We start from the raw sequence: 72,089 nt of genomic DNA, 5'->3' as shown, positions 1-72,089 counted from the left end.
AAGCAAAAGCTCTGGGACAAATAATTATTGATAAGCAGTGATTTAGAGATATTCAGAGTTCTCACCCTTTTTCTATAACCCTCACTTCAAGTCTCAGCAGGAATGAATTGCTGAGAGCATACAGGATTAACATTCTCTTAAATCTAGGTTTTGCTACCCCTCCCTACCTCAAAAGGAATTTAATCTAATGCAGGGAAGTCCAAATTCACACAGGTATAAGTGGGGATAGATTATTTGATTAGATTGTCCTTGGCTGGACTTCCCCAACCTTTCATTAGAATGGTTCCAAGTCTCATTGTAAAATTCATTTTTTTCATTTATTATTAACCAATCAGAGTTGATTACCATGCTCAGGAACGCCTAGTCTTCCAAAGGAATATAAACTGTCAGTCCACCACCATTATTCCTCCTTGGTTCAAGAGAGAGAGACATACAAGTGACTAATTATTTTATTAATAAATTTGCAATATTATTAATAAAATGGTTAATTACTCAGAAACAATGTGTCTTGGTCATTTTAAATATCCAAGTCCCTTTTATCTCTAGCAAGGAGTTTGATTATCAGTGAGTCCACTAATTTACAGGTGTTCTCACCAGTAAGAATCATTTTGGTCCTGGATACCAGATACTGTCTCCCCTCCTCCTTCCCTCAATCCTGGACTCAATTTTGTGATTTGGGGTATCTAATTCCATCTAAGATCCTACATGTATCCATCAGCCCTAAATTACCCCTTTGAATTGTATTTCCCTTAAAGAAGTTTGCTTCCTTTACTTTCTGCTAACTCCTGTCTTGTGATGTTCTACTCCCCACCCCCCCAAAAATTCCCCCTGTTGAGTTCCCTTGTTCACCAGGGGATTCATTCAGCTCAGGAGAGAAAAGAAACTTGTGTACACTCAGGTATGGGTACTAGCAGGACAACTAGCAGAGCTGTTTATTGGTAGTATCAAGCAGTTCTTTATAGAAGAAAACTTTAAATTAGCATACAGGATAAAAACAATAATGTAACTCTAACTTGGGCAGGATGTAACCTGGCAAGATCTAACCCAGGTCAAGAAGTTTGGGAACAGGGCTATCAACAAGTGATGCCACAAATGTCACAGTTGTGTTATCACAGCAGAGGTCCATGGAAAGCCTTCAGCTCAAGGATCACCAAAGCTTAGGTTTTTTAGTCATAACTGACAGATATTCTAAACCAAACTCATCCAAGTGGTCATCAACATCCTCCTTCAGCCCACATCAGTTTTCTCCTTTATAAGCATCACCTGTAATACAGGACAAGGACTAAGTCTCAGCAACCTACCTTATTTCCAAAACCATGTCTTAGAGCATGTAGAAAGCAAGAGCCAGACCAGGGATGAGACTCGAGGACTTTCTACATGGAACCATAGGTAAAACAATGGAAATTATTTTCCTTTTCTTGAATTGCAACTTGGAATATCAACTCTCATTATATTATAACAAATATCAAGGCTCTAAACAAGACTTAACACATGGCAGTGGCAATATGTTTATCAGTTGTCTAATGGCTAATATCATCATATCATATATAAATATAACATTTCTAATCATTATGATTATTACATTATTATCCCTTCAAAATAAAATTGTTTGACAATAAGATCTTTCTAATCATTTCCCTTTGCCCATCATTCCCTTTGCTCATTATTATATAAAGAAAAGATTGTTGCTGCAATGCATGCCATAGAACATTGCTTGCCAGAAGTTATCTTGCTTATCTTAAAGTATTTCATTTTTTGAAAATACAAAAATTCATTTTTGTAAAGTTTTTGCCCCTCTCTCTGACCTTCCCCCTTCCAAAGACAGTAAGCAATCTGATTTAGATTTTGCGTGCACAATCATTGTTGAATCATTTCCCCATGAATCATATTGTGAAATAAAAATTAAACAAAAGAGAAAAAAACACAAGAAAAGTGAAAAGCGTGTGCATTCAGACTCCATAGCTTTTTCTGTGTATTTGGATGGCATTTTCCATCACTGTTCCTTTTGGATGCAGACCTAGTTAGTGGTATTGCTGCGTTAAAGGCTATGCACATTTTTATAATCATTTGGTAATAGTTCAAAATTGTTCTCTGGAAAGGTGGAATTTCCCACAGTGCAATAATGTCCCATTTTTCCTGCATTCCCTCCAATATTTATCATTTTCCTTTTTTTTTTGTCATATTAGCCAGACTGCTAGTTTGGTTACTGAATGTTGTAACTAAGAGCCTCCCACTGGCTTCCTCACACATACCAGCATTGTGCTGTCCTCCCCTTCCACCTAAGTAGACAGTTCTTTCCTGAAGTCCATTCAAGATATCCTAAGCTAGAAAATTCCTTCATTCTTATTTTTTGTGGCTTCTGTTACTACAGAATCCATTTAGAAGATTGATTTAATGTTGTTTCTGAGGGAAACTGGGGAGTCTCAGGCAAATTGCTGGTTTCTCTCTGCCATGTTGGATCTGACATCTGAAAGTTAATTTTTAAGGAGCTAAATATCATCGAGAGTTATGTTTTTCAATAAGGATAACAATAATTATCATTGCTTTGGCACCATAAGATTTGAAAAGCACTTTACAGAGATCTCACAAAAAACACTGAAGGTATATTATCTTCATCTCTAAAATGGACAAGAAAGAAGTTAAGTGATTTTCCAAAGAATAAAATGATACTTCCAAAAAAATAAGTATCTGAAGGAGGATTTGAATGCAAGACTTCTTGGTTCCTTATCCATTACAGTATCCATTATGCCACATAACTGCTTCTCATCTTAACAATTAATTATGATGCTAAAAGTGCTAAAGAAATGGGTCATCTAAAGCTTTCTGCTCTTCTTTATGCTGGTCTCATTAAGATCTTTAAGGGAAGAAAGTTATACATATTTGTAAATAAAGTCTTTTGAAAGCAAAGTTCCAAATAAAAGCAAAATTATGTTCACATGCATTTCATCCTGCCTAGAAGTGTACTTTTGATATTATTTTATAAAAACTTAGCAGAAAAAGCCAATTCTGCCACAAGAAGAACCCTAAATGCATACAGAAAACATTGAATAAATATCAACAAATCATGAAATCCTAATTGTATAATTCCCATTTTTAGGGTGCTATGGAAGCATGATACTTAATTGAAGTCTGTTGAATCTGAAAATATAAATTGATGCATATTGGATCACTAGGCAATTAATTATTCATTATCATTCCTTGTAGGTCCACAACACAGAGACCTCTGGAATTTTACAAAACTCATTCAAAGACTTTTTTTTTTTCGGTTATTTTTTGCAAGGCAATAGAGTTAAGTAACTTGGCCAAGGTCACACAGCCAAGTAATTAGTAAGTGTTTGAGTCTGGATTTAAACTCAGAACCTCCTGACTCCAGGGCCAGTGCTCTATTAACTGTACCACCTAGCTGCCCCATTCAAAGACTTTTAAAAAGTAAAAAATTCAAATATAGATAAAATATAGTGCCTAAAATTTCACATTACTATTTTGTTCTTGCTGTCATTTTATTATTATCAATATTGTTGATTAAAAAAATCAGTTGGCTATTTATGACCATAGTAAACAAATGGTTATTATTAGTCATTTCAGTGAAGTCAGCAAATAAAGAGGGGATCAGGAATACACTTATTATGATTCAGTGGAAGTATATAAAATTAGCATATTAGGACTACAATAAGGTAGTAAGGCCTGCCTGTTTTTATAGAGGCAAAAGAGAAAAAAAAATTATATAACTAGGAAGGCATCAGAGTACTAGAGTTTGAACCAGGAAAGTGCTAATATGTATTCAACAACTAGCTCTCCAAAATCACACACTTCTAAATTTAATCAGCATTATTAACATTCCTCTATGTCTTTATTTCTAGAAATCTAACAGAAAAATAATCTAAGGACTGATTTTGTAGTCTTTGACAATTTAAAGTGTATGACCTTAGATAATTCAGTTACTTTTCAGTGACTTCCTCTGTAAAAAAAGCAGCAATGAAGGGGCAAGGAATGAGATGTTTTAGAGGAAACATTGTCTTTGGTGTAACAACTTTCTATGGGAGAAGAAAAGATAGATGTTAGAAAATAAACAAGAGCATAATTTACATATTTAATAGACTGAAGATCACCTGTTATTCCAAGCAATTCAATTTGCAGATGAGGAACGTGAGATTTAGAGAAGGCCATTGACCAATTAATCACAAAAATAGAAATGGAATCCAGGTCTCTAACCTCTGTTTCGTGCATTAGGTATGAAAGTCTGCAGTGGCACATATGAGCTCTGCTAAAAGCAAGGAGGGAGTGGAATTAAGTAAGAAAGAACATATTATAGTAGTCCTGGTAATTAGAAATTTAAATTTCCTATAGGAATCACTTACTAGAGAGTGATCCTTTTTGAGTAATACTCAAAGATTTCTTTCCCAAATGTCATCTAGGAGGATGGGATCAAGAACATGGCCAAGAATAAGAAAGTCTTGAGCTCAAATGTGGCCTCAGGCACTCTCCTGTACATTAGGATCATAAAAGACCTACTTCATAAGGTCATTGTGAGGATAAAATGAAATAAATTTATAAATCATTTAATACAATGGTTAGAAACCACATAGATGTGTATTCCCTTCCCCTTCACCATTAGAATGTGAAATCATCCATAGAACATAATACTTTTTGGGTTTCCTTTGTTGTATCCCTGTCTCTTAAGTTGGTGCTTAGCATTTAGTAAATACCTAATAAATGTTTTCAATTCATTATTCACTAAATTATTCATTATATTAAATATAACAGATAAGAAAAAGAGAAGAATGGAAAACTGGAAAGATAATTAAGTAGACTAATTACAGCAATTCACTTTCTAGGGCATTAGAGTGAAAAAAATGACAGGAACCAAGAAAATATGACATAGGAAGAAGTGGCAGGAGTTGGTACTACACTAAATTTTAGGAAAAGGAAAAGAAAAGTAGTGAGAAAGGACAAAAGAAGATTCCAAGGATTTGGATTTGGGGGAATCTAATACCCATAGGAATGGAACAAGACCAGAAAAAGAATGAAATTCACAAGAAATTCACTGGTATAGTTCCCAGATATTTGCCATGTCTAGACAGTTAATGGACAAAGATGACTATCTCTCCATTGCTTTACGTCACAGTGCAAAAATCCCAACTTTTAAATGTCTGTTTAGAGGTTTGCCCTGGGTGTGACTCAGGACTGATATTCAGAGGGTGACTCAAACAAGAAGAAGCTGAAACAAATTAATTTCTCTTTGGTGTGTTTTGTTTTTGTGACTCCAGCTGATGGCTCCCTTGATACTGTGACTCCTTTAATGAAAAATAGTTCTTTTCATTCTGTCTGGTTCTACATTGGAAGCAGCGGACTTGGTGTCAAAATTTGTGTTGAAACACAGATTTTTTTTGAGATGGACATATGCTGTTTCCTCTCATTTTTCGACTCTTTTTAGATTGTTTTTCATCTTAAATGATATCAGATTTTAGATTTATAGGAATACACCAGCAAAGCTATTCTTTGCTGCATGTGTTTATGATTTGTGAAGTGGTTTGTAATCTTTAAAGCATTTTTAAATGTGAATTGTGCTGTCCTTATCATTGTTGTTATTGTTAATGTTATTGCTAATGTGTGATTTTGGAGAGCTAGTTGTTAAATACATTAAATACATTGTTCCTGAGAGACAGTGGATATAGAGTATACAGAAAGTGAGTAGTGGATAAAATTAGATAGAAAGCCAGTCTGGAAATTCTGGCTTCAAGTCCCATTTCTAGTACATACTGGTCATATCCTATGACCCTGTGCAAACAAGGAAAGTTAATATTCTTTGTACTCTAAACAAGTCTCGAAGACTATAAAATGACAAAAAAAAATGCTGCTGACATGCCATGAGTAGTTTCCTGATTCAGGAGTTTATTTGATTGAAGAACTCAGAGTTCTAATTCCTAAACCCTATTTCTACTCTTGTTATTTCCTAACATTAAAATATCAGTGGTACATTCTCTTAATTGAGCATCTCAGTGGCCTGGGTTTTGAAATTTTCTTTTTCTTTTTGTTTTGTTTTGTTCTACTGAATGATAAGGTGACAATACTCCTAAGGCACAGACATTTCAAAGCTATTGTAAAGAGAAGTAGATTAGCAATAAGAACAATGGGTTTTCATTTATTTATAATCCATAAGGGTGTGACTTTGGATAAATCAGGTAGCTTCTTGTCTACATTTCTTTCTCTTCAAAAGGAAGCAGAAGAATAGATTTCTACAGGCTTTCCATTGCTAATCCTTTGATCTTGAGATAATATATTATGTTGAATCTCTTTTCAAGATGCAGTTCACCTTTATATTACAGGTAATTCCAGCCACCTTTCTGCTAATCTCTCATCAGGCTTAATAGGAGAAATTTCTTATTTCCCATTCCTTCATTAAAATTCCTTTTCACCAAAATTCCTTAGAAACATTCACATTCAAGTGAAAATAACTGATAAAAGTCAAAGAGCTAAGTCTCTCAGGATTATTTGCATTTAAAAAAGAACCTGAGTAATAAATTCTAATTATGAAATCAGAGATTCATGAAGAAAGTATCTTGAAGGTGGAATGGCATTGCCTAGCAGCCTTAAAAATCACAATACATATAGCCATTTACTGAATCTCCCTGTAATGTTGTAATGTAAGACCTAACACAGGTTAGATATGCTACTGAAGAATATAGAGCACCCCATACTTGCCTTAGTCAACTAAAATTAGGCATTAATTTTGCTTCTATCTATAGCAAATTATACTTCTAAACATAGTCACCCATCTTATAAAGGTCTACTTTTGGTAAAAACAAAAATAGCACAAGAAGACTTTGCTTACAGGGAAAATGGTGACAAAAAGATGTGGATTACAGGATTGTCTTCATTTAAAAAACTAAAAAAGCTAAAAATGAAAAAAATGAAAATAAAACTAAAATAACCTTTAAAACTAAAAACTAAAAAAAGAAACTTTAAAGATATACAAATAGATTAATGAGGTGAGAAGATTGAGACTACATCTTGTCAGTTCCTGATATCCTGGCAAAAGGTACAATTTACTCAGTAGATATTGCCATTTCCAGTACAAGGACTCATAGTACACTAATATCCCATGGGGCTTATTTAGCGTTCTGACAGCTTTACACTCTTCTTTTCACAAAGAAAAGCTAGTTGCATGCATGGAGAGCAAAACAATGAAAACTTTCACATCTCAAAAAAAACCCAACCCTTTTCCTACTACCTGAGTAATTGTTTTTAGAGATGTTGCATAAATATTTAAATAAAACTTGAAGTTTCACTCTGGATACAAATTGATCAATATGAGTATTTTGTGAAATCACTTTTTATAATCTATGGTTCTAAGTCAAATGGAGATAGTGAATATGTGATTGCATCTTTGTATAAAATAAGTCTAAAATAAGTCTAATTCCAACCAATCATTGTTTATGAGTAAATGAAAAGGGAGTAATGCATTATGCTTTTCATATTTAACATTCCATCGCTCACCTCTGTACCTTTGTATAGGTTATCTCCCATGACTGGATTGTACTTAACCCTCACTTCTGCCTTTCCAGATTTTTTTCTTTCTTAAAGCCTAAAGGTCAGAATAATTGTGTTCAATTCCTGCCAAGTATCACATAATGAATGTATGACCCTGTGCAATTCACTTAACTTCTTTGTACTCTAGGAGAAATATCAAATATGATCCCCAAAAGACTCGCAAGAACACTCCTAAGTTCAATTTGAACCAGATAAAAATGTAGTTGGGAAATATTTAAGAAAATAAATATAAATATAATAGAAAATAACTAATGCTAATTTGTAGTTTTCTAAATCAATATGTTAACAACAAAGATGTTTATCTATGTTTTAGTAGACCTCTTTGTGTGACACATCATTTTTCTAGGTTCTTTAAGTGAAGATATCAGCCTGCATTGAGAGAAGAAATTGCTTCATAAGGAAGTTACCTCTACAAATAAAATCCTTCTTATATCTCATTTCCAATCTTTCTTCAAAGCTCAATCCAGGAAACATCTTCAATATTGCATATTTCATGACTCATCCAAATGTTATTGTTCTAATTCTCCTCAAAATATTTCATATCTCTATGGGAGGGAATTAAAAAGAAGCAACTTTTGAACAAATATAGGGAAAAACCTCCTAGCTGACCAATAGTACCCCCAGATGCTCCCTTACCAAAGGTGAATACTTGTAGAGAAGGTAGAAGGAAAATTTTTAAGTTGGACCAGATGATCTTAAGGATGCCTTATAAATCTTAAATTCAGTGAGTATGTAATCCTAAGATAAATTTTAAAATTACCGTCTATCTTCCTTATAGTGGTTCAATTATATTTTTTTCTTTTTAAATATTTTTTAGTTGTCAACATTCATTTTTTTCTTTTTTCTTTAAGGCAATGGGGTTAAGCGACTTGCCCAAGGTCACATAGTTAGGCAATTATTAAGTGTTTGAGGCCGGATTTGAACTCAGGTCCTCCTGACTCCAGGGCCAGTGCTCTAATCAAATTCATTTTTTTAATAACATTTTGATTTCCACATTTTTCTCCCTCGCTTCCTTCTGTCCACCCCAAGAGAGCAAATAATCAGATATAGGTTAATCACGTACAATTATATTAAACATATTTTCATATTATTAAGTAGTTATTTCCATTATGCAAATATAAAACCTGATAAATAAGCTGCTTAAAATGTTTATTGATCAATCGGTTTAGTGATTTGGTCATAATGTCTTACACTGTATGAGGCAGAGTTAGTTTTGGGACCAAGAAGTTAACATTTTTTCTAACATTCCACAGGTAATTGGATAAGTCAAGATGTAATTCTATATATATAAATGTGTCTATCTCTATTGATGTTTACAGAATCCCAAATTTGGATGTACTTCTTTATGCCTCAGTTTTCTCTTTTGTAAAAATGTGTGGATTGATTTAAATGAAGGCTAAGATCCTTATTTAAGACCTACCAAGATATCACGTCGAAATTCCAAATCATGATTTTCCACAAAATTTTACCACCCTGACTCCTTTATTTCTGTTAAAGCCACTGCTGCTCTTCCATTTAATTAATTTCAAACTTCAGGGTTATTTTTAAAACCTCAGGTCTTCCTGACTTCTGTTGGTTGCTAGAGGTATTGTGTATTCAACTTATCATTTTCTGTCTACTTTTCATACACAATACCTCTAGCAACCATTTTTTTTTCCTAGACAATCATCAATCCCATTCATTTAATTAACTTCTACCTGCCAATAATAGCCTCCTTTTAGCACTTTCTTATAAGGTAAACTGAATATCAAAAGCTTTTTGTTTTAACTAAATATAATTTCATTGGTGCAGGGAGTTCTGAGTTGGGTTTTCCCTTTACCAATGATATTATTTGTTCTACACATGATAGTCTTTAATAGTTTTCTAGGGCTTGCCCAGGGTCATATATTCAGTATGTGTGCATGTGCTTGTGTGTGTGTGTGTATGTGTGTGTGTGTGTGTGTATGTGTATGTCTGTGTGTCTCTGTGTGTTTGTGTGTGTGTGTCAGAGGATCTGAGGCTAGTTGTTTATTCATTATGCCATGTTGCTTTTGTTACCAGATTAATTCTCCAGAAAAATATTTTCATCATTGACTTCTACATTTAATAAATTTATACATCTCACATATATGTTACAAGCATTTCAAGGGTCTTCATGAAGTTTTAAGCAAGGTATTGCTAAACAGTGTTTTGAAGACCTATGCATTTGATTGATCATTAAAACTATTACAGTTTGAAACATAATGAAGACTTTTGGAGCACCCTAAATATAAGTGGCTTCCTGGTTTTGACATAATTATTTTCCAATTCATTATTCTACAAATCTACTCTTATCTTTTTAGTATAAGATTTAAACAATTTTAGATCTAAAACTGGAAAGAACCTCAGAGTCCTCTTTTCCAATCCTCTCATTTTGCAGCTAAGAAAACTGAGGCCTATGTCAGTCAAGGAATTTGTCCAAGGACACAAAAATATTAAGTCCTATTCCTGTGAAGCATCATGTTATATGGGAAGAGAGTTGTGGGTCTGGAGTAGGAGAGTGTAGGTTCTAGACCTGATTTTGCAGCTTGCAATCTTTGTCACTTTGGCAAGTCATGTGACCTTTTTGACTTCAGTTCTCTCATATATAAAATAAGAGAGTTGGACTGGATGACCTCTATTATCCAACATTAAATTTGTGAAATTACAAAATGCTTTCAATCTGTTATTTGCCTTCCCTAGTCTCTGCTATCATCATTTTTGTGTGTACCTTTTTCTCATTCTCTTTATTCTCTACTAAAATCCCATCTATCCTTCAAAGCCAGTTACCCAATGAAACTATGCCTGATCATTTCTACTCAATGTCATAGAAAGTAATAATTACAAGGTACTTTAGAGATCATTTAATCCATATTCCAGCTAATGGGTCTGTAGCAGGGATTTTCAATCTGAAGTTCATGAATTTCAATTACATTTTTTTCACCTGCATCTAACTGGAATTTAGTATTTCCTTCAAATATGTAATAAAACAAAACACATTGTTATTCTGAGAAGTATTTTGTGGATTTCATTAGGCTGTCAAAAGAGTCTGCCAGGAGTTGGCCTGATGCTGGCACTCTGGATGTTCAGTTATGATTTTAGGAAGACTCTGATAAATTAGTAATTCATTGACCAGTAGAAGGTTTGCCCTAATGAAGCAATGTTCTAAGCAGTAATATATTGTTAGCTTTATAGAACACTTTCCCCTTTAGTCTCCATAAGAAAATAACTGGTCATCAAAGCAACATATGGTTAAGGACTTTGACTCCCTATAGCCTCAAGGGAGGTAGTTTGAAGAACAGACTCTAGGACAAAGAAAAAAAACAAGCTAAAATTCTATGTAATCTATTCTAATTCCATATAATCTAATTCTAAATAATCTAATTCCAATTCCAAAGAATTCTATAGAATTTATATTCTATATAATTCTATATGAGACTAAGATTTTATATAATCATTCAAATTTTTTCTTGAATCATTCTAGAAATGAGACTCAAATTTTCATGAGGTAGCCTGTGCCATTATCTGATGTCTCTGACAATAAAACGTTCTAACTTATATTGTACTATAATTGCTTTCAAGCAAAATGCATTTTCTGCCTCTTATAAATGACAGTTCTTCAAATATATAAGGACAGCTATTGAGTCTTCATTAGCTTTAGGTTAAACACAATTTCATCAGTCATTCCCTCAGAAGTTAAGTACAAAGCTCTTCATCATATTGTTTATCCCTCTTTATAGGCAGCCTACTATGTTAGGATCTCTCCTAAATTAGCGACTAGGAAACACTTAAGATTTTTCTGATTGGTGACAACTACACTGAAATGATTATTTCCTATAATTAGGGACAATATGTTTCTATATGCATTTAAAGAGTCATTTCTTTTCCATCTGATAGCTTTTTTGACATTTTTAAGTTTTCTTATGGCATCACCACATTATGCTATATTTTGAAATAAATTCAAAAAAGTACTTGCAATGCATCAAGCACAGTATCAGGTATTGTAAGAAAAATGAAATATTCACTGATCTCAAGGAATTCATATTTTCTGGCGAGGGGGGGAATATAAGTGACTGAGGGTATGGAAATAAATATACAGATAAATTATGTATAAAGTAAAATTTAAAATATTTTAAGACAATCAAAAAAACTAGAAAGTAGAGAGAAAAAAGAAAGACCTTCAGGTAGAAGGTGACACTTGTCCTGATCTTTAAAAAGAACTAAGTGTTCCAAGAAATAATGGTAAGGAAGGAGGGCATTTGAGGAACATTATGAATCAAGAAGATTAAGCAGAATGCTCTAGCTAGAATGAAGTGGGCATAAGATAGAGGGATGTGAAATAAATCTAATGATAGGTTTAAATCAAAAGGTAGAGGGATTTAAGTGTCAAACTGGAGTTTGTATTCTATCCTGAGGCAATAGGGACCTACTGAAGCTTTTTGTACATAATAATAACATGGTAAGACTTGTGCTTTAGGAATATGTTTGTGAGTGAGTGAAGGAGAGATCAAAGAGGGGAGGGATTATACATAAGTAAATCAATTAAAGGTCTATTACAATAGTCTACCTGAGAGGTTAAGATAGACTGAACTGGGTATGTAGAAAAGTGAGTTGAGAAAAGAGAATAGATCCAATCAAAGCAAAATCAACATCTGGAAAGTGGGGAAAAGGATCAGTGAGGTGAGGTAAAGATGAGTCCAAGATGAATCCAATATTTCAAACTAGGTGACAGGATAGATGATTGTGTCATCAACTAAGTAGGGAAATTGGGATAAGATATGAATTTTGGGGGAAAGTTAATGGTTTGTTGTTTTTTTTTTTGTTTGTTTGTTTTTAACAGGATGAGTTTAATGTATCTCCAGGATGACAAAGGCAGTTAGTTAGTAATGTGGACTTGGAGGTCAGGGTGAAAAAGATAGCTAGAGATGTAGATAAATGATGACAATTGAACCAAAGGTTGATGATGAGATAACCAAGAGAGCAGCAGATTTTTTTTTTTACTTTTTCCTGTCTTCAGATATTTTATCTGGACAACTAAAATGAAAGTTCCTTGAATTTAGAGACCTTGCTTTATAAAAGTGCATGGAATTTTGTAGTTGGAAATCTTTGAATTAGTGGAGCAATCTCTTGTGCCTAATGATTATGTGATGAATAAACCAGTGAGTAGAGAGTTATAAAGGGAGATCAGGAGCTGTATATGTTTTGTTTCCTATTCTGTAGTTGTTCTCATTAACATCTTTCTCAAATTATTCCTTGTCAATCTCCAAAAACTGACTTGGCAACAACTTGATGAACACTCTTCTCGTTAATTTAGATCCATTCTACATCAAGTATTGTGATCTCTTACATGGATGACAGAAATTCAATTTTGCATCCATTTTTATGGTTTTATTTTGAGATGCATAATGAATAACATTTATCATTTAGATGCAGTGAAATCTAGTAGTATCAAACTCAAATAGAAGTGAGCAAATAAATTGTACTTAAGAATACCTACAAGCCACACATTGACTTAAAAAATGACATGTTAACATTATCTATGTTGTTTCATTTTTTTGCCTTTTGTTAATTCATTCCAAATTACATGTTAATCTGATGATGGCTACTGTATTATGGAGAGTTGCAGCAATGTGTCAGGTATGTTTTCTATCTTTGGTTAAACATACCTAGGTAAATATAATGGGAAATAATAATTCCTTCTGGTGAGTGATTATACTTGAGTATAGTATACCCACATTTAGGGTTTTCTGGGCAAAAATATTCCAACTCATTTTACAGATGAAGAAACTTAGTCAAACAAATTTAAATGACTTGCCCAGGGTCACTAGTAAGTCGCTAGTAAGTGATTGAGACCAAATTTGATCTCAGAAAAATGGGTCTTCCTAGCCCATCAGTCTATCCCCTGCACTTTTTAGCTTCCCAATTAATTTTCTTAGGAGACAGCTATAAACATAGTAGAATAAGCAGCATCAGATGACTTGAGCTTGGGTCACAACTTTACCATGATAACCTCTGGAAGATCATTCAGTTATTCAAAGCCTCATTATCCTCATCTGTAGAATGGGGAAAATATTATTTGTATTATTTTTTCATAGGATTACATCAATACATTATAAATATTAGCTACTTTATAAATGTAAACTATTCTCAGTTAATTTTTTTCTTTTATAGGTTTTTTACAAGGCAATGAATGGGGTTAAGTGGTTTGCCCAAGACCACACAGCTAGGTAATTATTAAGTGTCTAAGGCCAGACTAGATCTCAGGTACTCCTGAGTCTATCCACTGTACCACCTAGCTGCCCCTTATTCTTAGTTAATTTGAAAGGCAATCTGATGAGAAAATGTGTCATTTTTCCTGGAAGACATTAAATTTGGATTTTCATCTATACTGAAAAAGAGCCATTATGCATCAGCTCAGATTATCTTTAATCCACTTAAGTAGTTTATATGTAATTAACATTCAATATAAGGGGACAGCTAGGTGGCAGTGTATAGAGCACTGCCCCTGGAGTTAAAATCTGACCTCAGCCACTTAATAATTGCCTAGCTGTGTAACCTTGGTCAAGTCAATTAACCCCATTGCCTTGCCCCCCCCCCCCAAAAAAAAACTAAAAAAGAAACATCCAATATACCCAATGGTGCTGTTATATTATCCACAGTTTGAGAGTTACTAAAGCAATTGAGAAGGCATTTTGTTTGTTTTAAAATTATAATGGCACAAATATCATTAGAGATGTGATCTGTCTCTTTGAGGTAGTATAACACATATACTTTGAGGTATGTACTTATATAACTTCAAGTAGAAGTGATTGCTTTCAGTTTGTAAAACTTATCTATTATAAATCATTTGGTAATTTATTATAGGATAAATAGTTCATAAATTTGGGACTGGATGAGAGCATAGAAGTCATCTCACCTCATTTTTTAAATAAAAAGGGAACAAAGTTGAGCAGCTAGGTGGCATGCTGACTAAAGCACTGGTTCTGTTGTCAGGAGGAACTGAGTTTAAATGCAACCTCAGATCCACAATATTTACCAGCTGTGTCACCTTGGGCAAATCACTTAACCACACTGCAAAAAAAAAAAAAAATAAATGCAACAAGGCCCAAGAATTTAAGCAATTTGTCTATGGTCACAGAGTTAATACGTAGGATTTAAATCTATGGCTTCTCATTCCAAGCCCAGTCCTTGTGACACATTTTCCTCTATTGCTATTTTGAATCATTCCTTTATTTCAATCTAATTTTTCTCGTGTTTAGGAATCTAACTAACAAGTCCAACTCAAGAATAAATTCCTTTAAAGGTAAGGGCAGTGGGGATTGTTTTTATCCCCTACTTATAGCTGCAGTCATGTCGAGTTATTCAAACTCACATTTATAGGAACTCAATAAAATTTTGAAATAAAGAAAATATTTTGATTTAGTATTAACTCATCAATATCATTGATTATAATTCAGTTGATAGCTATAACATTTCTCATACAAAAAGTGAAAAAATTAATTGCTTAAATACAATAGTGTGGATTCTGAAAAATATTAATAGTAAAAATTAAAAGTCTCATATTATACTTAATTCTCACTGGAAAGGAAATAATGCATGAAAAATATTTAAAAAAATATTCTTTGAGTCTCTGGACCAGAGGCATACTTCTTTATTTAGAACATATATCATTATTGTGTCATCTGACCCTCCCTTATGTAAACTCTTCACTTAACTCTATATTCCTATACCTTCAAGCAGTAACATCAATTGAAGAGGACAAATTTCAGCAGCAAAATAGTTCCCCAAACACTTACTTTGAGAAGATATTGCTCTTTGACTGAATAAAGGATTGGTAACTATTACTGATCTGACTAGAAAGACCAAGGCCACTTTTCTGGTTAGCTATTGTTTTAAGACCTGAGTTGGTAAATTTCAGTGATTATTGAAGTTTTTAAATAAAAATTCAAAATCAAGCAAGGATTAAGTTTTATTGGAAGTTTACTAGACTAAACATCACAATGAATGTTGTAAAAAATAAAATCTCAAAGATAGCAACCAGACTTAATAATGAAAGCCTTAATCCTCTCATGAACCATTATCCACCAGCTCCACCACCTGGTATTATGAGGATCTACAATTTTAACAGCAAGTTAAAGAATCTTCAACATTAATGATAGACAGTAAAAATTATGTGCCTAAATATTATTTTAAAATTGTTTCCCAATTCCTACAAATTATGACTTTTTTTTCACATTTGGTTGACAGGAGTTGGCGTTCCTTTAGCTTATTTCAAGGTTAGGGAGCCTGGAGCATGAGATAAATAAGGATCATCTATATATATGCATTAAATGAAAACTTACTTTGATTTCATGTAAAATCTTTGAAAAAAACGTTTTCTTTTTTATTTTATTTTCATTATTATTTTTGTTCCTGAAAAATATGCAGACCTACCTTATTTTAGATAGTAAATATATATGTATATACATATACATATATATATGTATATACATATACACATATATATGTATATACATATACAAATATATGTATGTGTATGTATTTTAAAGTATGAAAACAAGCATACAAAAGAGGAGTTGAGGCAGCTAAATGGCACAGTGGCTAGAGATTGTATTCATCTCCTTAATTTCAAATACAGTCTCATAACGTAGTGATTCTGGGCAAGCCAGTTAATCCTGCCTCATTGCCTCATCTTTAAAATGAACTGGAGAAAGAAATAGCAAAACACACTGCAATATCTTTGTCAAGAAAATCCCTAATGAGTTTACAAAAGACTCAGATATGAATGAAAAATGACCAAACAAAAACAACAAAAATGCACTAGGTAAAGATACAATCTTGCAAATAGTTAACTATCCCATCATTTATGAGTGAAATATTTTGTGTGAAATTCCACTTAGCACAGTGCATAAACACCTCAGATTTAGGAATAGGTTTAGTTCTCACCTTTGACAAGTATTATAAATGTGATCCTTGGCAAGTCACTTAATTTTACTTGATATATTTTAAGAATATATGTAACAAAACTGCATAGATCAGTCTCTGGATATAAAGAATTTCTGGTAAGGAAATTTCCTCTACCACTGCAGATAGACAAAAGGAGCAAACATAGTGAAGGGGAGGAGGATAGCTTTGGTTTTAGAAGACCTGGTTTCAGATTACAGCTTTTGCAATGTACTTAGTATGTATATGACTCAGGTCAAGTCATCTAACCTGTCTGAACTTAAACTTTCTCATCTATCAACTGAGAGGTTCAGTACAAATCTCTCTGTAAAAATGTCTTTTAGCTTTAAATTCCATGATTCCATAGGATAATATTAAGCATCTGGTTTTTCTATTTTAATTCACTGACACTAACATTTAGCCAAACTCCAGTCTTATAATCTTTGATCTTCTGTGAAATTCACTACAGACTTAGAATAGGAAGAAACTTAAGAAATCACCTAGCCTAAGTTCTTCATCATGCAGGTTAGAAAACTAAGGACTAGAAAGACTTTTTGGTATAGCACACACTACTGGTTGAACAGATAATCTTCAATCTCCTGAATCCAACATTAAAGTTTTTGTCTTTCACTATGTGTAGTTGATTCTATCTCTACATTATATCTCTCTTACATTCTTTTTATTCTCATGCAACCAGTCTTTTTAATTACCATTGCAACCATGCCATCATGTTCATTCACTTGAATTATTACAGTGGGCTTCTAACTGATACTTTACACTATAATCTCACCTGTTTCATCTATAAGAGCCAAAGCACCTGAGACAAAGAGCATATCTGTGCAAAATACATTTGAATTTTCCTTACCAGGACTTCTTTATATCCAGAGATCGTTGAAGGAATACCCTCTATGCAGTTTTGTAATTATATATTTCCTTTTTCGTCAATCTCTTCCTATCTACTAGTTTCTTCCCTACTGCCTACAAACAAATATGTCTCCTAACCTTAAAAAGCCTTCACTAGGACAGCTTTTCGGGCCATGGCGATGACTGAGAGCAGCCAAAACACTGGGGTCAGGTTCTTGGGGACTCTGGCCTCCCAGCTTGATGCATGCCTCTTGCAGCTGTTTCTGGAGCTGAGCAATTGGAATTTAGGAGAGCAATGGAGGAGGGCTGATTCTCCCTCTCCAAGACTTGCTATGCTATGGGTGCCACAGCCATCAGCCCCCTTCAGTATGGCTTCTCTATGATCCCCCTCTTCCAGGTCTGCACCAGTGAGCCCAAACCTTGTTGGCCGGAGTTCCAGGTGATTTTCACTAGATCTGGGACCCTGAAGGACTTGAGAGCTGAGGAGGCTGAAGGCATGACTGATTATAGGGAGCGATAACCAGAGCCTTTCTTTCTTCCAGGGCTTCAGGATAGCCCCAGCTTCAGGGTGCTGCTCTACAACCCACCCCATCTACATCTGCCAGAGCATGTCCCGAAAGGGATCTCTTGACCTGGTTTGGGATCTTGGTGCCCTAGAGTCTGTGATAGGCCCATGGAAGTTTCCAAGCAGCTCTGCAGATGGCTAGAGAGATAGTTGGGATCCAGAGCCACATCAAGTCGGGAATAGCCCAGATTCTAAGTCTACAATAAGAGAGCTGCTTGATCAGATGAAAATGACATGAACATATTATCTAAAATTTCCAAACCAAATTAAATACTTTATATCTTGAGTACCCCCCCATTGCCTTTCTAGCCTTTGCCTTTGAGGCCTTCCTAGAACTTGACTGGTAATTCATCCTGTCCTCCCCTCATTTTTTGTGTTCCCTGGGAGTGACAGAGCAGGCCAGAGACAGAGTGCCAGTAACCAGGTAGGCCAAATACATTTGATTATGATGAGGTTCCAAAATGTTTTGAAGTATCTTCTCCAAAGAATTGCCACTCAGAGACTGTCAGCAAGCCAAGCTAAGGCAGGGTAATGAGCTGGATGAAAACTAGGGTCTTATATAGGGCAAGAAGTCTTATTTCTTTTTTTTAAAGCAAATTTAATTTAATTTTAGTTTTGTTGGCTTTTACAATGCAAATGGGGTTAGGTGGCTTACTCAGGTTCACACAGCTGGGTGATTGTTGGATGTCTGGGGCCAGATTTGAACTGGGGCCAGTGCTCTGTCCACTGTGTCATGTGACTGCTCCAGAAGTGCTATTTCTAACAGGGTTTTGCAGTATATGAAGGAGTTTGTTGCTGTAATACATATTTCTACATAGCCTTGTTGGTTAGTGTTACCCAGAATGCATATAAAAATGCCCACTTAGTGAGAATATTAACATATGATAATAATATTATAATTGACTTCATAAGCTCTAGGGAAAGTGTGATTTATGGTCTAGGGTCCAGATCTACATGATATGAAAGAAAATGTAGACATCCTACCCCCCCCATAAAAAAGAAACCTCAAAAAAATAAAGTTTAAAGAAAAAAGATATACTTCAATCTGTATTCAGAGACCATCAACTCTTTCTCTAGGGAAGGAGAACAACCTTCATCATAAGTCCTTTAGATTTGTTGATAAAAGCTGTCATTCACAGGGAAAGGGCTCAGTATTGTTGAGAAAAACTGTCATTCACAGATACAATATTGCTGTTACTTATACCCAGAATATTTCACTTTATTAGCTCATGTAAGCCCAGGTTTTTCTGAGAATATCCAACTTATTGGGATTTTTAACACTATATTATTTTCCAATTACATGCAAAGACAGTCTTCAACATTCATCTTTTTTGTAAGCTTTTGAGTTTCACATTTTTCTACCACCCTCCCTTTTCCAATAATGTTTAACATTTCCATATTAGTCATGTTGTCAAAGAAGAATCAGAACTAAAGGACGTGAAATCGTGAGAAAGAAAAAAAAAACATGAAATATGCTTTAAAAATGGAACTAGTCTGCTTTGGTCTGCATTCAGACTCCATATTTTCTTTCTGTGGATATGGGTAGCATTTTCCATCACAAGTCTTTTAGAATTGGCCTTGGTCATTGAACTGCCCAGGAACTAAGTCCATCATAGCTGATTTTCACACAATGCTGCTGTTAATGTGTACAATGTTCTGATTCTGCTCACTTCACTCAGCATCAGTTCATTCAAGTCTTTTAAGGCTTTTCTGAAGTCTACCTGGACAGGTTTTCCTTCAGATTCATACTTCTCCATCATATTTATATACCACAATTTGTTCAGCCATTCCCCAATTGATAGTGTAAACCTTAAAAATATAGGGTAAAGTATGGCTGTTTGGTACAGTGGGTGGAGCACTGGCTCTGGAGTGGGGGTGGGGGTGGACCTGGAATCAGACCAGCCTCAGACACTTAGTGATTACCTAGCTCTGTGATCTTGGACAAGTCACTTAAACCCACTAATTTGCAATAATAATAATAATAATATCAATAATAATAATAATAATAGGGTTAAAATAAAGTGACAGAAAATCTAGGTTAGATGTGAAGCTTTATTCTCTAGAATATACTGTAAACCTATAGGTGAAGACTGTCTATTCAGGATGCTATTTAAGCTGAAGAAAACTGAGATATTTATACATGGATAAAGATACAACTATCAAACCTCCCTGGAGTCTGTTCTGTTGCACAAAATTTCCTATCAGACATATACAATGCTATGTTATCTAAGGGAGGACTCATTGTTTCCTGGAAAGGAAAATCATAACTGTTGGAGAAGATATAGGAAAATTGAGACACTGATGCACTGTGGGTGGTGGTGTAAACTGATCCAACCTTTCTAGAGAGCAATTTGGAGCTATGTGCAAATGGATTTATTTTGATTTTTTAAAATTTGTTTTAAATTTTGCATTTTTCCCCCTGATCTCACTCCTCCAACCTCTCAGTCTGTTGGTCTTTGCATTGTTACCATGGTATACATTGATCTGGGTTGAATGTGATGGGAGAGAAATCATGTCCTTGGGGAGAAAAAATAAAGTAAAGGAGATGGCAAAATTTCCTAATGGGATAGCATTTTTTTAAATTAAGGGTAGTGGTCTTTGGTGTTTGTGAATGCTCCACAGTTCTTTCTCTGGATGCAGATGTTGTTCTTCACTGCAGATATCCAAAAGCTGTGCCTGATTGTTGCACTGATGGAATGAGTAGGTCCTTTGAGTCTGATCATCACTCCTATGTTGCTGTTGGGGTGTGCAGTGTTCTTCTGGTTCTGCTCATCTTGCTCAACATCAGTTTGTTCAGATCCTTCCAGGCTTTCCTGGGTTCCCATCCCTCCTGGTTTCTAATGGAACAATAGTGTTCCATCACATACATATACTACACCTTATTAAGCCATTTCCCAATTGATGGACAGTCACTCAATTTCCAGTTCTTTGCCACCACAAATGGGGCTGCTATGAATGTTTCTGTACAAGTGATGTTTTTACCCTTTTTTGTGATCTCTTCAGGGTATAGACCCATTAGTGGTATTGTGCAAGAGGTTATAAAAATATATATCCTTTGATCCAGCATTATTACTGCTGGATCTCTATCCCAAGGAGATTGTGAAGGAAGGAAAAGACCCATGTGTAGAGAGGCATTTATGGCACTTCTTTTTGTGATGGCAAAGAACTAGAATTTGAGGGCATGCTCCTCCATTGCTCATTGAAGTGAGTAGAGATGGGAGAACATTGTAGATGTTGACAACAATGTTGTATGCTGATCAGCTATAAATGGACTTAGCATGTCTCTCTCTCTCTCTCTCTCTCTCTCTCTCTCTCTCTCTCTTTACTTTTTTTGCAAGGCAATGGACTTGAGTGACTTGTCCAAGATCACGCAGCTGGGTAATTATTGAGTGTGTGAGGTCAGATTTGAGTTCTGGTCCTCCTGATTCCAAGGCTGTCCATTGTACCACCTAGCTGCCCTGACTTAGCTCTTCTTAATAAATACAATGATCAAAGACAATTCCAAAAGACTTGTGAAGGAGAAGGAATGTGGAGTCTGAATGCAAACAAAAGCTTACCGTGTTCACTTTTTCAAACATCTTTTGTTTTTTCTTTTTTTTCATGGTTCCCCCCCCCTTTAGTTCCAAGTCTTCTTTCACAATATGACTAATATGGAAATATGTTCAACATGACTGTACATGTTTAACCTATATCAGATTGATTTGGGGGAGGGGGAGGGAAGGAAGGAAGAAAAATGTGCAACTCAAAAGCTTGCTAAAGGATGAATCAAGAAAACTCTCTTTGCCTGGAAACTGGAAAAAAGTAAACTAATAATCTCAAATAAAATTGTAGGAAAACAAAACAAAACAAAAAAAAACCTTCACTAGACTTTATCTTATAGTCATATAAATATATATATATATATATATAAAAGCATATATAAGTATAAGTCATATAAATCATATATCTTATAGTCATATCTTTATAGTCATAAATCTCTTCCACCTCTCCCAGCCTAGGGGGGAAAACATCTATGCACTCTATATAACTTCCTCTCTTCTCACTTTCTTTCCATTCCAGTTATTGATCTCAGGACTGAGCTGAAACTCTTCCCCCTAAGGTTATCAATGATCTTTTGATTGCCAAATCTGATGGCCTTTTCTCAGTGTTCTTTACTGAACTGCCTGCAGCTTCTGATCCTCTTAAACATACTCTACTCCTCTTTCCTGGACTTTCATTAGACTACTTGTATTGGTTCTCCTACCTATATAATTGCTTATTCCCCCAAATCCTTGCTGGTTCATTATCTTAACCATGTCACCCAAATGGAAGGTATCTGAGACTCTATCTTGGGCATTCTTCTATTTTTTATTTTCTCTATAGTTTCTCACTTATTTTATATGGGCATTTCCCTCGGCATAGCCCTATCTCCTGAGTACTAATCTCACAAGACCATAATAAAGCTATTTGACCTTTCAAACTGGGTATTCTGGCTGGGCTGTCTATATCACACCTGTAATCAATCATTCCCAATTACCAGAAAGGCTGAGGCTGGTAGATCACATGAGTTCAAGAATTCTGAATGGCATTGGAGTAGTCTGAACAGATTGTTTTACTTCAAGAGGATGAGGGCTTAGGAGCAAGGAACAAGTAGAATGCCTAAGATAAGTACAAACCAGCCCTAGTTTAAAATGGAACAGGTCTAACTAAGTTCCCATGCCCATCACTAGTAAGAATAGTCCATGAGTAGCCCCTGTACTTTCAGCCTGGGGAAATCAATAGGGAGATCAAATCTAAAATAATAATAGTAATAATAATAATTATAGTGATGATAATGAAGATGATGGTGATGGCAATTGTGTTGATGATGATGATGATGATGATGATAGCAAAAACTTGATCTCAGCATATCTAAAACAGACATTTTATATTTTTCTTCTTCCCATTATCCTATTGGACTTACCTATTTCTGGGGAAGATGACCATCATTTTTTAATCAGATTTGCAACCTTGTGTTATTTTTAACTACTCACTCTCCCTTATCCTATCATTCAATCGTCAGATTCTTGGTCATTTCTCCCTCTATCTATATCATCTTTCCCAAATTCTTTTCAGTAACTTTATAACTACTACCCTAGTTCAGGCTACTATCACTTCTTGATTACACTATTATTACAGCCTCATAAGTGGTCAACTTCTCTTAAATCTTTTCCTATTGTCTTTCTTTTTTTTTTAAATTAGTTTTTTTTTTGCAAGGCAATGGGGTTAAGTGGCTTGTCCAAGGCCACACAGCTAGGTAATTATTAAAAGTCTGAGACTGGATTTGAACTCAGGTACTCCTGACTCCAGGGCCAGTGCTCTATCTACTGAGCCACCTAACCATCCCAGTCTTTTCCCATTTTCATCTATCTTTCAGACAATTTCTAAAATGTTTTCTCTAAAGCATGGTTCTGATCATAATCCTCTGCTTTTTTATAAATTCTAATGACTTCTTATTGCCTTTGGAATCATATGTCTCTGTTTGTCATTTAAAAGTCTTCATGGACTGTTTTCAACCTACCTTTTCAGCTTGCTAATACATTACTTGCTTTCCAACACTCTACAATGCACCTAGACTGACTCTATTTCTGTTGCTCCTCCAACACACTCTATCTCTATACCTTTGGAAAAGCTATGACCCATTACTAGAAGGTACAAATGTCTCACCTGTGCCTCTTAAATTCTTCTTTGCTTCAAAACTTTTCTCAAGTACAACTTTATTCAGGAAGTTTTTCTGGATTCTCTCACTGCTAATATCTCCCAAATTTACTTTGTATGTACTTTGTGCTTCCATGTATGAATTTAATATAAACTACTTGATAGACAAGACCAATGGAAGAAAGAATTCATTCTCATCATTGTAATATCAACACTTTGGACAGTGACTGACACACAGCAGGGACTTCATAAATAGCTACTGATGAATTCATTGATAGGGAATATTTCTACCTCATAATCACAATATGAAATGGAATGGTCATTCAATAAATTATTAAACCATTATTGTGTCCCAGATAGTATGCTAAAGGCTGGGGTTATAAAAAGAGGGCAAAGACAGTCTCTGATCTCAAAGAGTTCATGATCTAATGAGGAAGATAGCTAGGAAACAAATATGTACAGTCTAGATGTGGGATAAATGATAAACAGCGAGGAAACATTAGAGAGGTAGAGAGGGAAGGCACTAGAATCAAAAGAGGTTAAGAAAGATTCCAGTAGATGGAATTTTAGCTTAACCTGAAAGGGAACCAGGGAAGCTGAAAGGCAGAGGTGAGGAGAGAGAACAATCCAGGTATACATGACAGTCAGAGAAAATGTCTGAAGGCAAGGGATAGAATATTTTGTTCCTAGAACAGCCAGGAGGACAGTTTCAGTGGACTAAAAATACATTGTGGGGGTGTTTAAGAGGCAAAAAAAATTAGAAAGGCATGTGGGGAATGGGGTAGCTTATTAAAGGTTTGAATACCAAACAGAGGGTTTTATAGTAATCCTGGAGGCAATAGGGAATCTCTGGAACTTCATTATTTATTTATTTATCTATTTATTTGGTTATTTATTATTTTGTTCATTCATTTTTCAATCTACATACAATGGTTGTTTTCAATGATTATTTTTTGAGTTTTGAGTTTTTCTTCTCTCTTTTCCCTACCCCCTCCTCTTGACAGAAGACAATCTAATATGTAAAAAACATATCAAATCAGGAAAAAAATCTTTAGAGAGAAAAAAATATATGAGACAACTTTTAAGAATTGAAGATGTAAGTTTGGGGCTGCAATTAAACTCCATAGTTTTCACTCAAAACTGTGGAAATGAATGCTATTTTTCCATCACAAGTCTTTTAGAATTATCTTTGATTATTGTACTGTTGAAGTGAATAAGTGTATCATAGCTGATCATCATCCAATGGTGCTGTGTTTCTTCTGGTTCTGCTCACTTCACTCAATATCAGTTCATGCAAGTCTTTCCAGGCTGTTCTGAAGTCCTGATCTTCATGATTTCTTATGAAACAATAGTTTTCCATAACATTCATTTTCCACAATTTATTCAACCATTGCCTGATTGATGGGCATTCCCTTAATTCCCAATTCTTTGCCACTACAAAAAGAGCTGCTATAAATATTTTTGTACATGTGGGTTTTTTACCTTTTTTCATGATCTCTTTGGCACACAGACTTAGTAGTAGTCTTTCTGGATCAAAGGATATGCACAGTTTTATTGTTCTTTGAGTGTAAAGACTCATACTTTAGAAAAATCACTTTGGCAGATGGAGGAGGGAAGATTTGACTCTGACGGACTCCATGGTTGGCTATTACAATAGTCAGACATGAGTAAGGGCCTGAACCAAGCAGTGAGAGAAGGAGAGAAGGAAGAGAAGGGAAAATATGCTAGACATGTTGCAAAGGCAAATATATACATGTCTTGAAAATAGATTGTCTATGAAGGGTGAGAATAGGAGGGAATTAAGCACTATACCTAGCTTTTAAGTCCAGAGGACCGAAAGAATGGTGTTGGTCTTGACAACAATAAATAAGTTTAGGGTAGTTGTACAGTTTAAGTGAAAAGATGAATTCAATTTTATAAGTATTGATTTCAAGACATCTATTGGACATTAAATTTGATATGTCTGAAAGGTGTTGGAGATGTAAGACTGGAAGTCAGCTGAAAGCAATATATACTGAATATTAGGGATTCCCATGACATTGTTAAAATTTAGAAGAAATATAGAATAATGAGTTGAATATGACTCTTGAATACAGGAATACCTGGATTCATATCCCTTATGTCACTTTTTTGAGACCTATTTTGAGTCTCTGTGTTGAGATCAATTTAGGTAGAGGGAGTACTGACTAAATAACAGGGCCTGTTACATTTCACTTTGACTTTTAATTATGATTCTCTTAAAGTATTTATTTTTTTGTTTAGTAGTAATTTTAAATTCTGATATTACCTGATATTAAGCTTATGTTTCTTTGTCCTTTTGTCCTTTTTTCCTAACTATAATACTTATATTTTCAGAGATATGACCACATTTTTGGTAAAGAATTGAAAATTGAAGGAACGTTCATCAATTTTGGGGAATGGATAAACAAGTTATGGTTTATGAATATGATGGAAAATTATTGTTCTACAAGAAATGATAAGTAAAATGGCTCTAGAAAAACTTGGGAAAACTTTTTATGAACTTATGTGAAGTGAAGTGAACAAAGTGAAGAGTACTTTGTACACAGGAGCAGCAGTAATGTAAGAATGACAAACCATAAAAGGCAATGATCAAAGATGATTTCCAAAAATCCATGATGAAAAATTCTGTCCAATTCCAGAGAGAGAACTGACGAGCTCTGAGTACAGATCAAAGAATAGTTTTTCTTCTTTCTTTATTTTTCTTTGTGTATGTATTTTTTCTTTGGCAACTTGGCCAATATGGAAATATATTTTGCATGACTTCAAATTTATAATTACTATTATAGTACTTGGTTTTTCAAGGGGGTGGAGAAAATGCAGAAAGGAGAGAGAGAATTCAGAATTCAAAAATTTTATGAATGTTAAAAAATTACATGTAATTGGCAAGTGCTTGATGGAATAAATAAAATAAATACAATAAGAAATATTACCACATTTTACTTATAATTAATTCTTCCCTCTATCTAGCAGGTATATCCCACAGATTTAGATTTGGGATATCTCTCTAATCTCTTCACTAAAATGTTCTTGTTTTGTTCTGTTTTCTGAATGTAGCTTCATGTTGCTGAACCTCAAAATTATAGACTTTGGATCGGGTACTGATACTGTACCTTACATGTAATCATAGAAACTTTGGCCAACGATCACAGAGTATCCTTGAGATAGACTGTTCAGGCAGTTTTAGGAAGATATCAGTGTCTTCTAAAGAAAGCTGTTGGTTTTATGTTCCATTTTGTTTTCAGAAGAGATTTAAACCCATTTCAGATGAGAAGATTTAGAAGCTTTGCCTTCTAGGCAAAATCAATAATACCTTAGACCAGAAAGTAAGAACAGAGAAGGTAAGTTTGTGGCAAATGTATACTTCAGCTGACAAGGTAACAGTAAAGGACAGTGATTCCATTGAACAATTTGTCTCTTTCCCCTAATGAAGTAACCTTAGCTACAAACTCTATAACAACCTTCTGTAATTTTATAATTATTTGGAACTCTTTATTATCTGATCATGATAATAGTTATTAAAAGGTGATTTTGTTTTAGCCTAAAATTTGGAGTTTGAGATTAGACAGGTGAAACTAACTCAACAAAGATTTCCCAAATACTGCTTCATGGTAACCTGATATTATTATTATTATATAAAATATCTATATATCTCTCTATATATTTTATATCTTATTATTTATATTATATAATTGAATATAATTATAAAAATAATAATTTATAATATACTGCATGGTTTGCAAAATACTTTGCAAATATTATCTCATTTGATCTTTAGAACAACCCTAGAAGGTATGTGTTATTATCATTATGCTGCAGTTGAGGAAATCAAGATAGAAGGAGGTTAAATCACTTGAGCAGGGTCAAAGTCAGATAGCATTAATGTAAAGCTGAGTTGATATTGATATGAAATTAAGAAATCTGAAAACTACCAGCCCTTGATTATATTATGACAAATAAGCAGAGAACCTGACCATTTGTATGTATTCTTATTTTTGAAGATTTTCTATTAAATAAAAAACACTGCATTTTCAATTTATCAATTATTGGATGCCTTTGTAGGTAACAATCTCTTCTCATAGTGAGTTTCCATTACAACAGGTCCAATTTTCAAATTATCTTCAGAGGTGTTAGAGATTGGGTTTCAGCATCTTGTGACAACTGAAGTATTTTCTACTGGTTGAAGGAACTGTATACTATATCACAAAGACTTGCATTGTGAAAAGAAGATAATGAAGTATTTGTATTTCCATCATGTGTGGATATCCCCAATTATACCTGCCTGTCTCAGAGAACCAAATAAAATGTTTTATGAAACAGGAAAAAAAAAGTCTTCCTGACTCCAAGTCTAGCACCTATTCAGTATGGCATCTATCTACTTCTATTAAAGAGAAGATTTTTTTATGATTTCTGACATTCCAAAGCAGACCTTCAATTGCTTTTAGATTATGAGAGAAAAAATTTATAAGAAGGCAAGGCAGTCAGACTCTGGAGTGGGAGGGATAAAAGGAAGAGTGGGCCAGGGAGGGGGAGATAATGTGTTTTTTTCTTTAAATGTACCTGAAAGATCCTATTCGTGCCCTAGTATCACATTTATTTCTGCCAGAATGTAATATTATTTTTTAGTTAAGGAAATTAATTTCCCAATAAGAAATATTTTCCTTTGTTCAATAATACAACATAATAAAAACCTTTTACTAAATGCTTCTTTAGACAAGTTTCAATCTATGCCATTCCCCAAAGATACCTGATTTTTTAATCTTATTCAAGAATGAACATTAACATAATGAATAATAATATCTCTTTTGAAGATATCTAGATTGGCAATTTTATTAATTATAATTAAAATTGAATCAAGTTCAATATAATTATAATTGAATTCTCCACTTTTCTTGGAATTCATACCTAAAATCAAATTATTTGTTGCTGTTCCTTAGATTAGTATTATTTTTTTTTCCTTTTGTCAGATCCTGCCTTTCTTTAATTCCTAGGGAATAGATAAATAGTCAGCATTTGAAGACAGTATATTCTACTCTTCTTAAAGTAAAAGACTGATTTCAAGATTAAAAAAAGTCATGGACTCTATTTTTGTTTTTTAGTGAAGGAAACAGTTGAGGATCAAATTTTATGAAAACAATTTGTGGCAATGAATTAGGTTCAATCTGACAAGTATTTATTATTATGATAAGCATATAAGAGAAGCTGTGATAATTAATGTAGAAACTATAAAGGATTTATTAGATATTTTAAATGTGGTATATGACAAAGATAATTGTATGTCCTTGTCCTCAAATATATTATTCCTTGTATTTGTGACATACAGACTCTTTTTTTCAACAAAACAGGATGGTAATGGACTTACAGGCTTTCCTAAAATTTATTTGTAGATGCTGCATTTGATCTCCTAAAGTGTCAAATTGTTTGCTTCTTGCTTTTATTCCTTGAACTGTCTCTATCTTCCTTTCTTCCCACTCAATTTGCCAAGCAGTAATTGAGCTTTCTCTTCATCTATAGGGATTAGAGATGCACCTATGTTTGTGTGGTAGAGGAGGACTGACTTTTAGCACAGCATGAAGTACCACACAACAGAGAACATTCACCCCAGTCTTTATTTAATTTTCCAATTGTCAGAAACCACAGTCTATTCTTTGACATTGACATTGCTATTTCTTGTTAATCCTAAGTATAAGTTTGCTATATCTATCTATCTATCTATCTATCTACTTATATTTTGTGACTCCATTCAATTATTAATTTCTTAGGACATAGACTATCTTTTGTCTCTTTTTGAAAATGATAGGAATATGATAGGAAATAACTATTAATTGATTGATTACCAATTCTGTAGTCTACATTTATTCAGGCAAAGTCTCTCCAGTAGGACATAACTCTCTTATTATTCCAGTCATGACTAAGCAAAGGGAAAAATTATTCAATTAATAAAGTTTGATTATTAACCAACTTCCATTCTTTCTTAATGTCTTATCCATATGCACTCAAAGTCCCCTAATGTGTCATCCTTCCATTATCCTTAGACATTTGGCCTACTTATTTGAAGTTTTTTTTCCCCTTTCATGTGTTAACTAACTGATAATGACTCATTGTTTTGCCCCTTTTAGGTAATATTTATATTTTCACATCAACATTTTTTTTTTCAAGGCAAACGGGGTTAAGGCCACACAGCTAGGTAATTATTAAGTGTCTGAGACCAGATTCGAGCCCAGGTACTCCTGACTCCAGGGCCGGTGCTTTATCCACTATGCCACCTAGCCGCCCCAAGGTTTCTTTAATTACCATATTTCCCCTTGTATAAGATTCTCCTTAATTTTGGGACCTGAAATTTGAAAATAAAAATGTATTATTTGTATTAAGTTATTGAACTCAAGTTTTATTCATCATGAAATTCAAGGACCTTCTCATAGCTTTCAGACTTTTTTTGACTTGTCTGGTACATGGACACATGCTTTGTCCATTACATTTCATGAACTTGAAGTACCAATTGTGTCCTCCTTTGAAATCAGTCATTTCTTTTTTCATTAGCAATTCTTCTGGCCTCATGCAAAAACCTCTTTATGGACACAGGAATTCTACTTGCCCTTTGCTCTTCAATTCCCTCGTTAAATCAGGCCATTTTGCTTACTTGCCTCTAATGGCCTTCTTCTGCAGGGGCATTATCAGTAGAGTTTCTTCTTCCTGTAGCCAGTCTTGGATTGTTTTCTCAGTTGAAGGAGGACAAACAAATTCAGAAACATAATTTTCATTCACTTTTGCAAACTGGATCACTTTGAACTTGAATTCAGCATTGTACAAAAATCCTTTCTGGGCCATTTCTGGGCAGAATGTGGCAAGACATAACTTAATATACCAGTAACAAATGCAAAACAATGAGCCCAAAGACAACAGGCACAGTAATTTCTTTCTGCTATTGTGGCAGCCATCTGTCAATAGGAAAACCTCTGATCATTTACTTTTTTCAAAAATTTATTTTTTTCTCACCCATGTGCACATGTACATTTTTTAGTTACAAAATTTCCTTCTATGCTACTTTCCCACTTCCTTTACCTCAGCAGCAGTCAGGTTAGCATTATAAATACATATTTTGATAAACAGGTTTATTAGTCATTTTTAGTAAGAGGAATTAAAATTAAGGGAAAGAGATATATGAGACAGTTTTTATAAAGTGTTCATCAGATTCTGAAGGGTTCGGTTTTTTGTTTTGTTTTGTTTTGTTTTCCTTCCTATGGATAGGGATAACATTGTCCAAATCTGGTCTAATACAGTTGTTCTAGGCCTCTGAACTGCTGAGAGATGCTGCTTCCATCAAGGTTGTGCATCTCATAATAATGTTGATGTGTACATTGTTCTCTTCATTTTTCTTCCTTCATTCAGAATCAGATCCTGTAACTCATTCCATGCTTCTCTAGAGTCTGACCATTTATGATTTATTATAGAACAATAATATTCCATGGTATTCATTTACCATAATTTGTTTAACAGTTCTCCAATTGGAGGCATCCCCTCAAATTCCAATTCTTTGCTACTGCAAAAATAGTTGCTATGAATATTTTGTTGAGTTTTTTGTTTCTGGCAGCTTTAAGTATTTTCTCTTTGACTTGGGAGTTTTAAAATTTGTTTATAATATTCCTGGAAGTTTTTCTTTTGGGATCTGTTTCAGAAGGGATTGGTGAATTCCTTCAAGTTCAATTTTATCCTCTCCTTCTAGGATCTCAGGACAATTTGCTGTATTATTTTTGAAAAATGCAGTCTAGTCTCTTTTCCTGGTCATGACTTTCAGGTAGCCCAATAATTTTTAAGTTATCTCATCTGAATCCGTTTTCAAGGTCAATTGTTTTTTCAAAGAGATATTTCACATTTGCTTCTAATTTTTGTGGGGTGTGTTTTTTAGTATAGTTTTATTTCTTCCTGAGTTCTTGCAAAGTCATCACCTTTCTTTAGTTCCATTCTGCATTTGGAGGAGTTATTTTCTTCAGAGAGCTTTTTTTATCTCCTTTTTCCAGCTGGACAATTCTGCTTTTAAAGGCACTCTTCTCATTTGCCTTTCGTGTTGCTTTTTCCATTGGGCATAAACTGGTTTTTAACACTATTTTTTTAGAAAGATTTTATTTATTTTGAATTTTGCAAATTTTCCCCAATCTTGCATTCCTCCCCCCACCCCCTACCCCCACAGAAGGCAGTTTGTTAGGCTTTATATTGTTTCCATGGTATGTATTTATCTAAGTTGAATGTGATGAGAGAGAAATCATATCCTTAAGGAAGAAATATAACATATTAGATATAGCAGAATTACATAATAAGATAACCCTTTTTTTGGATTAAAGGTAATAGTATTTGGTCTTTGTTCAAACTCCACAATTCTTTCTCAGGGATACAGATGGCTTTCTCCATTGCATATAACTCAAAAGTGTGTCTGATTGTTGCCCTGCTGATATGAGCAAATCCATCAAGGTTGATAATCACTCCCATGTTGCTGTTAGGGTATACAATGTTTTCTGATTCTGCTCATCTTGAACAGCATCAATTCATGCAAATACTTCCAGGCTTCCCTGAATTCCCATCCCTCCTGGTTTCTAATAGAACAATAATTTTCCATCACATACTTATACTACAGTTTATTAAGCCATTCCACAATTGATGGACATTCACTCATTATCCAGTTCTTTGCCACCACAAACAGAGCTGCTATGAATATTTTTTGTACAAGTGATGATTTTACTCTTTTCATAATATCTTCAGTGTATAGATTCAGTAGTGGTATTGCTGGATCAAAGGGTATGCACATTTTTGTTGCCTTTTGGACATAATTCCAAATTGCTCTATAGAAAGTTTGGATGAGTTCACAGTTCTACCAACAATGTATTATTGTCACAAGTTTCCCATATCTCTTCCAAGATTGATCATTGTGCTTTCTGGTCATATTGGCCACTCTGAGAGGTGTGGGGTGATATCTCAGAGATGCTTTAATTTGCATTTCTCTAATAAGTAATGATTTAGAGCAGTTTATCATATGGCTATGCATTGCTTTGATTTCCTTAGCTGTAAATTACCTTTGCATATCCTTTGGCCTTTGCATATCAATTGGAGAATAGCCTGTCTTTTTTTGAAATTTGACTCAGTGCTCTGTATATTTTAGAAATGAATCCTTTGTCAGAAATACTAGTTGTAAAAATTGTTTCCCAATTTACTACATTTCTTTTGATCTTGATTACAGTGGTTTTGTCTGTGCAAAAGGTTTTTAATTTAATGTAATCAAAAGTCTCTAGTTTGTTTTTAATGATGTTCTCCATCTCTTCCTTGGTCATAAATTGCTTCCTTTTCTATATATCTGACAGGTAAACTACTCCTTGATCTTCTAGTTTGCTTATAATAGTTTTTTTATGTCTAGATTCTGTTTCTATTTTGATTTCATCTTGGTATAGGGTAAGAGTTGTTTGCCTAATTCAAGTTTCTTCCATACTGATTTCCAATTTTCCCAACAGTTTTTATCAAAGAGAGAGTTTTTAATCCCAATAACTGGACTCTTTGTGTTTATCAAACAGCAAATTACTATAATCATTTCCTGTTATTGCACCTAGTCTGTTCCACTGATCCACCACTCTATTTCTTTGCCAATACCAGACAGTTTTGATGACTGATGATTTATAATCTAATTTTAGATCTGGTAGGACTAAGCCACCTTCTTTTGCACTTTTTCATTAAATCCCTGGAAATATTTGACTTTTTATTTCTTCATATGAATTTACTTGCAATTTTTCCTAACTCATTAAAGTAATTTTTTTGGAATTTTCTTTGGTAGGGTACTAAACAAGTAGCTTAATTTTGGTAGAATTGTCATCTTTATTATATTTGGTCAGCCTATCCATGAGCAGTTAATATTTGCCCAGTTATTTAAATCTGATTTTATTTGTGTGAGAAGTGTTTTGTAATTGTTTTCAAAAATTTTCTGAGTCTGCCCATATATTTTATGTTGTCTGAAGTTACTTTGAACAGGATTTCCCTTTATAGCTCTTTCTGCTGCACTTTGCTAGTTATATATGGAAATATTGAGAATTTATGAGAGTTTATTTAATATCCTGAGACATTGTTAAAGTTGCTAATTATTTCTAATAGTGTTTTAGATGATTTTTTTGGGATTCTCTAGATATATCATCATGTCATCTGCAAAGAGTGAGAGTTTTGTCTCTTGCTTCCCTACTCTAATTCCACTCTGCTACTCATTTACATTTTAAGGGAGAGTTCATCACATTCATATTCAAAGTTATATTTACTAACTCTTTATTGCCCTTCATGTTATGTTTCCTCTGTTTATATTTTCCACATTTTTTCCCTTTGTCCATATTCCCCAGTATTTTTTTTCTGAATACCACCACCTTCAGTTTGTTTGCCCTTCTATATCCAACCCCTCCCCCCTTTTCCCCCTTTCCCATTGCCCCTTCTTCCTACCCTTCCTTCTTTTGTTTCCCCCTTTCCTCCCCCCTCCCTTTCCCCCCATTTACCATTGTAAAGGTAAGATAAGTTTCTTAACTTAACCAATCTAATGAGAGTAAGATTCAGGTGGTTTTCACCTTCTTCCTTCTTCCCCTCTAATGCAATAAATTCTTTGTACCTCTTAATGTAATGAAATTTACCCCATTCAGTCTCTTCCACCCTCTCATCTCTTTACTATCCTCCTTTTTAAGGAGATATTGCTATATAAATCATTCTGTCTGAGTCACAGAAAGGTCATGAGTGACCAGCACATCTGGCTAAGTATATTCTCTCTAATAGAATTACAATTTTTGAGAGTTATTAGAGTCTTTCTCACAGGTAAGGATATAGCCAATTTTATCTTACTGGATAGCAGTTTTTTGAATAAGTCATGAGTGTCCATCTCTTCTGGCTAATTAAATTTAGAGTTACAATTCTCAAGAGTTTCTTAAAGTCTTTCTCCCAGGAAAGGATATAGCCAGTTTTAACATATTGGATAAGAGTTTTGTTTTTCTTTTTTACCCTGCCCTTTTTCCTTTTAGTTTTTCATTTATCTCTTGAGTCTCCTGTTTGAAGTTCAAGTTTTCTATTAAGCTCTAGTGTTTTCATCAGGAAAAGTTGGAAGTCTCCTATTTCATTAAATATCTTTTTGGCTCAGTTTTTCTGGATAATATATTCTTTTTTTTAGTTTAGTTTTTTTTTTGCAAGGCAAATGGTGTTAAGTGGCTTGCCCAAGGCCACACAGCTAGGTAATTATTAAATGTCTGAGGCCAGATTTGAACCCAGGTACTCCTGAATCCAGGACCAGTGCCCTATCCACTGTGCCACCTAGCCTCCCCAGGTAATGAATTCTTGGCTGCATTCCAAGCTCCCTTGATTTTAAGAATATTGCATTCCAGGGTCTTCAAACCCTTAATGTTGATGATGCCAGAATCCTTACTGTGGCTCCTTAGTGTCTAAATTGTCTCTTTCTGGCTGCTTGCAGGTTTTTCCTCTTGTATCTGATAATTCTGGAATTGGTTACAATATTCCTTGATGTTTTCATTTTGTGATCTCTTTCTGGAGGCAATCAATGTATTCTTTCAATAATTATTTTGCCCTCTGGTTCCATGATATCAGGGCAGTTTTCCATTACTAAAAACTGTAATATTGAGTAAGTGCTTTTTTTCTCTTCAATGTTTTCAGGAAGACCAATAATTCTTAGGTTATTTCTCCTTGACCTATTCTCAAGGCCAGTGGTTTTTCTGATGAGAAATTTTACATTTTCTTCTATTTTTTCAATAATTTTGGTTTTGCTTAACAAATTCTTGTTGTCTCATGAAGTCATTGGCTTCCACAGATTCCATTCTTTTTTTAAGAGAAGAATTTTCTTCATTTACCTTTTACAACTCTTTTTCCAATTGGTCAACTCTACTTTTATAAAAGTTTTTCACTTAACCAATTGAGCTTTTGAGACAATTATTTTCTTTTAGTATTTGTCAAATTGTATTTCCCAAGGATTTGGTTTTTTGTTACAAGGTGTTAATCCTCTCTTGGGTTTCTTTTCCCAAATTTTCCAATTGATTTTTTTAGGTTTTTGCAAGACAAATGGGGTTAAGTGGCTTGTCCAAGGCCACACAGCTAGGTAATTATTAAGTGTCTGAGACCGGATTTGAATCCAGGTTCTCCTGACTCCAAGGCCAGTGATTCATCCACTATGCCACCTAGCCACCCTCCAATTGATTTTTAAACTCCTTCATGATTTCTTCAAGGAAGTCTTTCTGTGTTGGAGACCAAGTTATATTCTCCTCAGAGGTTCTACATCTCTCTGAGTTTGGGTCTTTTCTTTCTAGGAATTTTTTTATGGACCCCCTTTCCATTAGCCTTTCTTCATTTTTCTAAGAACTTGTGTTGAAGGAGGGACTGGTTCACAAAGGTTTTGTGTTGGGATTCCTAGAAGCTTTACTCACTGGGTTTAGTAACTCCACATGGGTCCACCAGCAGGGGTGCTAGATGCTTTGCTCACAAAGTATAATATCTCCACCTGGCCACTAAGGGTGCAAGATGTTTTGCTCATTGAATTTAATTGCTAGAGGATGGAACTTGCCTTTCAGCCCTTCTGGTGAGCCCCAGACACCAAAGCCTCTACTCTTCAGTTGTTTCTCAGAGTGGTTTCCACAATGAAAGCCTCCAGAGCAGATCTTAGGTTAATCTGACTCTCATCCTGCCCCCACTAGCTGTCTGCTCTCTGAGCCTGGCAAACCCACAATCCCTGAAGACTGACCTTGAGGTAAGTGTTCTTCTCCTAGCTTCTCTTTCTGGGTTTTGTTTATCTGATTTATATTAAGAGGTTTGTTTCATATTATATATGAGGGAAGATCAGGACACCTTAGCACAGGGCCTAGCTTCTCTCCACCATTTGACTGGAAGACAACATTATTTTCTTCAGTATTTTTTGTATTTCTTTCTCCATGCCTTCTGACTTGGTTTTCATAATTTATCTGCATAGCTCTCATTTCTTTTCCCAATTTTTCCTCTACCTCCCTTAATTGCTTTTCAAAGTCTTTTTTGAGCTCATCCATTGCCTGAGCCCATTTTTTATTTCTCTTGGAGGTTTTGGATACAGATGCTTCAATTTTGTCATCATCTGAATATGTATTTTGAGCCTTCATGGGACCAAAGTAATTTTCTATAATCCAATTCTTCTTTTTTTTCTTGTTTGCTCATTTCTTCAGCCTAGTACTGATATACTGCACTTCCAAGGCTTTGGAGGGTTTGGGAGACAAGCCACAGGGATTTTAATTCCTCCAAGGTCTTATGAGAGACTGACTGTTTTATTGCCTGCATTCAGGTGCTCCCCTCTGCTCTGGTGCTGTGAGGTGATTCCCTGCTGGGCTATGGTAGTATGGGGGCCCAAAGTGCAACCTGTATCTGACTATGGGAAAACAGCTGAGTCCTGCCCTGGGGAGAGCAGAGAGACCTCTGCAATCTCCCCAGATCCCTTACCATCTATGGACTGGGAGCTCTGGACATTCTGAGTGACTCTGCCAACTCCTGCTGCAGGTTCTCACCACAGGGCTGCTAAAAGGCCAGAGTTCAGCTCTGCACTCACTGTGGTGAGGCAGAGTTCACTTACCACCCCTTCCAGCTGTCCCCAATGTTCTCTGGGCCAAGAGATCTGAAAACCACTCCCTCTGTCACAGACCCAGGAACCTAGCCTGGCTGTGCTGCTCTGCTCTATGACTGAGCTATGACTTTTTACAACCCCCCTCTCCCAGGGGAGCAGACTTTTCCTGCAGAACTTCTAAGTTGTCTTGGGAAAATTGTATCATTCAGTCTTTTTTGCAGATCCTGCCCCTCTAAATAATGGGTAGAGTCATAATTTGATGGCTTTTGGAGTTTTTAGGGGAAAGAATTTCTTGGAATTTCTGCCTTCATGCCACCAATTTGGCTCCACCCCCTGCTATGAATATTTTAGAACATGTAGGACTTTTCTCATTTTTTTTATAATTTCTTCTGGATATAGATCTAGAATTGGAATTGCTGGGTCAAAGGGTATGAATAGTTTTATTGCTCTTTGGGCATAGTTTCATATTGTTCTCCAGAATAGTTAGATCTGTTCACAACTTCAGCAGCAATGCATCAAGGTCCCAATCCTCCCACAACCTCTCCAACATTGATCATTTTCCCTTTTTTTATTGTAGTCAATCTGATAGGTATGAGGTGATACTTCATTGTTGTTTTAATTTGCCTTTTTCTAATCAATATTTATTTAGTGCATTTTTCATATGATTTTATATAACTTTAATTTCTTCATTTGAAAACTGTCTCTTCATATCCTTTTGACCATCCATCATATGGGAAATAACCTGTAACCTCATAAATTTGATGCAGTTCTCTATATTTTAGAAATGGGACCTTTATCAGAAATTCTAGTTGTGAGGATCTTTTCCCACCTTTCTGATTTCCTCCAAATTTTGGCAGCATTGATTTATTAGCACTAAGAAATTTAGTATAGTCAGAATCATTCATTTTTCATTGTATAATATACTCTAATTTTTATTTAGTCATAAATTTATCCCCTTTCAGAATATTTCCTTCAATACATCCAGCAAGATATGCAATTATTTATCTCTTTCTAAAGTCAAACCTGAATCATTCTTATCCTTCATGGGTGTACAAAAGATGAAAAAGGGAAAGTTGAGAATAAGGTAAAAAAAAGTCAAAGAGGAAGAAATAAAAATGATATTATTATTATTGTTGTTCAAGGGGATACGGATGGGGAGTTCAGTCAAAAGATGAACTTTATTGCAGTTATTAGTGATTAATTTTTTTTAGTAAAACATCACATTATTCCTTGGAATCCCTTTTAACTAAGTAGTCATTCAAACTGTTCTTTCTGTCAACTTACAATCCACTCACTATTTCTTCACTGTAATGTGGATATATGGAGAAGAGGGGGGGAGATATTTTTTGAATTAGAGCAGCAATTGTAGGATAGTGGAGGGAAAAGTGAATTTGGAGTCAGAAGCCCTGAATCTGAATTCCATTGCCAGTAATAATTTGCTGAATGACCTTGAGTTCATTGTGCCTCAGTTTCTTCATTCATAAAATGGGAATGTTAATATATGTACAACCAACCTCACAAGACTGTTCAAAGAATCAAGTGGGATAAATAGGTAAAGTATTTTTTAAATTATAAAGTAGAACAGTTCAGTGTGAAAATGACTTGGAAATATGAAGTACCCTTTTCCTGAGCTCAAATCTGTCTTCAGACATTTGCTAACTGTATAACCCTGGGCAAGTCACTTATTTCTTTGCCTCAATTTGTCATCTATAAAATGAGCTTGAGAAGGAAAAACACAAAACACTACAGTATCTTTGCCAAGAAAATCTTGAATGATATGTATACAAACACCTTCACTGAATATGAATGTGAAATATATGTATCCACTTATAGAAATATTTCTGGGTCTTTCTTTGTATTCATTTGCTTAGTGCAGTGCCTAACAGATAGTAGTTATTTAATAAATAAGAGTTGATTGACATATATGTTTGTGTAAATGTATTAACACATGAATAATCATACATATACATATATAAATGTATGTATACACACACACTCATTTATTCAAACCTGTTGATTTGATGGGTTGGACATACTTATTCATCTTCTGATGCAGTTTTTTTTCCTTCCTATAGCTTAAGAGATGGCTTTCAGGAGTTTCCAGGCCTAAAAAAATGGACATCTTGGAGATAATGTTCGTGATGAGTTTCTCTTAGAGGTAGTTAGATGGCACATTGGACAGAACATTGGGACTTCAGTTAGGAAAAGTTGAATTGAACTATGGCTTCAAACCCTTTCTGTTTGTGAGATCTTGACCAAATCACTTAACTTCTATTTATCCTCAGTGTCCTCAACTGTAAAAATGGGGAGAACAATAACACTTATTTTCAAGGTTTCTGTGAAGATAAAATGAGATAACATCTGTAAAATGTTTAGCATAGTGTCTGATACATAGCAGATATTAGATAAATGTTTATTTTCATTCCTTCTCCTACCTTTGAATTTAACTAGAGTGGTGTGCAGAATACATTTCATCATAAGTCTGGTATAAGTATATATGTCAGGGAGCAGACATAGTTGATGTTTGTGAATTTTTATGAATTTTTCAGTATCTAAGACATTTGCTCCAAATTAAATAAATCTTATCCTACTTTAAATTTATGTTTATTTTTTTCCCGTGGGACTGTTGTCAAGGATATATTTATGCATAATTGGTTAGAAATATCTATTGAGCACTGGAAGATAAAGTGTTGGGTAACTTCTTATAGTCTCTGCCAATCTTCTACTTTATTGATCCCTATGGCTTCACTGCAGGCCACAATTTCCCAAGCTCCCTGATCTACTGCCAGCTGGCATAAGTAAGCTCCACCTTTCCATGATAATTCAGTTCTATTTTGTTGAGCAGTTCTGGTGCTTCCTTACTCTCCCAGCTTATTCTTAGTATTTGTCTGCATATGACCTTCTGAGAAAAAACCAAAACCAAAACCAAAACCACTCATCCTAGTCTCTCTTGTATTTCTATTCCTACCTCAATTGGCTCATTGGCATTAGAATTTTAGCTTGAGCTTTGAGAACAAAATCATAACATATATTTCTAGGAAATTTTGTAGAATCTTAGGAATATTTACATAGTTCCACCTCCAATGGACTTTCATATTCATTGTACTTATCCATAATTTTATATTCAATCTATCAAGCTTCTATCCACAACAACAACAAAAATCCACTAAATAACTGATAAGAAAAGCCCCTTTGAAACTGAAGCATGCAACATAGTATAGTAAATAGAGAATTGTCTTTGGAATAAGAAATCAAAAAGAACTGTGTTGAAAGTGTCTCAGATACTAATAGCTGTTTGACTTTAGTCAAGTCACATTCTCTGCATCAGTATCAACTCTAAAATTGGTAGTAATAACAGAAATGATTTTGCAGGGTTGATGTAAGGATCAAACAAGAGGTAAATGAAGTATTTTGAAAAAACTTTATTTCATTGCATGTATCAGTTGACATTAGTCTTAAAGTATATTAACAGAATAAAAGTCACTAAAATTACTTAACAGATAGTTTTGAATCACTTCTGTGAAAATGTTCAACTCAGAACTAAACAACAGATTCAAGCTTGGCAAAATATAGTATAAATGTTCAGTATTAATATTGTATTAACTATTGAAATCTATGGTGCTCAACTATATAGCTGGATTAAAAAACAATGAGAAAGTCAACCAATCAACCATGTCATTATTTCGTATCTGCCATATACCATGCATTATATCAAGACCAGGGAATATAAATCTAAAAGTATAAGTACTTCTGTCTTCAACAACTTTTATTCTAATTGGGGAATTCAATGTACATAGGAGAATGGCAGACAGAGAAGATAGTTTTTGTCTAAGCATGTCTAAGATGATAAGTAAAATTACAAATTAATAGACTGTCATGGCCTCCTAGTGAAAATGATTGTATTGATTTGATTCTTATCCTCAGAGTTAAAATGTAAGTAGTATGTAGAGGATGGTGGTTTCAAGCAAGATAGCAAGATGCCTGACTTAGGGATGAAGATACAGTGCAGAAAATTGAAAAGTGTAGTTGGAAGCAAAGGATTTTGTCACTAGCTGTGTGCCTTTAGACCGATCATCACTTCTCTGGATGAAATTTAACTTTTTTCATCACTAAAATGGCAGAGTGGATTAGCCTGCATCTAAAAGATCTATATTTTATTCTCAGATGCTAAGAAGCAGGGTTTGAGAAGCAATGAGATTTCTATAGAGGCATTATAACAAATTTGAGTAGGAGGAATGGTCAAAATAATAGTTTGAATTTATATAATGTTTAATGGATTTAAAGAACTTCATAAACATAATTACATTTGATCTTCACAACAATTCTTTGAGATAGATGTCACTCAAATAACTACCTCTTTTTGAAGAAGACCCTAAAGTTCCAAGAAGTGAGGGTGCTAAAAGGAACAGTGCAACAAGAATTGTTCCTAGACTAATTGGGTATTGTTGTTATTTTATGAGCTGACTGGTAGATGAGGAGCTGGAAATACACAGATTAAAAGACTCTTCCAAGACTATATTTTACTCTTTTATGCAAGAAGCAGGATGGAATAGTGCTTAAAGTGCTGATTTCCAATAATCAATCAACATTTATTAAATACCTACTATTTTCCAAGTCCTCTGCTAAACTTTGGAGATACAAATGCAAATGAAAGCAAACATACTCCCTATGTTCAAATAGGTTACAAGTTAATGGAGGAAGACAACAGACAAAATGAGCTCAAAAGTGAAACTGGGGAGGGGGGAAAGGTAGTGGGGGGAAAGAAGGTACCTAGAATTATTGAAAAGACCAAAGAGGTCTAAAAGCAAGGTAGCTGGTAGGAAATGGGGAGAAGACTGTGCTGGACCCTTTTCTTAAATGGAAGTCTTGGAAACTGTAGCTCTGCCCTCCAATCAGAGGATCCAATGAGATCTCAATTCAGACATTTACTATTTATACAACTATTAAATGGGCAAGTCGCTGGTCTCAGTTTCTTTATAAAATGGCTATCATAATGGAACCTAGTATGCAAAATTATTATATATGAATCAAATGATGATATATATTTAATATTTTGCAAAATTTAAAACACTATATAAATATGAATTATTATCATTTTATAATTTCCAAATTAGAGCTATAGAACCTGAGCTATGATAATTGTCAAAGAGCAGATATGATTAACTGTTTTCATCAGAAAACAGAACCCACAAGCAGCTTAGCAGGCAATATCAAATTTAACACTTCAGCTTTCTGAAAACAAGTCTTGTTCTCAGTTCATTATGCTCCATTGCTTTAGATGTTTGATTATTCATCTCCCCCTTCCAAAGCTGTGTATGTCTCCTCTGTTCCCAAAGCAAGAACTTATTTAAAAGATAGCCCTATGTAAGAAGGAGGCAGTGATGCTGAATCGTAGTCAGCATTCCTTAAATATTCCTGCTTTCAATGACATCCCAAGTGTTGATGGCAAAGAGAAACAATCCCCCATTCAAAGCTGCTTACATCTAGTTTCGTTTAAATTATTAATTTCATTCAAGTTAACTCTCCAAAGGCCTGGAGTTTTAGCATGTTGGCAATATTTTTCTTCACCTCATTCCCCTCAAGTCTCTCCACCCTTCCAAACATATACATGCATGGACTATGAAAGACTGTAACATATAAGATATCAGACAATATACAATAGAACTACTGGGAAGAAAGAGACAAATGGCTGTTGTGATGGGAGAGTAGAGAGGTTCTCATTCCAGGCCAAGGGTCTCTGAAAAATGCAACTAACTCTGGAAGGCAACAAGAAGGCATTGTCATTTTATATCAAACTACACTTTGTTTATTGGGAAGAAAATCAAAGTGATATGGAAATTACTCTAATTTCCTATAACATAAACGTTATAAAACTAAGAATAGCATGATTTAATCATAACTGATCCATAGAATAAGCTACAGATAGAAAGAGTTCTCTTTGAGTGAACATATATATAATTAATTCAGTCTTACTGTACCCCTGCTATGGCTTTCTAAAGTTAATATTTCTCACACTTTTTTATTGAGGTCCCAGCTTGTCTAGGAAGTATAACTATGGAATGCAAATCAGCTGCAATTGGCAGAGGAGGGAGTTACTAGTATTTACCCAGTGTTAAATTATTACCAGTGTGAACTTGAGCAAGATATTTAGCTTTTCTGTGCCTTAGTTTTCCCATATGTAAACATCATAGTTTATTATTAGATGATGGGTAAATAACCTCTAAATTCCATTCCTGTTCTCAGTCTAACATCCCATGATTCTAGATGAGCACCCTATTACCTATGATTACACTGTATGCCAAGAGATGGTAAGGACTAAAACAGAGGTTTTTGTAAGAGAATCCTAGAATTTCAAGTGTTGTAAGGAACTTCCACAACCATCTGTCCCAACAAAAGCCAAAAAATCACTTCTACAAGACAGTTGATCATCCTGCCTTTCCTTAAAGACCTCTGATAAGATAGAACATGACATCTAAAGAGATATATTCACTTTTTTTGGACAGGTCTAGTCATTAAGAACATTAAGCTTCAATTTGCCTTTAAAACTGTCCTTTTGTCTCTTTTCTTCCCAATGTGAATTTATTAGACGTCTTCCTGGTTAAGTGTGAATGTGAAGAATAGTTTAGTATTCTTCACTATAGCCACCCAGGGATATTCTCCAGATGGATAATTAACCTACTCTTACCTCTCCCTTTGATTCAAAGCAAAGGGTGTTGCTTTTTTGTCTCTGATCTGTGCAAAAGCAGATGTTTTATTCTAGAGGTGGGAGGCCTTTTGTTCCCCCTTTGGACAAACTATAGGAATGCATTGAAATAAGTTTAAACAGAACATCTTTCCTCAATTTTTTTCAAGGAAAAAGAAATGTTCCTAGTAGATACATGTTTACATGCTTCCTAAAATTTGATATGCAAGACTCTTGAAAATCATTATTGTATACTAAATTGTGTACAATGGTTCTAATATATATATATATATTAACATATATACACACATAGTAATTTATATTTTCATACCAACATATATAGATATTATGCACACATACGCATGTATAAATACATAATTTACATATATTTATATATAGTTATATCTAGACATATATAGAGACATTATACACACATAAACTTACATAAATCTATGCATATATACATATATGTTAATGTATTCCTTCTTTCCATCCTCTTCTTTCTCTTTCAAACCCCAAGATAGCACTTTAGCTTAGCTGTGAGCTCTGAAAATCACCAAGTTTGTGTTCCAAGGGAAAGAAAATAGGGCATCTTCCATCTGCTCTTTAATTGCTTTGGAGTTGGCCCTAATAAAAGCCAGGGATTTAATTTGTGCATTAATACCAAAACTAGATCTTCAAGCATGCTTTTGCTTAAGTAGGGATTCTTTACTGTTTTATACTGTTAAAATAGACAATTACAGAGTCCAATTTGGCTGGGTATTGGATGGAAGCCACCATGATCCCTATCCTTGTCTTGCTGGAGTAACCTTAGGAATTAGGAGTATAGAACCACCCAGCAAGCTCCTATGTCTGTATACCTTGTCAGCAGACTTCCTTGTCAGTGTGCATATAGGTCCCACAATCATACAGCTTTCAGGAACAAGTAGCTTCTGTGTAAACCATGGCTTAAATAATAAGAAATGACTATTATGGGTTTGTCAAGAAGCATTTATTAAGTACCTATTATGTTCCAAAAACTTTGCTAAGTACTACAGTGACAAGCACAAAGGAATAATCTTTGATCTTGAGGAAGATATATTTCAATATGGAAGCAGGACAACATAAAAATAGGTGAATAGAGGAAAATGGCATACCATTTCAATATCTTTATCAAGAACATTCCAAATAGGATTAGGAAGACTTGAGCATGTCTAAAACAATAAGGCAGCTAGGCAGTAGGGTGAATAGAGTGCTGGACCTTGAGTCAGAGAAACCTGAAATCAAATCTGGTTTCAATCACCAATAAATATATGACCCTGGACATATCCTTTAACCTCATTTGTCTCAATTTTCTCACCTATAAAATGAACTGGAGAAGGAAATAGAAAGTTACTCTGGTATCTTTGCCAAGAAAAACCCTAAACTGAGTCACAGAGAGTTGGAAGTGAGGTCTGCATGCTCTACAGCATTTTGGGGACACTATATATATGCAGGATAGAAGAGATTAGCTTGAAAGGGGAAGGAATTAGCAACTGAGGAGAGGAAAGATGTGGGAAAGATCAACTTGAAAAAACTTATTAATCTGTTCAGCAGAATGACTCATCAAAATTTCTAAGAACCCATGATGAAATCATCTACAACCAGATATAGAACTGAAGGACTCATAGAAAAAATTGAAGCATATTATTATTTTTTTCTTTTATACTGAAACAGGGCTAGTGCAGAAATTTGTTTTGCATGACTAGAACTAATAGGTGTTGTTTATTCCTTGCCTTTTCATTGGGTTGGGAAGGGGGTAAAAGGAGAGTTCATCAGTTCATCAGTATTGTATTTCAACTTCATGATGGCATGCTTATGCAGGTTCTGAATAGTGGAGGATGCTCTTGAGATTTCCCAGTCACCAATGGAGTCAAACAAGGATGTGTCTTTGCTCCCATACTTTTTAGTATCATGTTTTCAGACATGTTATCAAATGCCTTCACTGAAGATGAACATGGCCTGCATTGATGGAAAATTCTTCAACTTGAAAATGTTACAAACCAAGACCAAAGTGGAGGGAGGGTAGGTGCATGATCTTTTTGCAGATGATTGTGCTCTCAATACAACCTCTGAAGCTGAGATGCAACAAAGTATGGATTGATTCTCTGCTGCTTGTGCTAATTTTGGTCTAACAATTAACACCAAGAAATAACAGGTACTCATTAGTTAGCACATACCCTCCATATGTGGAACCATGAATTATAGCAAATGGAGGGAGTAGTTTTGGTACTATGGACAAGTTTTTACTTACCTTGGCAGTGTACTCTCCAGGGAGGTACACATTGACAATGAGGTTGAAACAGGAATTGCCATAGTTAGTTCGGTATTTGGGAGGCTCTGAAAGAAAGTGTAGGAGAGAAGAGGTATTAGACTGACTACCAAATTGAATATCTACATTGCTGTTTTCCTGTCCTCATTGCTTTTTGCCTCTGAATCCTGGACAACCAATGCCATGTGAGGAAACTGTATTGATTCCATTTAAATTGTTCTGAAAATCACCTGGCAGGAGAAGATACCAGACAAGATACTAGAGGTCCTCAGTGCACTTCACACAGGAGAACTCACCCAGAGCAAGTGCTCATAAGGGGGTCAGAAGAAGAAATACTGAGACACTCTGAAGGTCTCTCTGAAGAACTTTAGAATTGATTATATAACATGGGAGACACTGGCACAGGACCACCCAGCATGAGGTACTCTCATCAGTGAAGGTCCTGTACTTTATGAGGAAGCAAAAATTGAAGAGGTTCAAAGGAAATGAGGGATATGTAAGTTTAGAGTAAACATGCCAGGTGTTCATATGGCTTATTTATGCAAGATCTGTGGTAGAGCATGCAGACCTCATATTGGTCTGAGCAGCCACAGTTGGACATTCTCTAATTTTTCTCAAACATAGTGATGTCATTTTGGTCTTTTTGATAACAAAGGATAAGAAAAAAGGATAAGAACCATATGAAAAGAAAAAATTTTTAACTAAAAATAATTTCAAAAAACTCTGTGTATGTGTGTTTAAAGAAGGCTATTGAAATAGTCCAACTGAGGAATGGTATGGATTGAACTAAGAATATGACTATAATAGAGGGAGAGAAAGATATATGTATATAACACAAACATTTATATATGTACATATATATACACATATGTATAAATGTATCATTTAAAACAGAAATATGACTTTTGGGTCAGCTAAGTGGCACAGTGCATAGAGTAATGAAGACTCATCTTTCTTCCTGAGTTCAAATCAGACCTCAACAAAACAAGAGAACATAGTACATAATAATAGCAAAGTTGTAACTTAAAAATATGCATGTGTATATGGATGAAAATAAATAAATTAAAAATAAAATAAAATAAATTTTAAAAAGGCATAGCAAATATTGTATAGGATCTACCATGATAGACTCCCAACCATACAATGATCCAAGACAATTCCAAAAGACTAATGTTGAAAAATCCTATCCACATCCAAAAAAATAACTCTGACATATGAATTTAAATCAAAGCATATAATTTTTCTCTTTTTGTTTTTTTATGGTTTTCCATTTTTTCCTGTTTCTTCCTTAATAGCTTGACTAATGTGGGAATATGTTTGATATGATTGCACATGTATAATCTCTTTTAGTTTACTTACCTTCTGGTCAGGGAGAAGAGGAAGGAAGGAGGTAGGGAAGGAGAAAAATTTTAAACTCAAAATCTAATAAAATGAATATTGAAAACTATCTCTGCTTGAAATTAAAAAAATAAAATATTGTTTACAATTTTAAAAAATATGATCTCAGACACTTAGAACTTTTGGAACCTTGGGCAAGTTCCTTATATTTATTTGCCTTAGTTTCTTCGCCTGTAAAATAAGTAAATATCATACATATGTATATGAGATTTTGTGAAGGTAAAATCAATAAGAATTTATAATTGATTGACTTGGCTGGGGCAGGGTGGAGGGAGTGAGAATGAGGAATTGAAAATGATGCCAATGTGATCCAATGGATAGACCACTGGCTGTGGAGTTAGGAGTACCTGAGTTCAAATCTGGACTCAGAAACTTAATAATTACCCTAGCTGTGTGGCCTTGGGTTAACCACTTAACCCCATTGCCTTGCAAAAAAAAAAAAAAAAGAAAATGATGCCAAGGTGTTGGAGCTGGATTTTGACTTGTAGAAGGATGTTGATGTCCATCAAAAAAGTTTGGGAAAATGATTAGAGGAGTGGTGGGAAATTAGTTTTGCTTAAAAATGCTAAGTTTATGATACTGACTTTACATAACTTTGAAATGTCTGGTAGCTGAAATGTGACTAGAACTCAGAAGAGAGACTACAGTTGGATAGAGATGTGGAGAATCATCCAAATAACGTAAATTGAAAAATAGGTCCCACATATCTTTTTCCCTGAGTCCTATTCTCTTTCTCCCTTTCTACTATTTCACTTGACAATTTTATCAACTTCCAAGGTTTCAGTTGTTTTCTCTGTGATAACGATTCTCAGATCAATTTATCAAGTTCTAATCTCTATCTTAATCTCTAGGATGAACCCAATGATTGTTTGATATCTCAAACAGGATACCTCATAGAGATGTTAAACAAAATATATCCCGAACAGAACTTGCTCTCTCTTTTTTTTTTTTTACCAATCTCTCCCTCCTTTCAACCTTTCCAGTTACTGTTCATACAATTACCATCTCATTATAATCTAGGTGTCATATTTGACAGAGAAAATGCCCAGAGTCAAGGAATGGAGTGGATCAATCAGAATGCCAATGTCACTGAATTGAAGAGCATGTGTCAGAAAATGAGTCATAAGAAGACTGAAAAGGAAGGAGGCAGCTAGATTATTAATGGCATTGAAACATTTTGCATTGAGGTGTGGAGGCAGTAGGATTCCATTGTACTTTATTGAGTAGAGGGGTGACTTAATTGAATCTGTGCTTTAAAAAAATCATTTTTGTGATGGAGGATGGATTGGTGTGGGGAGAGAGACATCCTTTACTCAACTCTAAAATTTATCTTACTAAAGCATAGATTTGATCATATCACCACCCTATTTAATAAACAATAACTGCTCCTTATCACCTCCAGGATAAAACATAATATGTTCTGCTTCTCATTTCATAATTAAGCTCATTTCTACTTCCACCATGTATTCTGTGATACAATGGCATTAGCCTCTTTGCTGATTCTCAAAAAAGAAACTCCATTTCCAAAATTTCACTAGTTAATTCTCATGCCTTGAATACTTTCTTCCTCATCTCCACATTCTTCCTTTAAATCCCAACTAAAATTATTACTGGAATGCTTTCCTGATCCCCATGAATGCCAATAATTTCTATGCCATCCTGCTTATGTCTTGTTTGTCATATTTATTTCATATTCTCTCTCCCATTTGACTATGAAATCCTTGACAGTAAAGGTTTCTTTTTTATTTCTTTGAATTTAGCAAAGTGTCTGGCACAAAGTAAGCACTTAATAAATACTTAATGAATTAGCGACTGACTTCTTGACTTGAAATAATGGAAATGATGAGACCAACAAGTGAGATAGTATAGGAAAAAAGTATCAAGAACTTAGATTAATTCTTGTGGAATAAACACCCATGGTTGGAGTACATTATATGGCAGAAGCTACAACAAAGGAACCTAAAAGGGCACATTTGGACAAATAGAAGGAGAATAAGGATAGATGCCTCACATGAAGACCTAGGTGAAATAGATTACCTTAGAGTCAAATGCTACAGAGAAGTCACAGAGTATTAAAATAAAAATAAATCATTACATTTGAAAATGAAGAGATCATTGGTAACTTTGGAAAGGCCAGTTTCAATTCTTTGAAGAGATGGGAGGCCAGATTTGCAAAAGTTTAAAAGAAAATTTGAGAAGATGAAGTAGAGGCACCAATTATCTATAACTGTCTTAAAGAGTTTTATCACAATGTGCAAGAGAATTGGAACAAAATTTAATGGAGGTGGTCAGATCAAGGTAAGATTCCATTTTTTTTTTAAAATTTGATTAAGCATGAGGAAACATGGGCATGTTTCTAGGCAGCAAGAAAATTCTTTTACTGTTCATCCTATATCACATTTTGTAACCCATGTATCATAGCATACCAGGGCTTTCTATCCTCCACTATCTCTTGAAATCTGTTCAAGTTCATGTTTATTGTGTTCATGACACTATCTGTCCATCTCAGCCTCCACTCTCCCTTCTCCTTTTGCCTTCAATTTTTCTAATCAGAGTCTTTTCCAGTAAGTCTCATATTCTCACTATAGGGCCAAATTATTTAGGCTTTGGCTCCAAAGTATTTGATCTTCTAGTTATTCACTATATTGATTCTCTGAATTGATTCACTGAATAAATTTCTTTGAATATTGACTAATTTGATCTCCTTGCTGTCCAAGGGATTCTTAGAAGTCTACTTCAGCCTTGTAATCTGAAAGCATTAATTTTGTGGCACTGAGCTTTCTTCATGATCCAACCCTCACAGCAATATGTTGCTATCAGAAAGCTATATAGCTTTCACTATATAGACCTTTGTGTTGGCAAGGTTATGTCTTGGCTTTTTTTACTTGTTCTGTCCAGATTTGCCTTAACTTTCTTTCCAAGGACCAAACATTGTAAAAAATTTCATGGCTGGAATAGTCATCTTCAGGGATTTTTGAGCCCAAGAATATAAAATCTGATACTACTATTTTTTCTCCCACTTTTTGCCAGGAAGTGATGGGAATAGTTATCAAGATCTTAGAATTTTTAATGTTAAACTTTGTTGGTTTTTATGGCCTTCTCTTTCACCCTCAATCAAGAGACTCCTTGATTATTCTTCAAGTTATATAATCAAAGTGGTATTGTTTTTATATCTGAGGCTACTTATATTTATCTCAGCAACCTTAATTCTGACTCTTCATTTATTCAGTCTGACATTTCAGATGATGTATTTCACATATAAATGAATTGGAATAGTTGAATTTAATTTACATAACTATTATATGTATTACTGTGGGTAAGAATTCCTTAAGAGAAATGGAGCAGCTCTCATAGTCTAAAAAAGGGTAAGAAAAACAGTATGGTGGAATAATCTCAAAAATGACAGAATAATATCTATCCAAAACCAAGACAAGCCCATAACAGTGATACAAGTCTATGCTTCAAGCTCTGATGACAAAAACGACCAAAGATATCAGTTCTGTGAAGATCTGCAATATTGTCTAGAAATGACACCAAAACAACAACAACAACATTATATTGATCAGAGGGAATTGGAATGCTACAATTATGAAGTAAAAGAATAATTGTAACAATAAGTTGACCTTAAAGTACAAAATAAAATAGGGCAGACTAATAAGTTTTGTCAAAATAACTGATTATAGCAAACATTTTTTCTCAATCCAAAAGATAACTCTATATATGGATAGCACCAGATGGTAAATATTGAAATCTGACTAATTATATGCTTTGCAGCAAAGGCAGATAAACTCTATGCAGTGAGTTTAAAACAAGGTCTGAAACTGACTGGCTTAGATCATGAGCTCATTACAAAGTTTAGGCTTATATTGAAGGAAGTGGGGAAAAAATCACCCAATCATATTAGTATGACCTAAATAATATCCCTTATGAATATGCAATAGAAGGTAAATAACTAGTAGATATGAAAAGATTAGCAAAAACATGGAATTGATAGTAGAGACAATTTGCTGCAGGAGTCCAACTGGAATAAGATCAAGGGCACATGTAGATGTGTTCTATTTGGCAAGAAGAAAGGTCACCTCTTCATCTGAGATCACAGTGAAGGAAGAGATGGTGGAGGGAGATGTTTGAATGAAATGTGATCAGAAGGGAATGGGGAAAACTCTCAGTGAATGCAGTCATTTTTTTCAGGTCCTTGATTGATATGACATAGAAGGGGTGCTGTAGGAGACTAAAGGAAAGACAAGAAGATTCGGAACAACTATCATTGATAATGAGGTAGAAAATCAATTAGGGAGAAAAAAGAATGCTTACCTTGCTATAGTAAGGGCCCAGTTGAGATTAGGAAATAAAAAAATAAATTTTATTCATACAAAGACGTATTGTGGAAACCGTACTAGATTTTAGTCTGAGGATCTGTATTGAACTCACATTCCCGCTACTTATTTATTACCTCTATTACCTTAGGGAAATCGCTTAAACTCTCTGGATCTCAGTTTTTTCATTGCTAAAATGAGAGTTTTGGACTAGATAACATCCTTTCCAAGTCTGTAACTATGATCACAAGTTGTTTTTTTTTTTAAACCAGTTAGTTATAATGGAGAGTTATTTGATTCTTGACTGCATTAAATCAATAATTCATTAAATTGACTGTATTTGGGTGTCTGTGTGATATGTATGGCTATATAAGTGTGTATATATATATATATATATATATATATATATATATATATATATATATATAGTTGTTGTTTGTCCTACATTCTCAAAGAAGACCATGACATGAAGGAGGTGATGCCATGATAAGCACATAAATTGGATTTGGGTGAGGGTGTGTGCAGAGCCACTTGGGTCTTGTGGACAGATATGAATCAGGTCAATTGGAGATAGCACTGGATGTGAGGCAATCAGGGTTAAGTGACTTGCACAAGATCAAATAGTTAATAAGTGGCAAGTGTCTGAGACTGGATTCAAACTTCCATCCTCCTGACTCCAAGTCCAGTGCTCTATCCACTGTGCCACCTAGCTACCATAGATAGATGGAGAGAGAGAGAGAGAGAGAGAGAGAGAGAGAGACAGAGACATAGATCCTATTAAATGGTAACAAGAACAAGCATATTTCCCCTAAACTGTTTCCTTTTGACCAACATGACTTTTTCATTATATTTTGCATGATTAGCTCCATTGTCTTATATCAGATAGTAGCATCAAATTTCACAAAGCAAAATAGGTATGCGGGAAATAGTTTCTCTAGTACTGACTCACTGTGATTTTGAATGAGAGACTGAAAATAATCTGCTTCTTGGTGATCTATCCATTGCAAACTTCTGAATATCTTTATTATTAGTCCATATTTTGTCCATATTTTTATATGACCTATAGGTGCACTTATGTGAAACTTGGAGAAGGAACAGGGGAGAACACAAAACTTTTGAACAAGCTCCTTCAGCACTAGTCTGGCGAAGAAATTTTCTAATTATGTGACTCTAGGTTGGTATCCAATGACATGCGCTGCAATAGGTGAAAAAAAAATTTTTAATTCCCACATTAGGGAAAACTTGTAAAAAATGAGATTAAAAATCTCTACATAGAAATCCTTAGACATTTCCTTTAAGCACACAGAAACTCCATTATGCCATTTTTCTTAAGTCCAAATGAAGTTTTGGCAAGAACTTCCTGCTAAATCTGTTGAATTTAAAAACAGGTCTCAGTCTTGGCATGATTTTCCTACTGTCTCCTGTTCAACTTCACCTTATATTCCACCCATGAGCATAACCAATAAAACATGTACAATGAGATGTATAGAAATCCATTTTTTCCCCTGCCTAATGCATTTAATCAAGTGCAACAGTTGTGTGAGATCAGCTTTGGCAGGAACCACTGCAGGTGCAGAATTCTATTGTTGAGAGTCCTGTTCTATGCCCGCTACACTGCTCTCATGGCTCATACTTGAATAACCTGCCTCTTTCCTTCCAAATTTTAATGAGGGAGGGAATCACTTGCTGAATAACTAGAGGTGAATTATTGGAAGGAAGGGTGACGTGTGTGTGTGTGTGTGTGTGTTATATAGGAGTACAAATATTCTCTCTCTAACCCAATTTAAAATAAAGAACATGAAAGTTTGGAAAAAATAATTAAGTATAACTATCCTGATTATCTCTGAGTGAAGGAAAAATATTTAATATGAGAGGTGAAATGACAAAAATTATATTTTAGAAGAATTTTATCCAGAAAATTAAAAACTTGTCTCTTCTTTCTTTACAAAGAGTCAATAAATTAATGGTTTCTTTCTTTAGAAATGCCTCATTTTTTTGGAAGTAAAAAAATGTTTGTCAGCACTCAGATTTCAAGATTCTTTCCTTGAAATGAGAATTTTAATCTCATTTTTTACAAGTTTTCCCTAATGTGAGAATTAAGAACTTTTATTTTTCAGCTATTGCAATGAATGTCTTTGGATACTAACTTAGAGTCACATAATTAGGAAAGTGGAATAGCATTTTTTCTTCAAATATCCTTTTAATTTAATTATTATTTTTGACCAGAGTTGTTAAGTCTTTCACAGTTGATTATTGCTACAATATTAAACTTATTGTATGTAATATTCTTCTGGTTCTTTGCATTGTACTTTAAATCTGTTCTTGTAAATTTTCCCAGCTTTTTCTAGAAACATCCACTTCATCATTTCTTATATGACACTTGTATTCAATTACAATAATATATGACAATTTGCACAACCATTCCCAACTGAGAACATCATTCTTCTTAAACAAAAACCCCATAAATAGATGAGTGCTAGGGTATTCCAGCAGTCTTAAAAATGAATCATGTTTGGACTTTATTGTTGCGAATAATGCCTCAAAGAATAGCACTATCTAATGAAAACCCTTGTCTCAGGGTGGCAACTTTGTGTACCATGCTAATGATAGCAACAATTTTAAGTATAATCACTGTTAAGACAAAAATATGGTGTCTTAAATAATGATGGCAGCACTAAGATATAATGGATGTCCTCTTTTGACTTTTTGTATTTTTTCTGATGTGGAAACTTTGGATTTTGGTTGAGGCATACCTGGAACTTTTTCTTTTGAAGTTTCCTTTAGAGTATGTTGGTGGATTATTACTATTTTCACTTTGTCCATTGGTTATAATCAGTTGAGATAGGTTTCATTTTTCTTAAAAAGATGATATTCAGGGAGTCCAGTGATTATTATCTCTTCTTCACTTGTTTTTGGACAATTTTTAAAAGTATAAAATAACATTCATTATTTCATTATTTTCAATCTTTTGATGCTATTCTAATATTTCTTGCTGATACTTTAGATTATTATTTTCTTTTCTTTGGGTTTTCTTTCATAGGACTTAGCATTTTCTCTCTTAAGCTGATCATTTTCTTTCCATTTCATTTCTCAGGAGCTTTTATTTGACTTTTTAATTTTATTTCTTATAAGTATTTATGTACTCCCTTTGCCAAAATAAAACAATCTAAAACAATTTTTTTTCTTTTGGATATCTGTTTGTAATTGTTTCATGGCAACTTTCTATTTATTAAATATTTCTATGTTTACATTAATACTGGATGATAGTTTCTTCCATTCATCTCTCCTTTTTAAGTTCATGATTTGGGGCTTTGTACCAGAGCCAGGCTCCTTCTTCTGTTGCATTTTAGTTGGAGTAGTTTGGCTTTGTTTGGTCTTTCTCTGGGCTACCTGGCTTCTTGCACTCAACTCAACCTCTTGGGCTTTGTCTCCACTGCATCTTTGAATTTCAGACCTCTGAACTTTTAGATTCCACACTGGCATCTCAAAATAGGGTTCAGAGCTTTGGGTGTTCAGTCTAAATGTGCTGTGGAGTCATGCTAAATCACTGCCAAATCCCATTCTCTGGAACTTCCAACGGTCCTCAATCTATCTCCACCCCAGAACTTTTTGAGCACCCTGTAACTTTCTTGAATTTCTTTTTCAATAGTAAGTCTGGAATAAAAATGAGAGTTTTGTAGAGGAGATATGTGAGAATTAGATAATCATTGTATAATTTAGGCAGCTTAGTTAAAAATCTCTGATCTATACTCTTTAAAGTTTAGAATTAATGAAAACCTACTTCTTTCTTAGGGAATAGTATATTAAGTGCAGTCATATAAATCTGTATAAATCCCAGTTTTTTGAAGAAAGGTATTATATCAACCTTGTTATGATTATGTTATGTTATGATTCTAGATTATCACTGCTTTTCATTTTTATCTGACAAAATTTCATTCAATTAAAAGAGTTCACTCAATACTATTTTTTGAACTCAATAGTTATTATTTAATTTGTTCCATCAAATTGAGTAAGCACAGTCTTTACCCTTCCAGAGCTCACATTATCAAAGAAAAACATAAGTACAGGGGCATGCAGTGGATAGAGGTGGTGCAATGGATAGAGCACCAGCTCTGGAGTCAGGAGGACTTGAGTTCAAATCTAAACTCAAACACTTAACAATTACCTTGCTTCATGGCCTTGGGCAAGCCATTTAATCCCATTGCCTTTCAAAAATCTAAAAAAAAAAAAAACCCAAAACATAAATATGCCCATCTATTCCATAAGGAGAGAGTAAAGAAGAAATGTACCATTCCAGAGTTAAGAAGGAATAGTCAATGAAACTCAGACTCAGAGTGGGCAGTGATGGAATCAGAAAAGATAGGTCAAAGATGATTTTTGGTGAGGGGAAGAGAAAGGGGGGCATTATGGGACCCTTGATAGAGTGTCAGCCTTGGCAAGTTTTATCCCTGCCTTTGTTATAAACTGGTTATTTAGTCACAGGAATATCACCTAAATTCTCCATGTCCTAAGAAATTCTCTAAAATAAAGTTATAAATCACTTCCTGATGTGTATTGTTAGAGAAAGTTTTTACTCCAGGTGTTACTTTTACTGATGAAATCATGGGTCTGGATCAATGAAAGTTATATTTTTTTTGTCCTTATGAACAGGATAGGAGGATGAAAAAATAAGCAAAATGTGCAAATATATGCATATGTGTGTTCTGTGTCTGTTTATATACATGTATTTGTATACATACATATACATAACACATGTTTTGTGGACAGGAGCTTTATTTGATGCCTTTCTAAAAAGAAAAAGTTTATTAAAAAGTATATATATATATATATATATATATATATATATATATATATATTTCTAGAAGCTAAGGGGAAAAAAAGAGTAAAGGCAGTTGGAAGCCAGTAACTGCAGCTGCATGGACCATATAAGCCACCATGAGAAAAGCAGAGAAGCTAGAGATGGTACATGAAGAATCACACTCCCCCACAATGGGTTGCCCTCCCAAAGTAAGAAGAGCTGTCAGGGAATAAGTAGTAAAGAAGAGTATAGGGGCATGAGAGGTTATTTTGAGGGATCTTGCTCCCCACGGGGGTGCTGCCCTCCAAAGGAAGGAGGTGTTTAACTGAGGAGAGAGTAAGTTTTTGAAGGGGCAGGAAGATGAGGTATCAAGTATATATTGATGGGGCAGTAATCCAGAGAGCAGGGATGAGGTAAAGCACTTAGCATAGTGCCTTAGCACCTAAGAGACAATTTCTTATGTGAACCACCAAGAGTAACAAACATGATAGATCAAAGACAAAAATCCTAAAACAAATACTGTAGTTACTAAGTGTCCAGGAAGGTGGTAGAAAATTAGTTCTGTGAGATGAGAAAGGTTGTCTATCATGATTCTTTTTTTTTCTTTTTTTCTTTTTAATGAGACAATAACAGTTAAGTGACTTATCTAGGATCACACAGCTGGTAAGTGTCTAAGATACATTTAAACTCAGATCTTCCTGCCCCTCAATATGAATATCAAATGAACAATTGCAGAATCCTAGAATCTCAGAGGAAGAACTATAGAGGCCATCTCTTCTAAGCCATATCTGAACAAGAGTCCCTCTACATGACAACCTGCAAGTGCTCATGCAATCTTTGTCTGAACAACTCCTGTGGGTGGGAACCTCTTAGACCCTGAGGCAGCTCATTCCACTTTGGAGAGGCACTAATTGTTAGGAAGTATTTTCCAGATTTCAAGTCTAAATTTGCCTCTTTGCAACTTCCTCCCCATGCTCTTAGTTCTACCCTCTAGGTACAGAACAGGTCTAATCCCTCTTTTTGAAGTGACAGCCTCTCAAATACTTTGGAACAGTGATCTTATATGCATACTAGGCATTCTCTTCTCTAGGTTGAAAATTTCCAGTTTTTTTAATCCTAAAATGAAATAAATTTGAAGACCTTTACCAACCTGGTTTTCCTCTTCTGTATACTCTCCAGATTATCCCTATCATTCTAAAATGTGGCTACCAGCAACCAATCTTAAATTTCTCTTTTAACAATACAATTTCAGAGATCACAATTTCATTTCAATTTGATGCTCTTTTTCTCAAGTCAAAGAGTAGTCATAGGTTTATTTCTGTTGTTTACACAACAATTTAAACATAGACATGCAGGTTACTCTAAAAATCTTAGTTCAGTTTTAAGCTCTAATAATATAGTGATTTATTGCCAGGTTCTTTTCAGGTTCCCCATGATGTTTTGGTTTTCAATGGAAATAGTTATTCAAAATAGAACAAATAAATAAAATGAAACAATAAAACAAACATGAAACCAATCTATTCTGCATAACCATTGCTTAAGTATAGTAATTTGTTCATATTGGTCAGTAGATTACTTTAATTTGCAATGGAATACATTACTAACAATAGAAGTTATAGCATCTACTAATTTTGGTTTGTCTTTCTATGTTCATCTCAGCTCTTCTGATTACAAATGTAGTTGATTGTCTTTCCATTTATTTTAACACTCGATATGGAATGGAACTTTCCCTGGGCAGCTAGAACATCAGTTAGATAGTGAAAAATCAATGTAAATGCCTAATTAAAAGGAGATGAAAATTGTGAAATTATGGTCGCACCAATTATTGTAGATTTTGACTCAAAAATGGAAACTAGATAAAATGAAGATTATATTTATGACTAATAAAAATTAGCTTAACATTTAACATTAAAAACAAGTAAACAACAAAGATCCTATTAACTGATAAATCACTTCCTGGAAAATAGAAAGAGAAGAAAAGGAAAGTCAGATTTTATATATTCTTAAGTTTAAAAATCATAGCAGATAGTGACTGCAACCATGGAATTAAAAGAAGCTTATTTCTTGGAAGAAAAATTATGATAAATTAGGTCAGTATACAAAAAGCAAAGATATCACACTACTGACAAAGGTCCAAATAGTCAAAACATTGTTTTTTCTGCTAGCAAGATATGACTTTGAGAAAGGTGAATACTGCAGAATTAACTCTTAAATTTTGCTGCTGGAGAATACTTTTGGGAGTCACTTAAACAGCCAAAAGTTCAAATCAATCAGTAATTAAAGAAATTAATTAAGGCCATTCACTGGAAGATCAAATACTGAAGTTGAAACTTAAATATGACACATAATGAGAAAATGGGACTCATTTGAAAAGTCCCTTATAGTATGAAAGATTGAAGGAAAAGGAGATCATAGAGGATGAAAGAGTAGAAAGGGATAATGTCCTAGAAACAACATGAACTTGGCTAGACTTTATGTGACAATGGATGACAGAAGGGCTTGGCATGCTATCATTGATGGTATCATGAAGAGTTGGACATGACTGAATAACTGAGCAACACTAACTTCTGGTAGTATTTGTTACAATTTAACTGGTGAAGAATAGTTGTTATAGTGAGGAAGCCTATTGCCCTAGAAATCATTTATACTAACAAAGACTTGAGCATGAGAGCCACAGAAGTCATGCACAGTACAAGTTTAGAGTATAGGCAGGCTTGCACGATAGAGCAGGATTACAAAAAACTATGAACCATAACACCTCATAAAATTGTCAAAATTAGTTGTGGTAGGGAAAAGAGCTTTCAGAGAGGTTGGCATGAGATCTAATTATATCAAAGAAACCTAAGAATATTTATCGATAAACCCTGAAGGAAGGAAATAAGCAGATATTAAATGAAACAAATTCTAGCAGGTAATTCGTCCTCATCAATCAAATAGGACTTCCACATTTGGATTCTCCATCTCAGAATCCATTGTACTTTTAAGAAGTGGCAGTGGATTGCCATTCTGACCAAATCCATAGAGAATAAATCTAAATTGGAAATAATGCAGGATGAAAGGCACTCAGGGTTTATTTTCAATATATTTATAAAGGTTAAAGATTTTAAAAGCTAACAGATAGAATCCTAATGAGTTGAGCAAGGATGATCATCTCTTTTCAAATATTCACTGAAAAAAAAGCAACTGAGAAGGAAACAAGACTATAGTAAACTCATTTCTTTTTCTTCTATGGAATTAGTAATGTTTACATTAACCACCCCACAGTGAGGTAAGCAATCTATGAACTATAAAGTGGTATATAAATGTGAGTTATTATTATAGGAGACTGTCATTAGAGGTTTCAAAATGACTGAGAAATATAGAGAATATAAGTTCTAGTGTGTCTATTGATTGTTTATATCAATAAACCCATTGACTTAGTGAAATAAAATGCAATTTTAAGGGTCATCCTCCCACAAAACTTCTAACAAACATACACAATATGATCTGGAATGACAACCAAGAAAACTACTATATTCCCCAATTCACTGAATACTAATATAGAGTGAATTTTAAAACAATAAGGCATATAATCACTTAACCAGCTCACCAATGTCAAGATGTCTTGTTCAGAGTGAACACAAAAGACACATTCACTATTGATGAGAAGGGTTTGCAGATCTTCCTATTCACAGAAATCATTTCATTAAAAGCATTGAAACCTGGAACACTAAAAAGCCTCTTCAATGAGAAGCATAATAATGTGAAAAAGACAGGTCTATTGATGCTGAAAAAAACAATGCCAATGCCCAGGGAATAATGTACTTGACAGGCAACCATAAGTCCAGAATCAAATTGGAGATGGAGATCAAACTGGGTTGCATAAGGGGAATTGTGTTTTCAGCATTCTCAAAAATCTTACTAGTCATTAAAGCCTACTTTTTATAACACTGATATCCTCTTACTGATGTTAGATTACTATAAATCATAAAATATCATGATTTTGAAAAAATTAAAAATCTTAAGTCACTTAGCACAGTGTGTGGCACATTGTAGGTACCTTAAAAATCCTTATTAATTGATTGTTACTTAAAGGACAATGGAAAGATACACAATGATGTGCAGCATCTTCTCCACAGAAATGTGTGCATTAAAGTGAATGTAAAATACATCAAGGATATCAGATATAGCCAAAAAAGAGTTGGTCCACTAATAAAGAGAGAATTTCTCCAATAGCATATAAATTCCTTGAGGGCAGACACTATAATATTACTATCTAGAACAGTGATGAAAATATAGTAGAAGCTTAATAAATGCATCCTTTAGCATTTATTGATTGAGAGACTGGTACAGTCAGAGTATTTCATTGATGGTGCTGTCAAGCTATTAAAAGAAACAGAGAAAAGCCTTCATCCTTTTAAATGATTCTTCCATAAAGCTCTTCTGGGGGAAAATGGACAATTATACAGCATGAACCAGGCTTAGAAGAATTGTCACCTGTACTGGTAAAGTGGATCACCTAACTCTCTAAGTTCTCTAAGTAAATACCTTCTTCCTGTGCCAGCAGGAATATGCATACATACATATGTGTGTGTGTGTGTGTGTGAATGTATAATCAATATGTATATACATATGAGGGCATATAGCCTAAGAGCTCTAAAACTTTAGAACTCTGGTAAGTCAAATAGTTACTAGCCTATCCCCCTGAAATGGATCTTTTTTTCCCATTTCATTATCAGCCCTTAGTCAAAAAAGTACCCACAAATGTACTATTGTCATTCTCACATAATTGTTATCTTCTTCCCCACTTTAAGAAGATCTAAGGCAATTTGTTGTTCTCATTAGCAACACAGGATAAGCCAGAGTCAAACATTATAGCTTTAGAGGCTTTCTTCCCCTATTATGACTCCAGTTTAGGAAAGAATAATTTTGATCTCTGGAAGTAATCTCTGGAAGATCTATTATTCCATTATTGGAGTGAAGACAATAACTTGAAAAAATAATTCAAACTGAATCACACACCAAGATTCTAGCCTCTATTATCAGTATAACTATGGAAAGGTCTCTTAATTTCTCCAGACCCCAGTTTCCCCATCTATACAATGAAGAGATTGAGTTTAGTACTACCCAAAGTTTCTTTAAGCTCTACAATTCCATGCGCATCAAGAAGACTCCCAGTTCTTTACAGTATTCTCAAAATGCTATCCTTGTTGAGAATCATGAGACAAGTTAATAAACAAGATGCCAAGAGCTCACATATTTAAGGTTTGTTGGGGTTTTTTTTAAGTTAAAGGGAAAAAAAATATTCATTGAAAGAAAGGATAAGATTAAACTTTTCTCATTTCCCATTAACAGCTGAATATCTTTGTTTAGCCTCTCCCACTCCTACAACCACTCCTGCTGCTCTAATGGTACACTTGGTTGTAATGTATGATTTACCCCCAGCTTCAAAGCAATGTTCACATACCCAGATAAAAGGCTCCCCAGTGTACTGTCCAAGCTCCATTTGCCCCTGAAATGATGATATGAGCAAATGATAAATACCCTGACACAAAAAAGCTATTTTTCTGCAGAAGTCACTGCATCATAAGCAAACCTTTGTTGCTCTATATGCCAACCAGATGATGTGTCCTCTCATTGAAAAGCCCTGGAGTCCCTAGCCTAGCTTCTGTAAGTAGCTGCCATGGTGGGACAGAACAAAGACTCAGCTCCAGCCCAGTTTTCATCCCCTCCACTCCTTAGTGCAGGCCAAGTTCAGCTCAGCCATCCATCACAGTCCTGGAATGTGGACTGAGTGAATACCCACATTCTGCCAAGGCAGAAGAAAAGCTGGGTCATTGACTCTTCACAAAAAAGCAGGGAATTCTCCCACATCAAAAAGGGACCAGCAGCCTTCATCCAGGTCTGCACTGTATAATGGGTAGATTTTCAGCAAGTGCCCAGAAGACAAATGAAGCTTTTATCTGGCATTCTAGTCTCCTTGCAATGGGAGTTTATGTTAAAGCCACTTAACTGTCTGGAGTGCAGCCCTGTGGATTACCTGTTTGTGTGAATCAAGTACATTACCTGATCACGTGCTGCAGAGAGTGGGGAGCAGTGGGGGAAGAACAAGCCTCTGGAATTGGCTTGGCTTTGAAGGGATTTTCAGCAATTTCAGGACCCTTACAAAGACTTCTATACATTCTGCCCCCCCTTTGGTCCCCACCCAACAAGGGAGGATTAAAAATAAACAATACTGGGAAGCTAAGCTACTTGGCTTATATTTTTTCTTGTTTCATTTATTTGGTCCCTTTCTCCTATAAGCTTTAAAAAGCAGTCACTCATTAGCTGGTAAGAGCTGGGTTGTGGGGAATAAAAAGGGGACTCCTCAGGTAGCCTTTACAGACTAAGCATCTTCTCTGGAATTAAGCTAATGCCTAGGCAGGTAAACTGAACTAGCCCCTTCTTGAACAGTGGAATTGAAAGTACCTAAAAGACCCTAGTTAGAGATTAGCATGTTACAGTTAGGAATTTAAAGTGTTATCTTGGAGCTGAACTTAACTACCAAAGATGATTTATTACTTCAAACTTCATCAAGGGAAAGCTTTTTGGAGGATACCTAAGAGGCAATTTTGTTCCCAAGAAGGAATTGTTTTTTCCATCTTGACACCTGGAGTGACCAATTAGCTATAGTTTGGGGGAAGGGTGTGCCTGTGGGAGTAGGGGTGGTCCTAGGGCTAAGGGTGGGAGTGTTAGTCAGAATCTCAACAAAAGTTGAGATAACTGAAGTTATCTTAAATTTCAACTTTGGAGTTGTAGGGAACAAAGAACATTAATTTGTTAACATTTTTCCAATTCTTCTAGTTTCTTTGTGGAATTCTCATGTTAAATCCATATAAGCACCCACATGTGAACATACATATACATATATATGTATATATATATATATATATGTGCACATGGTGTATGCATATTATATGTGTATGCATTTTATACACATATATATGTGCCTATTTAAGCACTTCTCATCAGAGTTTCATATGAACTAAATAAACAGAGAAAGTATTCCAGTGTTATCTGTGTTGCTCAGAATCTTCCATATTTCCATCTTTCATTTTTCCTGGCTTATTTGATCGAGCCAGGTACTTCTGATCACTTTAAAATTTCTCAACTTAAGACCAATCATATTTTAGTAATATGTTGATAATTTTAATTTTAGAAATTTCAAATTAAATTGCTATGCCTCTCTCAGATGCAGATGTTTCCTTCAATTTTAAGAAAATTCATATTTGAAAATCTAAATTTACAGAAAACATTGATTAGGGAATAATTATTCATGTTTCAAAAGTATTCTTCACCTTGTCAAAAGGTTCAACACAGAATTCAATCAGGTAGTGTACTTCCTCAGTCAATAAAAGTACAACTCAATAGTGAGATTTTTTTATGTGCATTTTTATAGGCATGTTTATGAAATTAAATTACACATATCTGTACCTTATAGTATCAATGGTAAAATCAAGGAGATGGATATATTTGTTTTTTAGATAGCACAGAACAATCAGGAAGTACCCAAAATTTGGAATCAGAGGACCTGGTTCACTATGTTATTATCTTTGAAATCTTGAGGAAAATCCTATCTCTTCTTTGATCTTCTTTTGTAAAATAAAGGATTTGGACTACATATGACCTCTGTAATATCTTCCAGCTCTAAATTTGTAAGTCTCCAATCAGTTCACTCATCTTTTAAAAAGATGATGATGATTCTCTTCTTAATGGAAGGGCTCACTTACTTCTATGTTGTCCCTTAGCAACAGTAACATGTCTTTTTTGAAAGCTTATATGATATCACTCTAGGGTATGGTTTCTTAAAATACCTAGTTTATAGCTTTGAAAATATTTCATCTCTAGAAATAGATTTTTTTTTGCTTCTCCTTGTAATTTACTGACTCATTTTGTTTTTGTTTTTAGGTTTTTTGCAAGGAACAGGGGTTAAGTGCCTTGCCCAAGGCCACACAGCTAGGTAATTATTAAATGTCTGAGGTTGGATTTGAACTCAGTTACTCCTGACTCCAGGACTAGTGCTCTATCCACTGTACCACCTAGCTGCCCCTACTGACTCTTTTTAATCAAGTGTACATTCATTCTCTCTTGGAATATCTTAATCCATGGATACATCTTTAGTGATTTCATTTACAAAGGTGAACTTAGCTAGAATCATTTATTCTACTGAGAGATTCCCATCCCCTGGTTAGAGAAACTGAGAAGAATCATTTCATTAATATCTTATTTTTTAAAATATTGCTTATGCTGCTAGCTTTCTTTTTACTTTGCTGCATGGAGGGAGGAGAGAGAGACAAACTGACAGACAGACAGACATACGTGCTGAGAGAGAGAGAGAGAGAGAGAGAGAGAGAGAGAGGAATTCTTAATTAGGAAAACCTAGGTTCAAGCTTTATTTCTGGGGTAAAACCAACCTTCCTGCCTTCCTGTGGGACTGGAGTCAAACCTTTAACATTTCAACATCCTTGGCAAATCTCTAAGACTAGATATTATAGCTGCATTGCAATGTTAGAAGATTATCTACACTGATAAAATTTAGATATAAACTTCTACAAATAATCTGTAATTTAAAGAGAGTATAAATACCTTCAGGTGAGAGAAAGAAAACATAATTTTGTATTTTTATTCTTAGGTCCTTGCCCAATATCTAGCACAAAATAAGAATTTGCCAAATTATTTGTTTTATTGAATTGATTCATATAATTATAATTTCAGAATTTGCTACATAAATTCATGAAACTCATTTTAATTTTGATGAAAATTCATCTGAACTTTCAACTCTTAAAATTCTAATCCATTAATTATATATATATATGTATATATATATATATATATATATATGTATGTATGTATGTATGTATATATGTAGCCAGCCTACCAGCACCTCTAATTTTTAAATAAATTATCCATAAATTATAATGGGTAGATTTTCAGCAAGTGCCCCAAAGACAAATGTATTTGCAAAGTCTTTTTTTTCTAAGATTATTCCATCCAACATTCTGGGCTTTATCATTCAGATTTCTCTTCACTCACTATTTCCAGCTCACCTTCTTTCAGAAACAAAAATCTTATTCCAGAGTGCACTGCACTCACTTCTAACCCTAGAAAGCAAATAGCCTAGTCCCAGAACAGTGGTGTTATGGAAATGTCATTAACTAATGTTATCTAAATGTTTCTAAAACATTATCAGTCTCCTACTTAGAAAAAAATGCTAGGCACATTTTTGAGATAAGACAGCAATCACAGAGTCAGTCCAAGGTATACATCTGGGAATGCTATTTCTCACTATATTTGAACTTTTATTCTTAGTTCTGTAAAATTCAGTTAGAAGACAGTTCATGGTACATCAAAGATCACATACTATATGAATTCATATTATTTGGCATAATTGAAAACATTGGAATAAGTTTTCTCCATTTTGTTTAGTAATTAGAATCCTTTCATTTCTAAGAAGAAAATAAAGCAAAACAAAAATAGTTCTGTAAAGTTCTCCAAGAACCAATTCATTTTACTCTGAAGTCACTGATAGCATTTCCTTAAAAAAATGAAGTATAATTCCTGTCTTTGAGACAAGTGAATATTAATCATTTCTTTAAAAAAATCACTATTATTTTTAAATGTATATTTAGTACTTGGGATTAGCCTGTGAAAGTGTCTTAAGTGGTGACCCTTTAATGAATAGATTAAATGTATGTAATGGTGTTTTTAAGTACATTAAAGCAGTATTTTATTTGTGTATATATATATTCACATAAATATCTCCTCCCCACTCCCAGAATAAAGAGTCATGATCTAGTCTAACTCTCATGAGTTGGTATATATTTATTCATATATGAGAATCAAATCCAAAGTGGCTATGTGACTTGCCCCATTATCCAGCAAGTTAATGACAAAATCAAAACTAACATCCTTTTAAAAAAATAGATAATTCACAGTAAAACTTCAGTTCAAGTACTCTCCAATAGTCACAAATTCTAAATTTGTATGATTTAGTGAAGATGAATTTGTTTTGTTATATTTTAGTTGTCATTTTTTATTATTTCTGTCTTTTTTTTTGAGCCTGTAGGCTTTAAAAGGAGAAGTGCTACAGAAAAAAGAAGAAAAATATTCTTACACATCATTTGGGAAATAAGGACACTTGCATTTTGACTTGGAGATATTACATGATAGAATGATTGTTCCCAGTTAGTCTGTAACAACACAGCTGGCTGGTGGGATTATGGTGCCATCATCTGGTCAAACAGAAGCCTTGTCTTTTTTTCCTTTTTCAGTATTTTTTTTTTTTTGTTTCTTGGGCAACTGTAGTATTATCATCATCATCAGAAAACACTGTAAACTTTAAATATGAAGAATGATAAGGTAAAATATCAAAATTAGAAAAGGGTAGAAAAGAGATAAAAAAGGAAAGAGGAAAAAAGAAGACAATGATTTATATGATCAGGTAAAGGGCTTTTGGCATAAATCATAAGATTATCAATGAGCATAGTACGTACCTATTGTTTTGGAAGACCTTTGTAGAGACTGTCTGTCTAGGCCTGTGTAGGCCTACTTTCATCCACTCCAATCACAGAATGTTTAGAAATGCTAGATTATCTTTGTGAAGATACTGGCCAACTCCTCTCTCTATGCCATCTTTCCTTCCATCTGATCTGTATCACTGGAAAGATGGGCAATCTTGGGTCAACTAGATCGGGGAGTGAGTAGAGCACTAGCCCTGGAGTCAGGAGGACCTGAGTTCAAATCTAACCTGAGACACTTAATAATTGCCTAGCTGTGTGACCTTGAGAAAGTCACTCAAACTCCATTGCTTTAAATAAATTAAAAAATAAGATGGGCAATCTTAGGCTTCAAAAATGTGATCTCTATTTGGGATACATCTTTCCATGCAAATCAATGTCTCATCAACTTTGCTGAGTGTATAGAAGTATCTTCTGCTAGTCAAAAAATTCTTATTGCACAAGCCAGGTGATAACATTACTGAACATAAAAGTTCTCATCTGTTATGGGAACTGTCATATCCCTTCGGATATTAAAAGAAAACCAAAGATAATTTAGTTAAATTTTCTCATTTGCAGATGAAGTTGCAGACAAGAGATATTAAGTGATTTACCTGTGGTCATTCATATAGGAAGTATTGAGATTTGACCTATCAAAATGTCTTATTCAGTGCAGTGCTCATTTGAATAACTCTGCATAAATCTTTGTCTCTGAAAGTCTCTTTGTTTTTTCTCCCTGATTCTATCTCTATATCAATCTATATTAGTCTTTGGCTTTCTCAGAAGGTTAGACAAGATAGTATAGCAATTAGCAAATTAGCAAAATAGCAATTAGCAAACCTTAAGACATAATGTGTGTGTGTATAATTCACTGTGAGTGTTTTTCTATGCTTTAAAGGTATTCTAGATCCATCTCCTCCCCTCCTTTTGTTTTCAGATATGTTCATTTTCCTTTATATCAACCCCTAGCTTAAGCCTACTATACTAATGGAATTCTGTTGTATTGTGGACAAGTGTTTCTAACAGAGCATTCTTTCAGTAAGTTTTCTTTAATTCTTACTACCCCAGGGATATCCTAATGTTAGGTGTTACCACCAATAATTATATCACTCTCAGTTCCATCCCTGACTGCCAAAACTCAAGGAACATTAAAGCTGGTAAGTGTTCTTAGAAATTAAAGAGTCCAACTATTACTACTACTGCTACTGCTACTGCTACTACTACTACTACTACTACTACTACTACTACTACTACTACTACTACTACTACTACTAGTCCTTTGGTATCAAAGAGGACCACATCAACCAACCAAGTGATTAGTGGTATGAGTTGCACAATTATGTTTACCCTAGTGAGATGTATGTTATGCAAGGCATCCTTCTTACTTGCCTTTACCAAAATCATTCCACCCCTAGGAAATAGAACCATCAGAGATGGCCTGGTTACTGCAGGAGTCTCTTGACCTTAAATTGGTTTTACTTTCTCCTGTATCAGTGAGATACCATTGTACTTCATCACTGTTGGGAAATCACACACATGACACTAGGTGATAGAATGCAAGAACCCAATAAATCCTAAATTCTCATTATGACCTTTCCTCTCAACCTAGGCCTTTGAGCTTTACATCATCAGTATGATGGTATCAGCAAAGTACCACACCACCCTACCAACACTAGACAAGTACCATACTCTCCAGAGCTCTAATTCTTATTTTCTATTTCTGGAGACATGAACCTTGATCTGTTTCTGCTTATTCTTCTTTTGGCCTTTCTTCAGATTCCCCTTTAAAGTAAAAATCAGGTTTCTGGGAAAATGAATAAAAATCAAGGACACAGCAATATTTTCTAAAGACTGGCAGTTTATTTCATCTAGGATTCTAGCAACAATCTGATGTTGTTTCATTATCTAAAGATTTCCAATCATTGAATCTTTTCATTCATTCATACACTCATGTTAGATTCTAAAAGCATTTAGCAAATGTTTGTGATGTGCCCATCACCATGCAAAACACTTGTGATATGAAGCAAGGGGGAAAATTCATAGTTGCTGACCATAATCAAATGTGGGAGACATGCAAACAGTTATGTACAAAGGTAGATGATATAAACAAGGTAAATAGAAATTAATTTCAGAAGAAAATCCCTAGTAAAGGTTGGATAGGTTGCTGACCAGAAAACCCTACTGAAAGGGGAGATTTCTTGAAGAAAGCCAGGAAAGCAGGAGGTAGAAATGGAAAGGAAAAAATATTCCAAAGAGGACAATAGCTAGTGAGTCCAATGCTCTGTGCTAGGGACTATAATAAACATAAATAAATAAAAAAGAAAGAAGCCCTGCCTTTGAGGTGCTTACAATCTCACTAAGAAGAGACTGTTATTGCCCATTTAACATTATCCACAATCAAGAAGTATCAAAGGTAGGATACAAATCTTGACCTTCTTGGTTCCAAATACAACAAACACTCATTCCTACACTATACTTTTTCTTTAACACAGAAAACAGCTAATGTAAATGTAGGTGCTATTCTCATCTCATCACAACATCCTAGAAAAGTGTTCCCAATACAATAACACTGTTATTATGTACATAGAAAACATAGTTCACCACATAAGAACTCAAAGCACCTTAGAAATATTCCTTCCTCTATTTTTCAACATTTTTGGAAGGTAACCTAGAAATTTTTATTTACAAACCTCTGAGTCCAGGAATATTTAGAAGTAGACTCTATTAAGTACCTTTTTTTCCCTTGTTGGGACCCAATGAACCACAAAAAGAAAAATAGATACAGAAAGGTCATTTAGTACAAATACCCTATTTACCAATGAGAGGATTCTTCCTAAGTTACAAATCCATTTACAACACTAGGATTCAAATTTCCTGAATCCCATGAAGACAAAATTCTCTTTATCCCTCATTATTTATAAAGGATCTCTTAAATAAAAAGTTATCTGATTTAGTTATTTTGCTTTTTGTGTTTTTTCAGAAAGGTGTTATTTATTTTGAATTTTATAATTTTCTCCCAATCTTGCTTTCCTCCCCCCACCCTCCACAAAAGGCAGTCTGTTAGGCTTTATTTACATTGTTTCCATGGAAGTACAGTATAAAACTTTTTAAATACCTGCTTCTAAGATAAAAGTGAGAAAGAGCAAAGATCATTGTATTGAAAAGTAAAAACAAAGGCTTGAGTCTCACTCAAGTCCACAACTTTTTAGTTCTATAACCATGTATAAAACTAATTTAATTTCCCTAATTCTCATATTTTACAACTGTAAAATGGGAATGATATAAAATTTTCATTTTTTACCTCAATAGGTTGTTGTAGGGAATTAATGAGAGACCATAAACAAAATGTTTTTTTAATTATGCTTTGCTATACAGATGTTTGTTATTGTTATTATCCCATAAACAGAATATAATTACACAAAAGAACTATCCAGATATCTGTAGAATCATCAGCACAAAAAGTATAAAATTAAACACTTAAATTTAACATAAATTTAACATTGTTATTTTTCCCAGAGACAAAAATATCAGTTACCACCAGAAAGTACTGCCCTTGGAGAAAGATATGAGGTTTAAACTCAGACGTTTGAGGTCCTAACCTTGACCAGGTTATGAAATCTGAGCATCATTCATAAAATGCACCTCCTTGACCAAAATAATAAGGATGTTATGATGTTATAGTGAGATAATGATCTGAATAGTAAAACACTATTAAATAAATTATTATACCTGTCTCTGATAACAAAGAAAACAAGCTCATATCATGTAGGCAACATGGTGTACCTATAGTCTCTCATTGGTCTACTAAGAAAAAAAATATTTCATTACTTATTCTGTGGAATTAAGATTGGTCAATGAATTTATATGCATTTAAGTGCTTTCTTCTGTTTTTTTTTTAACATATGTAATTGTTCATTACATTTCCTCTGTACAGGTTGTTTTCTGCTTTCCATTTTTTTTAGGCTAAATCACTTCACATTTTTACCATATACATTTACTTTAATTATTTGTATTTGTCATGTCATACGTTACAAAAATACTTCCCTAATACAAAAATACTTCCCTTAGTTTTTTGTATTTGTCATTTCATAACGTATAAAAATATTCTATTTTATTCATATATCACAATTGGTTCAGTGAATCCTCAATGGATAGACATCCATTTTGTTTCTTTTTTTACTTCAAAAATGCTGTTATTAATATTTTGAGATTTATAATATTTTTTTATTTCAACTTCTTGAATGATAGAATCAAAAAATGGAAAAAATGGACTAAAAATGAACAGTTTAATGGCTATTCTGGCACAATTTAAAATGGAATAGCTTTCCAGAATATTTGGACCAATTCACAGCTATAACATTATTTTAATGTTTGTTTCTTTCCATAACCCCTTCAATTTAAACTTTTTCCATAATACTTGATTGAGAGTTGACCTCTGACTCAGGAAGATGCATATAAAAGTTTTACCTGACACACATTGGCTTGTGTGACTTGACCAAACCACACACCTTCCATATGGTTTCTGCATCTAGGAAAGGAGAGGGTTGGACAAATACCCCCTTGATGAATGAAGGTGCCTTACTCAATGAATCTGTTAACCCATAGTCCTGAATGATCCTGTAATGAGAAAGAAACAAAAGAAAAGAGAAGAAGGAAGGGAATATGACTTCCATGAATCCACTTTGAGGCAAGCTATATCCATGACACTGCCAGGATGATAATTCATTTACTAGCTTTTAGTGTGTTTTAAAATGCATAGTCAGTTCATTTTCTCCTTAATTATTTTGCTAGTTTATATTTAGGAGATATGATAATTTTCCCTTTAGGACTTGGTTTCATAACAAAGGTTTTTAATATATCTTTTCACCATTATCATTGTCTTCATA

At 34.3% G+C, this 72,089-nt stretch overlaps 1 pseudogene; it reads left to right on the top strand.

Moving 5' to 3' along the window:
• The first annotated feature begins 17,528 nt into the window (after nucleotides 1-17,528).
• LOC141506492 (coiled-coil domain-containing protein 115-like) lies at nucleotides 17,529-18,158 on the top strand (annotated as a pseudogene).
• The last annotated feature ends 53,931 nt before the right edge of the window (nucleotides 18,159-72,089 follow it).

This window comes from Macrotis lagotis, chromosome 1, assembly GCF_037893015.1.
Source record: "Macrotis lagotis isolate mMagLag1 chromosome 1, bilby.v1.9.chrom.fasta, whole genome shotgun sequence".
NCBI classification, from domain to species: Eukaryota; Metazoa; Chordata; class Mammalia; order Peramelemorphia; family Peramelidae; genus Macrotis; species Macrotis lagotis.
Note: the sequence above shows the minus strand (reverse complement) of the source record. Positions and strands in the feature narration are given on the sequence as shown.